The sequence below is a fragment of the Thalassophryne amazonica genome, chromosome 11 (genome assembly GCF_902500255.1).
Source record: "Thalassophryne amazonica chromosome 11, fThaAma1.1, whole genome shotgun sequence".
Taxonomy (NCBI): Eukaryota; Metazoa; Chordata; class Actinopteri; order Batrachoidiformes; family Batrachoididae; genus Thalassophryne; species Thalassophryne amazonica.
In genome coordinates, this window is record NC_047113.1 from 44,804,746 (window position 1) to 44,876,834 (window position 72,089).

Below are 72,089 nucleotides of genomic sequence, written 5' to 3' on the forward strand. Positions count from 1 at the left end.
GTGCCTCTGTTCTGTGGAATGATCTCCCTGCATCAATAAAACAGTCAGATTCTGTGGAGATTTTCAAGTCCAGACTTAAGACGCACTTATTTTCCATTTCATATGGCTAGCATACTGGTACAGTTTTGTTTTACGCTTTTTACTCTTTTAATTCATTTATTAGTAATTGGAGCGGGCCACAGCCTCAACTTTACCTAAATTCTGGGTCTTTTAGTGAAGTTTAGGGCTAGTGGCCGGCGATCACCTTAGTATTTCTTCTGTTTTTCTTGTTGTTTAATGCTGGCAAATTATACAGTATTTTTTTTGTCTTTCTGATGCCTGATTCTGTTTTTTCTCTCTGTTTAAGGTGCAGCTCCATCCAGAGATGGGAGTTGTATTTCTGTTGGTGACCCTCCTGTCCTGTGCACCAATAGCATTTCTTGTATATTCGTCTGTTAATAGTTCTGTGAATTGTTCTGTAATTTATGTTTGTAGCATGGCCCAAGCAAAGGGTCACCCCTTTGAGTCTGGTCTGCTTGAGATTTCTTCCTCAGAAGGAGTTTTTCCTTACCACTGTTGCTTTGGGGGTTGGTAAGGTTACACCTTACCTGTGTGAAGTGCTTTGAGGCAACTCTGTTGTGATTTGGTGCTATATAAATGAAAATAAATTGAAATTGAAAATTAAAATTAACATCGCAAGCCTTAACAGAACTCACTGAAGAAATCACAAATTCCATAGACAAAAAGAAATATGCAGTTGGGGTATTTATTGATTGAAAAAAAAAAAGGCTTTTAACACAATAAATCATATCTTATGACTTCATAAACTGAAACTGTATGGGATAAGGGGGATAGCTCTCAATGGGTTGGAAGCTACCTCAGGAACAGGAGACAATTTGTGAAGATGGGGGCATATCAATCAAGATGTTTGGGCATTGTCAGGGGTCAGTTAAGGCCTGAAACTTTTTATCTTCTACATCAATATAAAGCGTTGCAAATAATGAAATTAATTTTATTTACGGGCGACACAAATATTTTGAGTTCTGGTGAGAACTTACAGCAGCTTTTACACACAGTCACTTCAGAATTTTTCAAAATTAAATTATGGTTTGACATGAATAAGTTATCACTAATTCAGAACAAAACTAAATTCATGGTGTTTGGCTGCCTGCAGTAGACTGAAATGAGGCAGCTATAAAGATACAGGACATAAACACAGAAAGAGTATATGAAAGAAAATTCCTTGGAGTGATGGAAGATGACAAAATTAGCTGTAAAACGCACATTAAGTACATCTAAGCTAAAATACCTAAAAGAATTGCAATTATGACAAAAGCAAACATTTCTTGGATAACAAATCACTTCATGTTCTGCAATGTTCACTGATTTTACCTTGTCTAATCTACTGTTCAGATGTCTGAGGCAGTGGCAGCTGCTGGTCTTTCAAAGAGGAGAAGCTCATTGTCGGCTTACATCATAAAATTTGTAAATTTATTTATACGTAAATTCTGCCCTCGCTTCCTTTTCAAGAAACTGGTCTGTGACCGTATTATCGCACAAAGTTGGTATCTTTTCCAAGGACTTGACCAGTGTCATCTCAATGGCACATGGACTTGCATGTCCATTGCTCTTTTCATGCATGAAAAGGGCAATGGACATGCAATGCAATGATTGCAAAAACGCAGTGAACAAGCAATGATCTCTCTTTCTTTGACTGGGTCAAAGACAGAACCACAAAACCCAATTTTGACCACACAAGTCATCCCTGAGATGGTTTCATCAAGAGTCGTGGCCAACAGTATATTTTTGTTTTGTCACAGCACTTCCACTCAGCTAGCTAACTTTGTCATACCAAGAGAGCTGAAAAAACCTATTACTTTCCCTACCTTTTGTACGCAGTCAGTCTTAGGTGTTAATCTGCCCTGCTGTTTAATTCTAAGATTCTCTGCTTAAGGAAAACTATCAAATGGCTTTGACAAAATCAGTTCAACAATATTAGCATTGTCTGCTATTGTGTGCACCTTGTTAGCTGCCTAGTTCACTCAAACCTAACCAACATTATGAATGATCGATTGAACAAACTGACGAAACAACATTAAACTCAAATAATGAAATGTTGAAATCATTGTATCAAATGAGTGGGTTTCAGATTGTGGAACTGATTTTGTAACACACACTGAAAAAAAAGAATAGTTGAACCAATTTAAAAGAATTGTTTCAGTTGGTAACATCTAATTGCATTAAGTTGTTTGAACTTAAGTTGGTAAGTTAGAGTTGATCTAACTTAAGTTCAAACAACTTAATCCATTCAGGTGTTACCAATTAAAACAACTTTTTAAGTTGATTCTTTTTTCAGTGCAGTGTTTCCCTCAGTAACAAGTTGAACAACAGACAGGAATTCAGACGGAGATGAACTCAATTTAATGGCTGCTCTCGTGCCTCCAAACACCGCACGACACAGAGACCACGCCCTTTATTATTAAACACTAACATTGTAAGCGTGCTGATGGATGCTCATTAACTGTGCTAACACTCACACTCGCGGTATGGCAAAACAAATACTTCAGGTTACAACAGCAACTCAGAAGATTGCATAAAAGACATAAACAACAGTAACAGCAATGAATTTAATCCATATAACGTGAGAAATGGCATTAACTGGTAGTTTTATCAGCAAACAGAAAATCCCAACTTCTGCTATCACAACACACTACATTATGTTAAAACTACAACAAGGAAATACTATAAATGTGTTTTATTTACAGTGTAAGAAATGACCAATGGAAATGGTCAAGTAATTTCACCAAGCAAATACCAAGAAATGTGTAACAGTTTGTCTTTCAACTTCACTTTCAAATCCGTGATGGGACTGAGCTCCCAGTGATTAAGTGAGGGTGTACTGTATATCTCAAAATAGCTGTCAATCGAAACGGGATTCAGCCTTTCGACTGATCCTCCAGTTATCATGCTGAAGCTCAGCATCCAGGCCAGCCCACGGCTCCATTCACCCACAGAGATGCTGAGCATCCAGGGGCAGGAAAAAATTGTGGCATTCATCCAATGACCGTCGAGTTTCAAGGCAATGAATAAAACCTGTTTGATCCAGTACCATTGAAATGAACAGACACTCAGCTTCTACGGGCAAATTCAGTGACCACAGACCGTATAAGAAAACGATTTCTTGAAATCAATGACACTGATGCTACGGGAAGGTATGAGAAGTTAACAAAATCGAGTCAGTTGATTTGTGATATGTACCTGATTTTGAACAAACTCGTGTTCGAGATGAAGTGTTCTAATGCATTTGTAGTCAAAGGAATGTTACACAACTGTAGATATTGGACCATTTAATTTTTGACTTGTTCACAATGCTGGGTTTCAGGATCATACGAATGCATTATTTTTAACATCTAAAATACTAAAACTATGCAGTCCAGACCTGTCGTCCATTGAAAATGTGTGGCACAATACGAAGCGCAAAATATGACAACGGAGACCCCAGACTGTTGAACAACTGAAGTCGTACATCAAGCAAGAATGGGAAAGAATTCCACCTACAAAGATTCAACAATTAGTGTCCTCAGTTCCCAAATGCTTATTGAGTGTTGTTAGAAGGAAAGGTGATGTAACACAGTGGTAAACATACCACTGTCCCAGCTTTTTTGAAACGTGTTGCAGGCATCCATTTCAAAATTAGCAAATATTTGCACAAAAACAACAAAGTCTATCAGTTTGAACATTAAATGTGTTGTCTTTGTGGTGTATTCAATTGTATATATATATATGTGGGCTGTCCGTAAAGTATCGGTCCTTTTTATTTAATTTTTTTAAACTATATGGATTTCATTCATATGTTTTTACGTCAGGCAAGTTTGAACCCTCGTGCGCATGCATGAGTTTTTCCACGTCTGTCGCTGATGTCATTCGCCTGTGAGCACACCTTGGAAAGGAGTGGTCCCGCCCCCTCGTCGGAATTTCATTGTCTGGAAATAGCGGAATGAAAAGGACTTTTTTTCCATCAGATTTTTTCAGAAGCTGTTAGAAACTGGCACCTGGAAACCATTCAAAAAATTTATCTGGCTTTCGGTGAAAATTTTACGGCTTCACAGAGAATAAGGACTGTTAACTGTCGCTTTAAGGACCCCTTTAAGGACGCTTGGCGCATCGCGCTCCGAGCTGCGACAGCGCGGCACAAAACACCGTATCATTTCTAAACGGATAGCTCTGTGGATACGAGACGCCGTGTGCTCTTTCTCCGGTAATCACAAGACAGAGGACAAGTTAGGACATGCCTATCTCGGCTTTCAATGCTTACCAGTCCAGTAAGTATCAGAGAAATTGTGGAGAGCTAGACATGTCCAAACTTGTCCTCTGTCTTGTGATTACCGGAGAAAGAGCACACGACGGAGGTGTTTCTTTGTCTCGCTCATCAAGCGAATCGGTCGTGACGCGCGAAGCCTCCGCGCGGCATTCCATGACAAAATCTCTGGTTAAAAGTGAAATCTGCCGGAAAATGGCTGATGTCCAGCTCTTATGATTACCGGAGAAAGAGCACACAACGTCTCGTATCCACAGAGCTATCCGTTTAGAAATGATACGGTGTTTTGTGCCGTGCTGTCGCAGCTTGGAGCGCGGTGCGCCAAGCGTCCTTAAAGGGGTCCTTAAAGGGGTCCTTAAAGCGACAGTTAACAGTCCTTATTCTCTGTGAAGCCCGCAAAAATTTTCACCGAAAGCCAGATAAATTTTTCGAATGGTTTCCAGGTGCCAGTTTCTAACAGCTTCTGAAAAAAATCTGATGGAAAAAAAGTCCTTTTCATTCCGCCATTTTCAGACAATGAAATTACGATGAGGGGGAGGGACCACTCCTTCCCAAGGTGTGCTCACAGGCGAATGACGTCACCGACAGGCGTGGAAAAACTCACGCATGCGCACGAGGGTTCAAACTTGCCTGACGTAAAAACATAGGAATGAAATCCATATAGTTTTTAAAAAAATAAAAAGGACCGATACTTTACGGACAGCCCACGTATATAATATACAGGGTGGGCCAATAAAATGTTGCCACTTTTTGATTGTACGAGGTCTGTTAGAAAAGTATTCGACCTTATTATTTTTTTAAAAAAACATATGGATTTGAATCACGTGTGATTGCGTCAGCCAAGCTTGAACCCTCATGTGCATGCGTGAGTTTTTTCATGCCTGTCGGTTGCTTCAATCGCCTGTGAGCAGGCTTTGAGTGAGGTGTGGTCCACCCCCTCATCTATTTTTTATTGCGAATAAATGTCTGAACGATTTGGAGCTTTGCTGCATCAGTTTTTTTCCAGCAACTGTGAGAGACCTCCAGGTGGACACCGTTCGAAAAATTAATATGGCTTTCAGGGACGATTTTATGGGGATTAAACAGATTACGGGGTGTTACTGCCGCTTTAAGGACGGCCCACAACTGCTAAGAGCGCGGCACGCTCCCAGCCCCCATCGATAGGCTGACACCCCGCTGGAACAACCAGATCATTTCCAACGTGAAAGCTTTGTTGATCCGGGACCCCGTCTGACTTTCACAAAAAGGCAGAAGATGTGGACATCAGCACTTTTTCCGGCACATTCCACCGTTACAGGAGTTTTTTTTCATGGAAAGAAAAGCGGAGGGACGCGCCACGGAGCCGGTCATTACGCGGGACAAAACCACCTCGGTGTTGGTCTCTCAGGACAGCTTTCAGGTGGATTTCAGACGGATTCCGGTTGCTTTCCAGTCGTGTGAATATCCAATTGTGATTGTGCATGAGCTGGACATGCCAGAACATGTCCCGTGAGGCTTCATCATGGCGTTGCTAGGCGCAAACGTGCCATTGTTTAAATTCAAATAAAAATTAAAATGTATTTATTTATATAGCGCCAATTCACGACGGGGTCACCTCAAGGCGTTTTACACAACACAACTTAAAAAGCAAAACAAAATGAATTAAACAGGGAAAAAAGATGTCTTCAATTTAGATTTAAAAATCTCCACAGAGTCTGACTGTCGTATGTGCACGGGCAGATCGTTGCACAGAGCCGGGGCACGATTGTTTCAGCTGTGAGTGGCCACTTCAGTGAGATACCAACTGAGAAATCGTGGTTGGTCACTGATTCGCATCTTCAACTGCTCTCCAACAGTCATGCCCAGTGAGCTAGGACCCTTACTCAAGTCGGGAATTGTAGTCTCACTGAAGACAATCATTAGAGTCTTGGACAGTAATGGACTATGAGGTTGCAGACAAAGAAAAACTCCACTTCTGCTGAAGAGACACCTTCAAGCCAGACAAGTATGGTAGGGACAACCTGGAGAAAAATGATTCAGGCTGGAATCACGTCCTTTGGTCAAATGAAATGAAACTGGAGCTCTTTAGCCATAGAGATGTTGCTTATGTTTGGAGATAGAAGGGAGTGGTGTATAGCTCAAAGAACACCATCCCACAGACTTAATTTTCTTTTCTCGTGAGTGTTTGTGTTGCTAACAGATTATAAAGGATAGTTTGCTGGCTGTTTGTCCAGAGGAACAGAGGAAGGGTTTTATTTTCTTTTTAAAGTGAACTGATTTGTTTTCTTGAAAAACCCTGCAGTGGTTTTCATCTGGTTTGGTTCATTTGGGCACCAAAGAACAACCACTGAGTAATTGTACTTTTATAGAAAAAACAAAGACTGCTGAACCTCACTGAAATACTGCAGCCCTTCATATTTAAGCTGCATTCTAAATATAGTGCATATACCTCTTACAGGATTTTGTACAGTAATTATTACCTCTCCTGTTTTGTATTGTGTTTTCCTGAATATACAAAGAACAGTCCCACACTATACACTACACAGCAAAAACGGAAGTGTTGAGATCTCAGAATGAAATGGAATAGGGTTTTAAAACGTAACAGTTTCTACCATCTGTTGTGCTTAGTTGCCGCACTACAGGGTAACATGTATGTCATATATGTTATAGAATCTAATAGACTTCATCCTTGTTTGACCTCGACTTTAGAGGCCAAGCATTCAGCATGATCAAAACTATTCCGTTTTTTAACCCTGTTAGCTCAACAAATAATTTACATAATGTTTGAGCTAAACTGAGGTAACTTTAACTTTTGACCACACAAACAAAGTGATCTTTGTCACCAATTTTTGCTGTTTTTGCCCCATTACATTCAGGCATCGATAGTTCAAACTGTAGCTTTTTGGAAGCTTTATGATCAAATAAATAATGTGATTTAGTTTTCAATATGATTGCAGTATTTTTAAATGTTGACCCCTGTGTAATCATTCACTGACTGACTGATCATCTGCAGAGGAATGGTCTATTTGAAGAGTTTCAGTCAGGTTTTAGAATTCATCATAGTACAGAAACAGCATTAGTGAAGGTTACAAATGATCTTCTTATGGCCTCGGACAGTGGACTCATCTCTGTGCTTGTTCTGTTAGACCTCAGTGCTGCTTTTGATACTGTTGACCATAAAATTTTATTACAGAGATTAGAGCATGCCATAGGTATTAAAGGCACTGCGCTGCGGTGGTTTGAATCATATTTGTCTAATAGATTACAATTTGTTCATGTAAATGGGGAATCTTCTTCACAGACTAAAGTTAATTATGGAGTTCCACAAGGTTCTGTGCTAGGACCAATTTTATTCACTTTATATATGCTTCCCTTAGGCAGTATTATTAGACGGTATTGCTTAAATTTTCATTGTTACGCAGATGATACCCAGCTTTATCTATCCATGAAGCCAGAGGACACACACCAATTAGCTAAACTGCAGGATTGTCTTACAGACATAAAGACATGGATGACCTCTAATTTCCTGCTTTTAAACTCAGATAAAACTGAAGTTATTGTACTTGGACCCACAAATCTTAGAAACATGGTGTCTAACCAGATCCTTACTCTGGATGGCATTACCCTGACCTCTAGTAATACTGTGAGAAATCTTGGAGTCATTTTTGATCAGGATATGTCATTCAAAGCGCATATTAAACAAATATGTAGGACTGCTTTTTTGCATTTACGCAATATCTCTAAAATCAGAAAGGTCTTGTCTCAGAGTGATGCTGAAAAATTAATTCATGCATTTATTTCCTCTAGGCTGGACTATTGTAATTCATTATTATCAGGTTGTCCTAAAAGTTCCCTAAAAAGCCTTCAGTTAATTCAAAATGCTGCAGCTAGAGTACTGACGGGGACTAGAAGGAGAGAGCATATCTCACCCATATTGGCCTCTCTTCATTGGCTTCCTGTTAATTCTAGAATAGAATTTAAAATTCTTCTTCTTACTTATAAGGTTTTGAATAATCAGGTCCCATCTTATCTTAGGGACCTCGTAGTACCATATCACCCCAATAGAGCGCTTCGCTCTCAGACTGCAGGCTTACTTGTAGTTCCTAGGGTTTGTAAGAGTAGAATGGGAGGCAGAGCCTTCAGCTTTCAGGCTCCTCTCCTGTGGAACCAGCTCCCAATTCAGATCAGGGAGACAGACACCCTCTCTACTTTTAAGATTAGGCTTAAAACTTTCCTTTTTGCTAAAGCTTATAGTTAGGGCTGGATCAGGTGACCCTGAACCATCCCTTAGTTATGCTGCTATAGACGTAGACTGCTGGGGGGTTCCCATGATGCACTGTTTCTTTCTCTTTTTGCTCTGTATGCACCACTCTGCATTTAATCATTAGTGATCGATCTCTGCTCCCCTCCACAGCATGTCTTTTTCCTGGTTCTCTCCCTCAGCCCCAACCAGTCCCAGCAGAAGACTGCCCCTCCCTGAGCCTGGTTCTGCTGGAGGTTTCTTCCTGTTAAAAGGGAGTTTTTCCTTCCCACTGTAGCCAAGTGCTTGCTCACAGGGGGTCGTTTTGACCGTTGGGGTTTTACATAATTATTGTATGGCCTTGCCTTACAATATAAAGCGCCTTGGGGCAACTGTTTGTTGTGATTTGGTGCTATATAAAAAAATTGATTGATTGATTGACTGACCCCAACCTGTCTATAGCTGCCACTGTGGGATGGATGTTATACATTTTTGTGCAAGTCAGGTTACACTGAGGCTGAAATGTAAGTGTGGTTTAGTTCCCTTAAGTGGTACAATTGTAGTCCACATTGGCTTGGGGCTCATGGATTACTATCTTGATGATGTCATGTGTACAGTGCAAATGCAGTTGGGGCATGTCTAACCCTACACTGCTATTTCTGCAGTGCCTAATTAGTCATGAATGTATTTTGGGCATAACATAAAATAAACCAATTAGATTGCCAACTGTCATTGAATTTCAGACAGAAATACACCACCACCAGGTGCACCGCTATTTAGAAAGTGGACTCAAGTGAGATGGATTCTGGCAAGTTAATGGGTCTGCTGCAACGCACCATAACACACCAGCAGAGAGCAGCAATCAAACCAAACAATGTGAGTGACACTCCTCATCTGAGTCTCCACAAGTAATTGTTCATTTAACACAAAGTTATTGCAGTGTTCTGCAAGGATCCTCCAAACAGACCAGGTACCAAGGACGTGCAGTCATTACCTTTGGTCACTGGTTAGCGTCCAAGTCTCACAACTATACAATAAGACAGAAAGCCACCAGACCATCATTCTCCTGCAAAGGTACTGGCATCATTGGACACCTCTGTACAGCAACCGCATAAGCTCTTTCGAGGTATCTCTTGATCTCAATGGCCAAGGACCCAGTGACATGACACTTTCAGAGCCTATAGCTGTGGCCGAGGACAGGAAGTCAGTAAAACGCTTGGATCTTAGCTGTAATCCAGGACAATCAACCAATCTTCAATTTGTGCTTTTCTAATGACCAGAATGTTGTGTATTTAAACCCAATTTGAAACTTTTCTCAGCAATGTTCCTGTGAACAATGCCCAAACAATTACACTTTTAAACAGTGTTAAATGACTCCCTATAGTATAAAAAAATAGTTTCATGGGTGAGAAGCTTAATGCTACTAAATAGTTAATATATAATATATATAATATAATATAAAGTGTAACTAACTCAGCAATGTAGATCTCCATAGCAGATCTACATTGTGGTTCAAAATGCAAGGTAACTTATCATCATACTCTCTTCATACACAAAGCTCTATTTTCTATTCAGTGTAATAAATATGGAATACAATCCCCTTTCCCACATGGTACTGGCTGCACCTGTGGGAAAACAATCCACTCAGCAGTGGCAGAGATTTCCATCTGAGTCTACTTTTTGAAGCGTGTTAGTTTGTTCCCGCGTGTTTCGAATATGGTGTGTGATACCATCTGAGAGGTGTAAAGCAGCATGAGTCTGAGAATGTGAGTGCTTCAAACAACTGAACAGGACATGCATGAATCTGAATCAAACCCAGTAATAATTTCATGAGATCCAAAATGCAATTTATCCTCTTATTCTCATGATGCATTTCATATGATATACCATAAAAATTAAATACAGTATTTCCTGTTTGTTCTTATGAATGTTCACATGTATATGCACTGCAGAGCTTACATTTAATGTTCAGAAATCCACATTTGCATTTTGGTTAAAGTAAAGGTCATAATGGTCAGTACAAAGTGTGACCCCAGTGCAGAGAACAGACCAGATGATCTGAGTCTGGAATTATTCATTTATAGACTCAGGAACATACATAGGTGTCCATGAGGTGACAGCTAAAGGGTAAGACATGACTCAGACAAAAATTGTGAGCATTTGAGGTCAGCCCAAAGCAAGTGACAGTCTTTCACAAGGAGGCAGCAGAGGATTATCCAAAACAGGCAAAATGTCAGTAACAGAAAGTTCTCACACCAAATGTTCAATCCAAATGGCAGACAAAACCAGAAATGCAAGATGCCTGAAAAGGTCTGCAACAGGAGATCAATCACTGGGAACATGACAAGAAACACTACAACGATGTGAAGGGGGAACATTTTACAATCCAGCACCTGGGATGAGATGGGGAGAAACGAATATACTCTGAGACAAGATGACAACTGGGAGCAGCTGTGGCAATGATACATTGGGGGGGAGTAATTATATGCCAGACACAGAATAATGCAGACATCAGACCCAAAGATCAAAATGTGACTCTTGGCAAGGGTTATGTTCAGGGTTATCAATAAATATAACACAGTTAACTTCATTTTTCCCCCTGCTCATATGATCTACAATCGTTTTGTCAATGACATGGTCAGCATCTCAAAGTGGAGGAATATATGGGGTATGTATGAATTTGTCTGAAAAATACATATGAACATGTGTGATTGTTTTTCCCCCATTGCTTTTTGTACATTTTTCTACAAATCTTTTCTGAGAATTGGCTGGGATACATACATTCTAATGCATATAGATCACTGATCTCTATATATTACTGTATCACTCACTGCCCAATATTTTTGAAGCAAACCAGCCTCCATGTTACCACTCCGATGTTCCGCTCCTGAATGCTCTTTTCTTTTTATCTTTAACGAGGCACACGCAACTTTATTCTTTCTGATTTTGTTAAAAAATACCTTCCTGTGCAGGTCATTTGTTTCAGGTCATTTGAGAGTTGTTTAGAGGCTCCCATGTTGCCACTCATTAGATGAGATGCAAAGAGGAGAAACGTTTATAAATGGCCACCTTAAATACCCTTTCTCATGACTGGATTCACCTGTGTAAGGAGGTCAAGAGTCAATGAGCTTACCAAACCAATTTTGTGTTCCAATAATTAGTGCTAAATGTACAACCCCAATTCCAAAGAAGTTGGGACGTTGTGTAAAATGTAAATAAAAACAGAATACAATGATTTGCAAATCCTCTTCAACCTATATTCAACTGAATAAACCACAAAGACAAGATATTTAATGTTCAAACTGATAAACTTTATTGTTTTTGAGCAAATATTTGCTCATTTTGAAATGGATACCTACAACATGTTTCAAAAAAGCTGGGACAGTGGTATGTTTACCACTGTGTTACATCACCTTTCCTTCTAACAACACTCAATATGCATTTGGGAACTGAGGACACTAATTGTTGAAGCTTTGTAGGTGGAATTCTTTCCCATTCTTGATTGATGTACGACTTCAGTTGTTCAACAGTCCGGGGTCTCCGTTGTCGTATTTTGTGCTTCATAATGCGCCACACATTTTCAATAGTCGACAGGTCTGGACTGCAGGCAGGCCAGTCTAGTACCCGCACACTTTTACTATGAAGCCACACTGTTGTAACACGTGCAGAATGTGTCTTGGCATTGTCTTGCTGAAATAAGCAGGGACGTCCTTGAAAAAGACGTTACTTGGATGGCAGCATGTGTTGCTCCAAAACCTGGATGTACCTTTCAGCATTGATGGTGCCATCACAGATGTGTAAATTGCCCATGCCATGAGCACTAACACACCCTCATACCATCACAGATGCTGGCTTTTGAACCTTGCGCTGGTAACAATCTGGATGGTGAGTGAATGCAACAGTAAGTTTAGTTTCGTGCGCACGTGAGACTTGGGTGCAGTCAGAGTGCGCACGGTACTGTAATGATGTTGGGACTGAATGCATGACGCTGTCAGATACATCTTCACTGTGTGCCAGTAGCATGTTAAATAAATAAACAAACAAACAAGACCACACAGTGGAATGTATTCTTATTTCACATGTATAGTCTGTTCAGATGCTTGGATTTAATGTTCATTGACTGTTAAATGGTAATTTTCCATATTTTCATTGATTGCTCATCTGCCAATTTCCATAATTGTAATTTTGGGCAATTATTGTCATGATGATTAATTAATTAATTAATTAATTAATTAATTATTACTATAGTATCGGGTTTTGTTTGCAATTAGAACTGAGGTTTTTCAGTTAAATAAAATAAATATTCAGTGCAGTGCAAAGGTTGGAGACACATTTAATATACTTAAAGCATTCAAAAAGTGATACTGCTAAATGTCTAATATCTACAACTAAATATTATGAAGTCAGATTCTGAACACTTTCTATCGTTAAAAATAAATAATTTCTTGTAGGTGGTCTCCTGGAATTTATGAGCACATAAGGTCATATTTACTCTGATTTTTACAGTGATTTTTATTGAGTGACCTTCAGTATCTGTAATGCATCTAACAAAGAAATGAAACTTTTTATGAGGTTTGTAACTTGATAATTGACGGGTTAATTAAAAAAAGGACCAAAACTGAGATTTTATTCAAAGCTATAGGTGAATCTGTTGTGCAGTACTGCAAATGAAATATAATAAGAAAATGTAATAGAATTGTTTGTTCTTTGTTTTCAAGTTTAAAATTAAGTTTTTATATGTAATTTCTCTGTGTTGTTTGAAACTGATTGTTTGCTGTTGTTAGAAAAACAACTCCAACCCCTGTTGAGTTTTTTTAATTAAAACTTAAAACATTTTCTCTTGGTTAAATACAGTTGAAACTATTGTTGTGCAACCCTTGACTGTGTAATTTCTGAAATTACGGCTCATGGAAAACTCTTTTTTTTCTCTGAAGTGTTGTTTTTGTTATTATGTATTCAAATCAATAAAATGACAAGGGTGCCCAAATTTATCCACCTGCCTAATTTTGTTTAAAGTATTATTGCACACTTTCTGTAAATACTAGAAACTTCATTTCACTTCTCAAATATCAGTGTTTTTGTCTGCTACATGATATATTTAACTGAAATTTCTGATCCAGACAACCAATGATTTATAAAGGAAAATCATGGAAATTATCAGGGGTGCCCAAACTTTTGCATACAACTGTAGATAGGTAGATAGCTAAATAAGCAGATGTTATTGTAAATTGGGACGCATGTTTGCGATGACATTTGTTGTTCTGTATTTGTTGTTCTGTGGGCCATAAGCTGTGCAGCCTTGGTGTTTGCCAACAGTGCTGTGAGATGAGATGCGGTACACGACATTTCGCTACCTCAGTTTCCATGGATACTGCACCTGATTAGACATGCAGTCATGCATGTGCCCTCTGGATTGTGACAGCTAGACGAGCTGGATGACAAGTCTCCAAGAAATTGTATGACTCAAAAAACAACAGCGACAACACACCACCACTGCTTATCAGGCCGCAAACATGTAATTGGCTTTTCTCTTTAATTCTCTCAAGATGTTATCACTTTCTTTCTTGTTGATCTCATTTGCTCGATGTTAGAATGTTTGACAATCTCAAACCCCTCCTTTGTCTTTAATTTAAACCCTTTATTCACTTTTCAGATCCACTGGCTCTGTTCACTATTCCCTCTGCTCAGCATGCATGAAGCAGACAGTGCGAGCACAGAGATCTATAATCCCCTACAGGAGAGAGTGGATGGCTTTAATGATTTAAATCTTGTCAATGAGCACCTTCTCTGATTTGAAATGAGAAATTTGAAGGTCTGTTGGAATTAGCCCAAAACAGGGCCGCACTCACCACATCAGCATTCCCCCCAATCAATGGTCATTGACTGCCCCAAGTAGGTGTTTAATCATTTTTAATTAGAGATAATCAGACATATTACCTGTTGTAGTTACAAGAAGGCAAAATTGAGGCCTGCTACCCTCAGAGTTCTCAATTTGACATTTTGACTTCTTTTATGCTATTATATTATTTGACTAAATTGTTAATCCCATTTTTTTAACCTCACATAATTTAGCATCCAGTGAAAGGACACAGATTAGCAGCAAAGCATCTTATAATGATTTAAAAATGATTTTAATTTAATTTATTTTATTTATATAGCGCCAAATCACAACAAAGCTGCCTCAAGGTGCTTCACATAAGATAGGTCTAACTTACCAACCCCTCAAGCAAGCACATAGGCGACAGTGGTAAGGAAAAACTCCCTCTGATGGTTTGAGGAAGAAACCTCAAGCAGACCAGACTCAAAGGGGTGACCTTTGGGATGATTTTAAAATGTGTAGACTCTGTCTCTTCACCACATTTCATGAAAACTGGCTCTTTCTTTTTTTGAACGATCCCTCTAACAATTTAATAAATGAATCAGCAGACAGCAACCAAGCAGCCATCATACTCTGTGTGCACCTGATCCAGTCAGATCTCATATTTGGCTGAGACACCACTTGGGAACATTAGGAGCTGCTTGTGCTTCTCCATGTCAAACTGGAGTTGGATCAGCAAGGGCATCCAGCAAAAAATTGTGCCAAATCCCAGTGCAGATCTGTACCAGATCCACTTTGATGACCTTGAACAACTGAGGAAAAGTCAAAGAAAAAAAAAAAAACCTTCAAAAAAAAAAAGTAATGTGCACTTCCACTTCACTGCCTGCCGTTTGCTGATTGACGCCGGTGACAAAACCAGACCAGCCCAGAGTAAATCCAAATGAGGCTGAGCTGGGTGTGGCAGTGCAGTCCTTCTCTCACTGGTGGTATTTCTTGGTAATGAGGCCCTGTGAAGCTGTGGCTCTCACCCCTCACTGGGCCCTCATACATCATTAATGTTCCCACATCATAGTCCTGATAATTACCAGGGACATGAATGTCACCTCAGTCGCAACATCCTCAACAGAGGATGACAGCACAAGGTCTGTGGTCTGCCAGACATGGCGTGATTGTTCCACACGCATTCCTTGCACACCCACACTCAGTCTACAATACCATTTTCCCCCCAAAGTGAACCATATGTGTCCTCTTATTATACTGACAACACACGAGACACTTGATTTCTTTTGTTGCAGCAGGCAGCTCAACATCCCTTCAGAGACACTGAAAAGTATCTACTTTAGCAAAAGAAGGCTCATTATTCAATTCAGTCCTCAGCATTGTCAAATAAGTGCTTGCTACTATAAAGTAATTTTATCTTAGATGTCTACCACAGCATATTGGAGTCAAAAACAGACAATGAATATAAAAGTGAATACTTTGAGCTGCAGCGATATTTATATCAGTAAACACACATAACTTGTTCATGCTGGAAAATACCTTTGTTTAGGCAATTATTTAATGTACATTTACTGCATGATCATGGGACTACAAACCCAGGAAGACAGAGGACATGTTGGAGGGATTATATTTCCCAGCTGTCTTGAGAATGCCTCGGGATCCAAGGATAGGGAAGTGTGGGATGAGCTGCTTAGTCTGCTGACACCATGACCCATATCTGGATAAGCGGCAGAAAATTAATGAATGAAATACTGCATAATCACTACCATACACTGATTGTTTTTACAGAACATACCAGCAGTTATGTTTAGCAGATTAACTACGTAACAAATAAATAAATATATAAATAAATTTTAAAAAGTGCAAAGCTTTCCAGATCAGCCTGTAAATTTTACAGCATGAAACTATGGTAATTTACAAAACAAAACAAAACAAAAGATACAATTGAAACCATTTTCTGCTGAATTAACATAACTGCACTGTTTTCAAATAAATTATTTCTGTAAAGTTTCAAAGCAATTCTCTTTATCGCATAAATTCACCTACAAACCACTATGGGGGTGTACTGTTATTACTGCTTTATTTTGATGACATTTACAATCAGCCGTACTTCCGTTTGGTTGTGTTGTAACATGCACAGTGTTCATAAAGCGAGCATTGCAAATACTTCACATCAGTGTAAACCAGATTGGATAACCTAAGTAATAAATAAATAAATAATACAAACAAACAAACAAATAAATACATGCAAATACATAAATAAATATAAACCCTACAAAACAATTACATCCCACTGATTTTCCTTCTGAAGTGGCACATAGCCACACAGAATATCATCCTGCTGTCTGATGCTGCTTCAGGCTTCGATATTTCCATGTTCCACAAGTTCGACATGATGGTCATCAAAAGTCCGACAGCCATCATCATGTTTGTGTTTCTAGATTATTTCATTTTTTTCCAGCTACAGTCAAAAAGCAGATAAACATAGACAATGCTAACAATGCAGTGCTCACTGTCAAAGTACCATGTCCAAAATAAATACAAACTTGTGTACCCAAATCTTGTTTTTTTTTTAAGTCATGAATGATGTATGCTGTACAATCATTCCACCCTGGCAAACAATTTGAACACATCATTAAAAGCCCAAAATTAACATGACATTCATGCCCATGATGACTGTATATAAACCTCCAACTACAAATGTACAAGAGACATACTTTGCAGTTTACAGGTTATTCTGCAGAGGTATATACATTTTTACGGCGGCTTTACTGAATTATTCTGGCAACTATAGCTTCCAGTTTTTTCCCCTGAAAACAACAGAATTTTTTATGACATTATATGTAATGACATCAGATTCACAGCTTATGGTGAATGGAGCTGGGTTGAGTTTCCCAGATGGAGTTTGGTTGTCAAGTGTTATTTCAATGAACAAGTGGGAAATTGTCATGGCTGTCTTGGTGGCTTCCTGCACTTGTCTCTTTCTGACACAGCCACTCAGTTTTTGAGAAATGTAGCGTAGCACAAGTTCTACCAAAAAGACTAAACTTTCAAGCTTTCATTCAGATTTGCCAAATCAGTAGCAGCTGTATCGCTAATAGGAAGCAGCTGGTACACATTTGATTTATCAATTCTTGACCAATAGGAAACATACACATTATTTAAAATGTCAATTCTGACTCACTCCTTTGCTGCTTGCAGTTGCCTACCCAGACTCTGCCTCCTCCACCCCACCACCTCTGGTTTTTCAGTGTCTAACACATGGGGTGAGCTCAGCCCCTGCCTTCTTCCAGATTTGCCATACAGTACCATGCTGTTTGTATTTCTTAATCACTGATGTAAATGAAGTCAAATACAGTAATGTTCAGAATAATAGTAGTGCTATGTGAGTAAAAAGATTAATCCAGGTTTTGAGCACTACTTCTTATTGTTACATGGGAAACAAGGTACCAGTAGACTCAGTAGATTCTCACAAATCCAACAAGACCAAGCATTCATGATATGCGCACTCTTAAGGCTATGAAATTGGGCTTTTAGTAAAAAAAAAGTAGAAAAGGGGGTATTCACAATAATAGTAGCATCTGCTGTTGACGCTACAAACTCAAAACTATTATGTTCAAACTGCTTTTTTAGTAGTGTGGCATTCAGTCAGTGAGTTTGTCAATTTTGTGGAACAAACAGGTGTGAATCAGGTGTCCCCTATTTAAGGATGAAGCCAGCACCTGTTGAACATGCTTTTCTCTTTGAAAGTCTGAGGAAAATGGGACATTCAAGACATTGTTCAGAAGAACAGTGTAGTTTGATTAAAAAGTTGATTGGAGAGGTTAAAACTTATATGCAGGTGCAAAAAATTATAGGCTGTTCATCTGCAATGATCTCCAATGCTTTAAAATGGACAAAAAACCAGAGACGCATGGAAGAAAATGGAAAACAACCATCAAAATGGATAGAAGAATAACCAGAATGACAAAGGCTCACCCACTGATCAGCTCCAGGATGATCAAAGACAGTCTGGAGTTACCTGTAAGTGCTGTGACAGTTAGAAGATGCCTGTGTGAAGCTAATTTATTTGCAAGAATCCCCCGCAAAGTCCCTCTGTTAAATAAAGACGTGCAGAAGAGGTTACAATTTGCCAAAGGTTACAATTTGCCAAAGAACACATCAACTGGCCTAAAGAGAAATGGAGGAATATTTTGTGGACTGATGAGAGTAAAATTGTTCTTTTTGGGTCCAAGGGCCGCAGACAGTTTGTGAGACGAAACCCAAACTCTGAATTCAAGCCACAGTTCACAGTGAAGACAGTGAAGCATGGTGGTGCAAGCATCATGATATGGGCATGTTTCTCCTACTATGGTGTTGCGCCTATATATCGCATACCAGGTATCATGGATCAGTTTGGACATGTCAAAATACTTGAAGAGGTCATGTTGCCTTATGCTGAAGAGGACATGCTCTTGAAATGGGTGTTTCAACAAGACAATGACCCCAAGCACACTAGTAAACAAACAAAATCTTGGTTCCAAACCAACAAAATTAATGCCTCGCAGATGTGAAGAAATCATGAAAAACTGTTTAGTGATTCACAGGATTGCTAAAAAAGCAGTTTGAACATAATAGTTTTGAGTTTGTAGCGTCAACAGCAGATGCTACTATTATTGTGAACACCCCCTTTTCTACTTTTTACTAATAGCCCAATTTCATAGCCTTAAGAGTGTGCATATCATGAATGCTTGGTCTTGTTGGATTTGTGAGAATCTACTGAATCTACTGGTACCTTGTTTCCCATGTAACAATAAGAAATATACTCAAAACCTGGATTAATCGTTTTAGTCACATAGCACTACTATTATTCTGAACACTACTGTACATACTCAGTAACTTGGTAATGTTCATTTATCCATCTTCTGACTTGTCTAATGAAAACTGGCTTTAAAATTCCAATTTTTTTAGTAACAATAACCTTTGTATTTAGTTTGTCCAGTATGGGATCAGAAAATAGAGGACATATGCATGCATACAAATGGCTGTAATTCCAAAGTGGTTAATGCATTTTTTTTTGTGTCACATCCTTTATTTCATTTTAACTCAGTTGCAAAAAATAAATAAAATGTGTCACTGTCCAAATACCTATGGACCTTATCATAAATTAATATTATTTCTCATGTGAATAAATGCTCAAAATATCCTTCAAGTGTTGCACCTTTTTAAGGGGCCCAAAAGTAATTGGACAAACCAGTGGTGGGCACAGATAACCAAAAATTAACTTCGATAACAGATAATCAGATAACTGAAAAATTATCTTTGATAAAGGTAAAATGATAAACCACCCAAAAATGTATCGGAAGTTACAGATAACCGATAAATTCCAGTATTGTCTCCGGTATAATTGCAACTACTAATAAGCTGATTTTGAGTTTTAACACCACGATCGCTTTTGGAAGTATCACAAGCAACAACAGACCCAAACAATGAGTCAGCACTTTTGTCTTTCAGCATCCTACCCTCTGCTGGAAGCTCCAGTTTACTACACGGCTTTCAGCCCAGACACCACTGAGATGAGCCGCACAGCTCAACTCTGCCCAGTCACCGCGTTGCTATCAGGCCGAGGTCTTGGAAAATAAAGCCCTGCTGACTTATGGTTTGGTGTATAAATAAAATGAATACTGATAGAATAACTCCATTAATGTCAATTCTGTCATTTGTGCAAAGTTAAGATATAACATATATCTTTTAATGTTGAATAATGCACTAATTCTGAAGTTTTGTAACCAACACAGACAGATGGCATGCTGGGTAAAATGTGCCTCCGCTACACCAATTGGTTGATTAATTCTATGTAAACCAACACGTTAATGTGAGGTGTGTCGTGTGTGTTTACAGATAAATGTGCTTTTGAAAATATGCCATTTTTTATTTGTAAAAAAAAAAACAGCCATTTCCAGAAAAAAAAAAAAAAAGCCAAGTTGTAATTAGATAACCGTCTGATATAACCAGTGTCAAATAGAACCAGTCCCGGCACCAGAAAAAAAATATTAAGGGGGCGATGAGTTTATCACAGGGGGCGGGGTCGCTCCCTCCCCCCAAAAAGAAAGTGCGCACCGGAGGAGACGTGCCTCTGAGCGTGCGTAATGAATTGGGTGCGCTCCTGGAAAGCTCGTGTATTTAGGCTACACCGTTGTAAGAGACTGACTGAGTAAGAGTAGAGTGATGACAGTATTTTTTTAGTTATTATTTGAACGTATAGACCCTCGGTCAAGTGATCTCCTGCATACCACACAGAGCCGGTGTTCTGTCGAGATGAGATGCGCCAACTTTCGACACTCTGAACTGTGACGTACCTTCGTGTTGTCCATAGTAGAGAAGCTTGAATCTTCGACTGGACTGGGTTGCTTGATGCGAGGACGTTTCGTTTCAAATCGCAGAAGCTTCCTCAGCTAAAATTCTTGCTCTGGAAGTCTGACTTCTGCCTGACTCTTGTAGAGAAGAATAAAACAGAAGCCAACAAAATCTGGAGTTTTAAACCTATCCAGACCTCTCCTACTGAGAGGCAGACTGCTATAGGCTAGTGACTAAACAATAGCCCTAATTAGCAACTATTGTGCTCTAGTTAGCACACCTAATGACAGGACAGCTGTCCCTCTAATGATGAGATGGATGCCTTTCTGATGGCTCCCTTGATGATGTGAATGACTCATTACCGTGAACAAAAGACTGAAACTCCTTTCACCTGAGTACCCCATTGTAAACAGGGGATAAAGTGTGTCTCAGACCCCCTCCCTGGTTAAGGCTGGGTTTCAAACGTTTCACAAAGAATGCCTTCTTGACCCCTCTCTCAAACCATTTCTTCTCTCTGGCTAATATTTTAACTTCCTTGTCCTCAAACATGTGGTTAGTGTCTTTAAGGTGGAGATGAACCGCAGACTGAGGTCCACTGGCGCCCTCTCTGCAGTGCTGGTATAGCCTTTTGTGTAAAGGTTGCTTTGTTTCACCTATGTATTGTTCGTTACAGTTTTCCTGACATCTGATAGAATACACTATATGGCTCTGTTTGTAACTAGGGATCATGTCCTTAGGGTGAACTAATTTCTGTCTCAAGGTGTTAACGGTTTAAAGTAAACTGGGATTTGTGCTGTCTGAAGATCCTCTGTAGTTTTTTCCCTACTCCTGCTAAATAAGGGAGACACACTCCTCTTCTTCTTGTGTCCATCTCCTGTCTATCTGGTCTCTTTGTTCTCTGGGACTTCTGCACTTTGTCCAGGGTCCATCGTGGGTACCCACATACTGTGAGGGCTTTCCGGACACGTTGTTGTTCTTTAGCCCTTCCCTCTGCAGTTGTGGGCACCTGTAGAGCTCTGTGTTGAAGCGTCCTGATCACCCCGAGCTTGTGTTCAAGGGGGTCGTTTGAGCCAAAGAGCAAATATTGGTCAGTGTGAGTTGGTTTTCTGTAAACCCCTGTCTGGAGCTGCCTGTTCTCTCCAATCGTAACATCACAGTCCAAGAAGGCTAAATGGTTGTTTCTGGCATCCTCACGTGTGAACTTGATATTGGCATCCACCGAGTTGATGTGTTCTGTAAAGTCCTCAACTTGCTGTTGCTTGATTTTAACCCATGTGTCATCAACATATCTGAACCAGTGACTGGGAGAGATGCCCGTGAAAGACGTCAAGGCTGTCTTCTCCACTTGCTCCATGTACAGATTGGCCACAATGGGGGATACCGGAGACCCCATCGCACAACTATGAATCTGTCTGTAGTAATTCCCCCTAAACAGGAAATACATGGTGTTGAGACAGATCTCCAAGAGTTGGCAGATGTGGTCTGGTGCGAGTTTCCAATAGGAACGACGCGTCGGGCCAAAACACGGAAGACTCGTGGCAGAAACCACTGATCTGCACAAAATGGATTGGACAATCCGATTGGTGCAGAAACCACTGATCTGTACAAAACATTGATGTGTGACAGGACTGCTCATTTAGAGAGCAGTTTTCTGAAGAAAAATGTTGAAAAATGTTTTTTTGTTGTTTGTTACCTCAAAATTTCTGATTACTGTTAAAAAAAAGTTTAGAATTGTAATTAAAATAGATAAATAAATCAATAAATGGTTCTTTAGAAACCTTTCATCTGTAAATTAAAACCACCTGTTACTTCATATTAGATCATTTCTTGTGTAACATAAGGAACCTCAGACATTTATTTTTAGACAAATAAAATAACATGGAAACTTGTATATTTTTTAAGTCTGGTAGATTATTTATATCTCATTTCAACCAGTAAAACAAACACTAAATAAATACAAATGTTTATTATAAATGCAAAAGGAAATAATTTAACAATGACTGCAGTGTGATTGTAAAGTAGGATTTCTGTGACATAAACCTCATGATGAATTTTTTTATAGTCATTTAAACTTGTAATTTCGTCAAAATATGTAATTGCCTTTAATGTTATCAGTACAGAGTCATTTCTAAAATATGGATTTGAGCACAATAAGTGGAGAGCTTCTACTTGTGAAAATGTCTTTTGACTTTGATTCGTGGACATTTTTAATGATCCTTTCATTTATTGTTAAAATATAAAATGAAACAGCTTTTTAAATAATAATAAAATAGTTGCTGTTCAAAGAGCCTTTTATTTAGAAGCAGGTGATGTTCTGCTGGATTCTCGGGACCAGATGAAGGTCTCTTCTGCAGCTTTGAACTCTGGTGGTGTTGCTGAAAAGCAGAGATGTTTTCTTTCGACTGGACTTCGCGGTGTTCAGCTCATCAATGGAAGTTTGGTTGTCAAAAGAGCAAATGTTCCTGACTGGGACAAATAAAAATATTTCTTTAAATATAAAGAAACCCTAAACAGTTTATACATAAAAAAAAGGGGGAAAACGGCAAAAAACAATGGAAAAAAACACCCGAAAAAATAAGTTATTTAAAGTTGAGCTTTTGTGGTGTCTGAAAAAAGCTGTAGCTTTATTTGGTAAAAATAAAAAAGACTGAACCATTTACAAATTAAAGTGTTCACTCAGATTAACTGTGCTAAAAGGCTAAGATAACGTTAGCCGATCATAAACCTTCACAGTTTAGTAAACGTCACGTTTTATTTTTACATTATTCTCACCTCAGTAAAGCTGCAGAACTAAACTCCGTTGGGCAAACTGGGACTTCGCATATATCCAAAAAGTGGGAGATTTCGGACTGAGTGGGTTTGCTCCATCACCCCAACGGCCTGGATCGCTCTGCCCAGTGATGATGCCTGAAGGCCGGTTTCTCCGTGCGGGTCGGCCCGCTGTCGCGGTTCTATCGATATCCCACCAAGTCGTCAGTCCTCCCTCGGTCGGTGTCACTCCAAAAAGTAGCTGAAAAAAGCTTCTCCCAGCAGGATGATGGGAGAATCGTTCTACTGCTGTTTTTTTAATGGTTTTTTTGTGGTTCAGGCGACCGAAGTTCAAGACGGCGATCACTGAACTTTTTTCAGATTGTGGAAAAAGGGCCAGAGTGTGACGTAGCAATCTCTGCCCCCTTGCCGCTTCCGAAGCGACGCGTCTGACGTCACGACGCGTTGGAAACGCACCGCCCTCTGCCGCACTGACAAGCGCAACCAGGGCTGGCCCAAGTCTTTATGGGGCCTTAAGCAGAATTTCATTTGGGGGCCCCCCTACCATCACCTCAGTACCAGATGCCTCATTATTCCATAGGCTACACTGTTATGTGTGTAACGTACCCACAATCATTAGCATTATTTGTTATTATCTTACATCATACAGGTGTCATTCTTGTTTTTAACCTTAAAGGGGTAGCAAACTCATAAATATGTTTTAATTAACTTCTACATACAGAGTGATGTATAAGTATGGCTCATTAATTTAACTATTTGAAAGTAACATCAGCAGGCAGGAGACTGCATTTATAGTAAACACGTTAAATAGTTTAATTTCTTTCAGATGTGCAATGGTGTGCAAAATGTTCAATATCCAAGTACAAAATAGAATCAAATGACATTCACATTATCTTACAGAAAAATAAAGTTGTAATCAAAATTCAATACTTAAATAATAAATACAATACTTAAATAATCTCCAAAATGAACATAGAAATCCACAACATAACAGCAATGTGTGTGCAAAGCAATGCACAAACATCGCACCGGGGGCTATTGCTTTAACTTTGGCCTGCAAACCATTGAGAGCTGAGCTACTTTTCCCCACCTTTTGCACCAAATTAATCTGAGGAGTTGATCTGCCCTCCTGTTTAAGTTTTTCTTCGTAAGGAAGACTATCAAATGGCTTCGCCAAAATCCGGTCCACAACATTCAAATTGTCTGCCATTATGTGCAGCTTGCTACCTAGCTAGTTAATTAATTTGGTTTATTTGTTAAATACGTGATATTATTGAATAACTAATATTTTGCTATATTTTCCAGTATTTCTTTTTCTTTCTTTTTTATTTTTTTGATAACTCTAACATCCGAGGGGGCGAGGTTGATGACATGAGGGGGCATCGCCCCCAAACGCCCCCTCGTGGCGCCAGCTATGAATAGAACACTGCCAACTACTGGTGCCAGTGCGAGTTTTGGCCCTTTTTCAGCTGATTTTTCATTCGTGTTTCGAATTTTTTGGATTGCACCGACTTTCAGGTTAATCGCACGTCCTGCATCATTTAGTGTCATGGAGCAACGAGCTGCATTTAACATCTCACGACCACCTCCTGATCGCCGATCGTATGGTCAGATGAAAATCAAACCTGTTGGGAAAGTGTAGGAACACGGACCCACAACAGGGGGTGCAAATGAACGGACAATGGAGGAAGTCAAATAACAACACTTTACTGTTGTGAATAAGCACAACAAACACAACAGATTACAACAATAGACAAAGAAGTCAATTCACAAAATGTGTCACGTGGGCAGGCTCGAAGATAAGAGACGTCTGTCCAAAGCAGAACCGGAACCACACGATTTCCTCCGCCACCGAACCCCGGGAATACTGGAGCCGCCAAGTCCCGAACTCCCAGGTGGCCACTGCCTCCGCGTGTCGGATCTGGTACTGCTGGCGAGGAACAAAAACAGTTAAATGTGGGTGCGTTTGCACCCAGCAACCCGTATGGCGGGAAAACCACCTCCACCTCTCGTCGGAAGAATGTCTGCTATTTAACGCACAAAAGTAACAAAGTGTTAATGTCAAAAAGACAACACAGTCGGCTGAGTACTGTACCTCCTAGGTAGAGCGATATCTCGGCAAAGAGGTGGAGATGTCGTCTTGCTGATATACCACTGCTGATCAGATGATTGGTGACAGCTGTCGTAGGTGATAAGTGACAGCTGTCACCCCAGCTGCTCCTGTGAGGCGGCAGCGCCCTCTGGTGCCTGGAGCCCGCACTCCAGACAGGGCGCCCTCTGGTGGTGGTGGGCCAGCAGTACCTCCTCTTCAGCGGCCCACACAACACAAACCTGTTTGATATTCTTATGCCTGTGCAAACACCGCAGACCTGTCTTGTAATGTTTTTTTTAAACTTTGATGTCTCCGATCGAGAGTTTTTGTAAATTAAGTTTGAAAAAAAGGATCTGTTTACGTTTTGCTTCTGGAAACACAAGTCCGACATGTGGTCTTTAAACGTACAATGTGTGTGAGAACATAAATCGTGTGCTCTGAACTTTTACACCATGCGGTTCTCTGGTACAGTGTCTGCTCAGCCTGAGCTGGCCAGTAGATGGCAGTAGAGACCTTGAAAACTTGCCAAAACAAAATTCCAGATAATCTGTGTTGCTACTTGCTATGTTTAAGATGCGTGGAATTTAATAAAAGCAAACACAAAAACAATGTCTATAAACCCAGAGAATATATTCACGAGAGCTTTAGGCACTAGAGTTTAATGCTGTTGTCCTGATCAGAGTGTCTCAAATACAGTGTCTGCCCAGCTTCAGGATGAATACTGCCATGAACTGCCATGAACACTACTGGCCAGTAGATGGCAGTACAGACCGTGAAAACGTGCTAAAACAAAATTCCAGATAATCCGTGTCTGCTACATTTAAGATGTGTGGAATTTAACAAATGCAAATACAGTAATAACGCCTATAAACCCATAGAATATATTCACAAGAGTTTTAGGCACTAGAGTTTAATGCTGTTGTCCGTGAAGCCTGAACAGAGTGTCTGAAATGCATTTGTCCTGTCGTGAACGTACTGAGATTACCCTATCCTACCCATAATGCACTACTGGGCACAGCATGTGCTCACTAAAACCTTAAAAATTAGCGCATTACTTTAAAACTAAAACATATATCTGATATTGTCACTTTATAAAACTTCAGATGTGACAGTAATTAACTTGTCCAAAATTAATTTGCTTAAAATTTGAACCATTCGTTAAAAATGTATGCCTCTGGATGACTTGGGTGATATTGCCCGCGTATCAGTATGGTGTTAAAGGAAATTAAGGGTTTTTTGTGACTAGTTCTCCTTTGTTTGTAGAGGATAGAGCAATTCTCCTAGAAACAGCTTTCTTCTGTTTGCAGCGGGTAGAACTATACATCTGCTATGAAACTTTTAGCAGGTAGGTGCTCAACTGATTTCAAATTTTAAAAATGTTGCTGTTCAGCTTTGTTTACTATGTTATCGGTCTAAAAATTATCGGACAAAAAATTTATCGGGAGATAGTTAGCCTGATAATGTTTTTTAAAGTTATCTAAAAAGATAATCCAATAATGAAAACATTATCTTTGATAATTATCTGTTATCAGATTATCGGAACTGTGCCCACCACTGGGGCAAACTAAGATTGATTGATTTATTGACTGACTGAAACTAAGACATTCCAGGAATCAAATCATTTTTAATGCCGTTATTTTTGAGTCTGGAACTCGACTTCACCAGATACTGGGTTTGATGTTTCCCTGCCATATTTCTTCTGCAAAAGACTCCTCCCAAAAAATGATTGCTTTGAAACAGAAATCTCAGGTAGAACAACTAGGAATCATCCCTCTTCCAGAACAGACAAGATAAAGATAAATAAATTTAAAAAAAAACCCACATTTCTTTAGGACTAGAAAAATGGCATTGCAGCTCCTATTTATGTAAACCAGATTGTGCAGTTGTGATAAAAACAGCAAATCAGTGCAGAGCTGTGTTGACGGAGCTCCTTATGGGGAGACCTCATCTTCTGGGAAAAATGATTCTAACACTTAAAGGCAAAACTTTAAAATCTGTTCATTAAATGTCCACTTCATATTGAAATCCTTAAGCCCTCCCAACAGTGAAAATCACTTTCAAATTACCCATGTGACAGAACAGATGTTTGCACCTAATTCCTCATCGCGTTTCTGTCTTTGCTGCTTTTTCACTATCTCTTTTTCCCTCATGCACAACCACACATAGTTTCGCCTCAGACCCATTTGGCCAATTACACTGACCTTCCAAATTGCACAGACCATCCAAAAGCATCTTGCAGTGGAATCGAACATTCACCTCCTCTCTGCTCTCCACAGAGATATTCGGTGAGCTGCTCCAACCCCCCGATAGGACACTTTAGCTTAAATGAGCCTGTTTTGCCTCAACACATTTCATCCCGCGTACTTCCAGGGCTGTGGGTTTTATTGATCGCTGTCCTCCCAGGGGTGTTGGCGCCTGGATTGGGGCACTCAGCAGCAGCTGGCTGGGCTGCTGATGGTTGTTAGCCCCAAAAGCTGCTCTGTTCTGGGCTTTGAGTGGTGCCAGGCTCAGCGGTTACCCTGCTCCCCTACAGCCCCATCTGCAGTTGCTTGTTAGGGAGCTGCTGAAAGTAGAGGTAAAATATCTCCAGTTTCTCTGCACAACTTCCCTCCCCACATGCCTGAATGATTTAGCTGGCGCAGGGTTACCTGGTACCTGCAGCGAAGGGGTTACGTAGCTGTTTGTGCATGTGGCTGAGGACGAAAATCGAAGCTCGTCTAGGTCACGACTTGGATGTTTTGATTGCCTACATGGTTTGATTTGAAGCAGCCTACCGGGATTTCCATCAGGAAAGGTGACTGCAGGGGATATGAAGCCGAACTTGGAGAACACGCTCACACTCCCTTCAAAGCGCTGCACTTATGTATTCACTACACATTTAGCTGGATAACAGCCATTGTAGTTTTAATTAATCCTGCATTCTCTGCTCGCTATTTCAGGCAGGCAGTTTTTATCCGTACCTTTCTTGATGAAAAATCATGCTGGAATTGTTCCAATTTATTATCAGAAATGTATTTTGAAAGTAAACTACAAAAGAAACCATAGAGTACATACTGTACCTCCACCAAATCAGTCCTCACATTTTTCACTGGGACTGTTTTACGTGACATCATATGCACTTGAATGTATAGTCAGCTCAACAAAATAAACACAAAATCCACTGGAATTTTTATTATTGGTACCACTGTAGGGAACTGGTAAATAGAATTTTGGCAGATTTGCTTTTGGAATTTAAAGTTGTAAAGTTAGTAATTTATGTAGACAAAGTACTGACTTTTTTGTGGTTGATTGGTTAGGGTATGGATATTAAAAAGAGCCATACTGAAGATGCAGAAGAAGTAGAAGGGAAAAAACAAGCTCCAACTGATACAGATAAATTAAACAACCAATTTCAATTTAATTTAAATTTATTTTGTTTATATAGCCTCAAATCACAACAAAGCTGCCTCAAGGCACTTCACACAAGTAAGGTCAAATCTTACCAATGCCTAGAGCAAGCACACAGGTGACAGACGTAGGGAAAAACTCCCTCTTATGATACTGAGGAAGAAACCTCAAGCAGACCAAACTCAGAGGGGTGCCTAGCCCATTCTAACAGTTACGAAGTTTTTGCAAAGTGTTACAAAACAGAACAGAACATAACAAAAGATGCAGCATTTGATGAGAAATCCATGCAGGCATTCATTCCACAGGCAGGGGTCATCCAGCATTCTTCAATCAATCAATTTTTTTATATAGCGCCAAATCACAACAAACAGTTGCCCCAAGGCGCTTTATATTGTAAGGCAAGGCCATACAATAATTATGTAAAACCCCAACGGTCAAAACGACCCCCTGTGAGCAAGCACTTGGCTACAGTGGGAAGGAAAAACTCCCTTTTAACAGGAAGAAACCTCCAGCAGAACCAGGCCCAGGGAGGGGCAGTCCTCTGCTGGGACTGGTTGGGGCTGAGGGAGAGAACCAAGAAAAAGACATGCTGTGGAGGGGAGCAGAGATCGATCACTAATGATTAAATGCAGAGTGGTGCATACAGAGCAAAAAGAGAAAGAAACAGTGCATCATGGGAACCCCCCAGCAGTCTACGTCTATAGCAGCATAACTAAGGGATGGTTCAGGGTCACCTGATCCAGCCCTAACTATAAGCTTTAGCACTGATGGCATTCTTCATGCCATCAGTGGGCCTGTTCCCACGGCAGAGTCCATTCCAAATGCACACTGCAGTGTGCTGCACCAGCTTCAGGCCTGGCACCTCACGGACAGTCCAGCACCCTACATTCTGCAGTCTTCAATCCCGCAATCCCACACGACATCAACAGTACCTCGGACAGAGAGAAAAAGAGCAGAATCAGTTGGCTAGACAAAAACTACACCTAAGATATAATTCATTAGCATTAACTCAATAGGAAATCAGAGAAAATACTAAAGTGACCCCCGGCCGATAGCCCTAAGCTTCACTAACAGGCCCAGAATTTAAATAAAGTTGACTTGTTCCATTACTACTAAAATGAATTTAAAAGGATAAGAAGGCTTAGTTCCATACTATGCCAATATGCTAGCAATAAAAGTGGGAGAATAAATACACCTTTCCAATGCTCTATGAATTAGGCAGCTGGCAGAGGGTTTTGGTGAAATTCCATCATCCTCAAATTTGGACTGATCCAAGATACACTCATTTGGGATGCCCAGTTCAAATTTGATGAATATAAAATCATTTTTTTCAAGTTATCATTGGCATTGGTAGGACTGATGCACGAACAATGTGCAATTTTATATTTGCCATATGTCCCTTGTGTGTGTGTGTGTGGGGGGGGGGGGGAGCATTATAAAACAAACAAAACAACAAAACAAACAAAAAACTCATGTCCTAAAATGCCAGACCATGCTGCGTAAATTAATGTTAAAAGAAAGGGCTTATCTAGAATATCTTGCTGGATTTGCTCACCACTAGAATATAATGTCCCCTTGCTTTTCATAACAATAGTAATTACCCCAAGTTTGGTTGAGAGTGGCTGAACATCTTGAGTGATTCTGCTGACAAACAGGCACAGACGGCAGTGATCACACACTATTACTACCTTGGCTGAAGTAAATATTCAGATGTTTCCATCATGTCCTCATTAGGTCATCAAAATTAATTTACTTTGACAAACTAATTGAATTAGTCAGTCTAATTGTTGCATCATGGGAGCTTTCAAACTCTTTGGCTCATAGCTTTACAGCTATGGCCAGTACAGTACCGCTTTCTCAATACGGTAATTAAACTGGAGTACCACAGGATGACATACCAGCTACAGGCAGCTTTCCACAAATACTGAGGAACAGTTTGGAGGAAATGTTCTTGGCAGAGTCCAGGTGGTACGCATCAGTACACACAGACAGCAGCCAATCGATGATCATATAAGCACCTGGAAACACACACTGTTGTCGGCCGAGGCTAAAGCTAGTCAGCTGCACACGCTGGAAACTCTTTTCTGAACAGATCAGACTTTACTCTGTGATCCTTGAATATGTTTTTTGAAAGGCTCCAGAAGCACAAAGGTCGGCAGTAAACCGGAAGAAGAAGAAAAAGCGAAGTTATCGCGAAAAGGTGGAACAGCTGAGAAGGTTGTTGAAACAGCGGCTAACTGCTAATGCCGAGATATTTAAGTTGGTAGAAACAAACAGATCGCAGAGCAGCAAGAAGAAACGAGTGGATATAAGAAAGGAAGAAACTAGTTAACATGCTGGATGCTGTTTTTCAAGCCTGAAGTTCGCTGATCCAGAGCAGACATGCAGCCGTTGTTGGTGATTAAAGAAGAAATTCTCCCTGAACACCAGAAATGGAATCTGAGTGTTGACCAGGAGGACATTAAAGAAGAAGAGAGGCTGTGGATAAGTCAGCAGGGAGAGCAGCTTCAGCAGCTGGAGGAGGCAGATCTCACCAGGTTTAGTTTGACTACCGTCCCTGTGAAGAGTGAAAATGATGATGAAAAACCAGAGTCAGTACAGCTTCATCAAAGCCGAAATGATGAGAGCACAGAGGCTGAGCCTGTAGCCAGCAGCTCATCTGTACACAGAACACTGACAGCAGAAGCTGATGGAGAGGACGATGGAGGACCACAACCAGCCAGCAACTCAGGTCCAAACAGTCATTTACAACCAGATACCAGTGGCAGGAGTTCAGACAGTTCTGGAACTGAACAGAAGAACACTCAGCTGGATAATCCATCAGATCAGCATAGTTCTGATCCTGGACTCCAGCAACAACAGCATCAATGGGCCAAAAGAAACAAGCGAAATTACACCACAGTTAATTGGACCATTGAAGAGAAAAAAAAAGATCTTTCACTGCTTCACTTACTTACGGCATGAGAAGTGGGGCAGAAAGAAAAAAGCAGTATTTGAGGAATGCATAAAAGAAGCAGATTTACCTACACAAAAGAAAGAAGCCACCACAACCGCAAAACTGGAATCGATTGCCTCACAGATCGCAAAATATCTGACGACTGAGGAAATAAAAAAAATAAAGGAAGAAGCCCAAAAGGAAGCGATAAAAGACTATCAATTGCTGGATAAAGGGAAGCAACTACAATTTAAAAGGAGTCAGTGGAAGAGGGAGGAAGAATGGATACTGTTGTGGGCAAAAGAATATGCCAAAATAAAATACCCCAAAAATCAGACAAAGACATCCAAAGAATGGCAAAAAATATTCCACCACCACTGCCCAAGTAAGAAAGACATCACTTGTAAGAATCTCACAACCCAAAAATCAAACTTTATCAAACAAAAACATTTCTCAGATAATGAAATAAAAACAATGCAACAGGAGGTTGAGAAAATGATAAGAGAAGGCATCTGCCCTCTGACGCAACCCATTACACCACCAAAAAATGATTGCCCTCAAAAAAAGTTTATCTCCGAAAAAACAAACCATCCACTGCCTCCCGAAAAACCGAACCATTCACTGCCTCCCGAACAACCGAACCATTCACTGCCTACCGAAAAACTGAACCATTTATTGCCTCCCGAAAAAATGAACAAGTCATTGCCCCCCAAAAAAACGAGCAACTCACTACCCCCCGAAAAAACGAACCATTCACTGCCTCCCGAAAAACCGAACCATTTACTGCCTCCCAAAAAAACGAACTCACTGCCTCCCGAAAAAACGAACAATTCACTGCCTCCCGAAAAACTGAACCACTCACTGCCTCACGAAAAACCGAACCATTTACTGCCTCCCGAAAAAATAAACAACTCACTGCCCCCTGAAAAAACGAGCAACTCATTGCCCACCGAAAAAACGAACAACTCACCAGCTCATCTACAAAATAATTCACAGGTGCACACAGACCCAGAACAGCAGGAACTAGAAGAGGAATTGGCAAATAAGATTGAAGAAACAAGAAAAATGGACATGAAAGAGCGCCCAAAGCTGACTAAACTAAAAGAGAATAAAAAATTCAAAAATATCCTTCAAAAAGTTAACATAGGACTGACCAAACTGGTCCCAAGAGGAGCCACATTGACAGAGTTAAACTCTGTAAATTATGGAGCGGCATGGTACATACAAAGTAAATTAGCCCCACAAGATTTGGAGAGAAACAGTACCACAAATAAGAAAAAGAATACCATGCCATGATGGAAAAAGAAATTACAACAAAAAATCAGCTGCCTAAGAGCAGAGATCTCCCAAATGGCCACATTTTTGGGAAACAAGAACCACAAAAAGAATCTTCTAAAAAAAATAAATCGCATTAAAAGAAAATACAATGTTGAAGACAAACTGCTAGGTGGAAGGCTGGCTGAACATCAAGCCTTAGTAAAAGCTTTCGCAGCACAAATTAGGAATAAAGACAAGAAAATACAAGGAAAACAGATAAACTATTTGCAACAAACCCCAGACTAGTGTACAGGAAGCTGGCAAGTGACACAATAGAAGTACAACAACCACCTGAGAGAAAGGAAATTGAAAAATTTTGGAGACCACTCTGTGAAGACCCAAAACAACACCAAGAGGCTGAGTGGATTGAAAAAATACAACAGAAAAACAAAGACAAACAACAAATGCCAGCAATTGTAATCAATGAAGAAGAGATCAGAAAGAAAATGAGTGAATACAGTAACTTCAAGGCACCTGGCATCGACAAAATCCCAAATTTTTGGCTGAAAAGACTGACAGCATTACACCAACATTATGCTGTGGCTTTCACAAAAATATTGAACGGAGAAGAGGACACACCAGACTGGCTAACGACAGGGAACACAAGCCTAATTCCAAAGACCAAGGAAACACAGCTTCCCAACAAGTACATACCCATCTGCTGCCTAACAACAACATACAAATGGCTGACAGGAATCATAGCTGATACCATTTATGAACATCTTGACAATGGTGGCTACCTGGAAAATGAACAGAAAGGATGTTCCAAAAGAAGATTAGGAGCTAAAGACCAGTTACTGACAGACAAAGCTATCCTGGAGGACTGCAAAACAAGGCAGAGGAACCTCAGCATGGCTTGGATTGATTACAAAAAGGCATTTGACAGTGTACCACACTCCTGGATCTTGAGGTGCTTAGAACTCTACAACATCAATGAGAAAATAAGAACCTTCCTGAGAGCGCAAATAAATGAACAAGTGGAACACCACCATCACCCTCAATCACACAGAGGGACAAATAACAATCCCAGACGTACGAGTTCAGAGAGGGATACTTCAAGGAGACAGCCTTTCACCTCTCTTATTCTGCTTAATCATGGACCCGCTCAGCAAGATCCTGAAGGAGCAAGACATTGGATATGACTTAAGTAAAGACAAAGGAAAGGAAAACCAAAAACTTGTGAACCATCTGTTGTTCATGGATGATTTGAAAATCTATGCCAACACAAAAAACGGACTCACTCAACTCGTGGAAACTGCCCATAAGTTCTCAAAAGACATTGGCATGGAATTTGGACTGGATAAATGCTCAAAATGCACAATGACAAAAGGAAAAAAGACAAAAACCGAAAACATACAATTGGATGAAGGGAGCTACATTGAAGACCTGGCTGCAGACTCCACATACAAATACTTGGGAATTGAACAAAGTAATTCAATTGAACACAAGAAAATGAGAACAAAAACAACAAAAGAATACCTAAACCGCTTAAAAAAGATCTGCAAAACACAGCTGACACCAAAAAATAAAATCACAGCCATAAACCAGTTTGCAATACCAGTGGTGACCTATGGGTTTGGCATAGTGAACTGGCCACAATGCGAACTTAACAAATTGGACACAAAAACCAGAAAAATGCTCACCCTCCACAAAATCACATACAGAAATCAGTGCATGGACAGAATATACCTACCTCGCAGAGAAGGCGGTATGGGTCTTACTGAAATCAACCAGGCCTACAGAGCATTGATAATAAGTATTGGACAGTACTTAAAGAGCTCTGAAGAAGAAATCATAAAAACGGTCACACAACACCACGAGGCCATAAGTGAACGGACCTCAATCACTAAACTGGCAAAAAACTTTGGCGGAGAACTTCTACAAGAGAGAAAAAGCAACAGTCTCATACCTGCAACAAAACTTGCAAGACAGACCAGAGAACAATACTGCAAAAAAGAAGGAAAACATCGAGTGGAAAGATGAAAACAACACAAAAGAGCCGGACGTTTCCAAGAAGAACTCGAAAAGGAATACATTGACAAAGTTGGATCAATGCAGTGGCTAAAAAATGGAAAACTTGGTTTTGATGGAGAAAGAATTCTGATTGGAGCACAAGATCAGGGACTTCTAACTAATGGCTTCAAAAAAATGGCAGGGATCTCACAAAATGATAAATGCCGATTCTGTCATACAGCTGTTGAGAGTGTAAACCATCTAACATCAGCATGCCAGATCCTCATGGCAGATGGGCATTATACATCCAGACATAACAAGATCTGTCAATATCTCCACTGGAAGATCTGCAAGGAACTGGAGATGGAAGTCAAAGAACATGTCTGGGAGCACGAGCCAACACCAGTCTCATCCAACGGAAAAATAACGATCTTCTACGACAAAGAGATCCCAGCAGGAAGACACATAGAAGGAGGTGCAATCAAACCTGATATTGTCATCTGGAACAAGCAAGAGAAAACAGCCAAAATCATTGATGTGACAGTCCCCAATGATTACGGCCTGAATCGAGCTGAAAGGGGAAAGATCTCAAAATACCAAGACCTGAAAAATGACCTAAGAACAACATGGTCGTTGAAAGACATCGATATCATTCCAGTTGTGGTGGGAGCAACAGGCCTGATGAAGAAGAACCTGAAGAAATACCTTGAGGCAATCCCCGGTCACCCAAGTGCACATGAGGTGCAGTTGTCTGCGATTAAGGGAACGATCACCATCTTGAAGAGAGCCCTCGGATACAATGCCAGATCTGGTTAAGATAACTATAGAACCTAGTATGCAACTTTAGACCCCAGGTTTGGGGCCCATTGCATTCTACTAAAAAGACATCAAAGATAAATGAAAAAACAAAAGTGGTCAATGTGTTTTTGATTAAGATCACTCAGTGACATGTCAAATGGTTCACAGTGCTACATCATTCACCCTGGTTTATTGCCCTCCCAAGAGAATCATTTTCAACAAATCATGCCTGACTCCTATTGAGTAGTTACAATATAAAAAGCAACTTATTATCCACTTTGTTAGGAAACTTTACTTTCTTTAGACGCTTATCCACTAAGCGACTCGATTTGACTCTAATCAACTTTATTCCTCTGCTGATTGTAGAACCCCCCCCCCAACCTATCGTAGCAATGTTGTCTGAAACCACTAGACACCACTACTTGTTTTGCCTCCCAATTTTCCACAATGATGACGCAATAGACCTGTTCAAAATATCAAATGGTACAAAATCTTTTGGGCACATCTTGTTCTTGTTCCACTAATAAAATAAAAGATCTGAGCCAAATTTTATTGTAATCGAACATTGTATAGGGATCCCCCACAAAGCAACAATTTTCCCCAAACAAGCAATGTAGTAATCCAGTAATTCCAGTAATGTTCTCCTCTGGGTGACCAATCAACCCCCACTTTTTGCCATTAGAAGCCATCACATGTACCTGTAAAAGAAAAATAATGGCATCAGAGTCTTCTCCTGTTAGGGTGATGTTGGCTTGCTAGCGGAAGGATAGGAAAATATGTCATTCTGGGGGACCTCTACATCTTATCTGATTGAGTTCAGATTTGGTCTGCACCTATAAAACTCCAAGTGGAACAAAAACAACATGTGGTCCGAAGTTTCTCACAACTTTTATTTTTTCATTATATAACATGAACAGCCCCAATGAGGCAATGATAGATTCTCTCTGACCAATCCATACATGTCAACAAATACAGGATGCCCTTAAGTTATGAAGATTTTCCCCAGATTTAAACTGCTTTTGGACATATACATAAAATCACACATATTTTAAAAAATTGAAGAAATCTATAAAAATTTGCTGTGAACGAAAACACCAAAGCAACACACAGAACTGAAGAACAGTAGGCCAGATGTTTGTTTTCTGAAATCTCACACCAAATCCCCCAGTAATGAGAATTGTTCACTTCCATGCATGTGTTTGTTTGAAAATAATTCAGTCTGACTGGAATGAGTTTCTACCTAAGTGATTTTCTATTGTGACTTGCGGGGAGCTCCGTAAAGACAACGCAATACAGTGTGGCAAGTTTCACCCTGAAGAGAAAGACATTCAACAGCTTCATGGTAGCAGGAAAAACAAGGACCATGCACACTGCATCGTAACTGTGCAAGACATCAAAGGAGCAGCATCCGGTTTGTATGAGGGAATGAACATTTGAAATCAAAACTGCACCAGAGAAATGTTCTTCAAAGACCATCACATCACCAACGGATTCTCCATGGATGTTGTCAGAGGGGGTACAGCTGGGCGACAAAAGGGGTTGGCAATCAATATGGAAATCTGTAATCTACAGAGTATTTATGTCATCTTTCCATTGGCCACACTTGGTATCATTACCTGCTACCTGTTCCTGTTTTTGGAATCACCTTTTTTGCAGTCCCAAGTGAGGTGAGGAGATACCAAAAAAGGAACAGGTACCAGGTATGAGGTACCAATTGTGGCCAATGGAAGCTGAAAAATGTGGGTAGTATCAAGCTGAGCAGAGCAGGTACTATGTCATGGAAAAGTGCTGTTTGTAGGCATCACCAACATAATAGTGGCTACAAATGCATTAAGGGAAATTCCAAATCAATGTTGTTGTTCATTCAGCTGCTCCCGGTTTTTTGTTCGGGGTCGCAACAGCGGATACAGCCAGATCCGCATTGGTAATTGGCACAAGTTTCACGCCGGATGCCCTTACTGACACAACTCCAGTTTTACCTGGAGAAACACACACAGCCGCTGGTGTTCTAAAGAGGGCTCCCATCCAAGTACTAACCAGATCCTGCTCTGCTTAGCTTCTGAGATCTGACTGGATCAAGCTGACACAGAACAGACCAGGGGCCTGTACTACGAAGCGGGGTTAACTTACTCAGATGTAACCCAGGGTCAACCTCTTAAACTGGGGTTGACAAAACCTGGTTCCCTCAAGTGGCGTTAATCAGTATTACGACACTGAATAAGATGTTGTTTTGTTGAACCTGTGTTAACCTAATCAATCAATCAATCAATTCAATCAATTTTATTTATATAGCGCCAAATCACAACAAACAGTTGCCCCAAGGCGCTTTATATTGTAAGGCAAAGCCATACAATAATTACGGAAAAACCCCAACGGTCAAAACGACCCCCTGTGAGCAAGCACTTGGCAACAGTGGGAAGGAAAAACTCCCTTTTAACAGGAAGAAACCTCCAGGAGAACCAGGCTCAGGGAGGGGCAGTCTTATGCTGGGACTGGTTGGGGCTGAGGGAGAGAACCAGGAAAAAGACATGCTGTGGAGGGGAGCAGAGATCAATCACTAATGATTAAATGCAGAGTGGTGCATACAGAGCAAAAAGAGAAAGAAACACTCAGTGCATCATGGGAACCTCCCAGCAGTCTAAGTCTATAGCAGCATAACTAAGGGATGGTTCAGGGTCACCTGATCCAGCCCTAACTATAAGCTTTAGCAAAAGAGAAAGTTTTAAGCCTAATCTTAAAAGTAGAGAGGGTGTCTGTCTCCCTGATCTGAATTGGGAGCTGGTTCCAGAGGAGAGGAGCCTGAAAGCTGAAGGCTCTGCCTCCCATTCTACTCTTACAAACCCTAGGAACTACAAGTAAGCCTGCAGTCTGAGAGCGAAGCGCTCTATTGGGGTGATATGGTACTATGAGGTCCCTAAGATAAGATGGGACCTGATTATTCAAAACCTTATAAGTAAGAAGAATAATTTTAAATTCTATTCTAGAATTAACAGGAAGCCAATGAAGAGAGGCCAATATGGGTGAGATATGCTCTCTCCTTCTAGTCCCTGTCAATACTCTAGCTGCAGCATTTTGAATTAACTGAAGGCTTTTCAGGGAACTTTTAGGACAACCTGATAATAATGAATTACAATAGACCAGCCTAGAGGAAATAAATGCATGAATTAGTTTTTCAGCATCACTCTGAGACAAGACCTTTCTAATTTTAGAGATATTGCGCAAATGCAAAAAAGCAGACCTACATATTTGTTTAATATGCGCATTGAATGACATATCCTGATCAAAAATGACTCCAAGATTTCTCACAGTATTACTAGAGGTCAGGGTAATGCAATCCAGAGTAAGGATCTGGTTAGACACCATGTTTCTAATATTTGTGGGGCCAAGTACAATAACTTCTGTTTTATCTGAGTTTAAAAGCAGGAAATTAGAGGTCATCCATGTCTTTATGTCTGTAAGACAATCCTGCAGTTTAGCTAATTGGTGTGTGTCCTCTGGCTTCATGGATAGATAAAGCTGGGTATCATCTGCGTAACAATGAAAATTTAAGCAATGCTGTCTAATAATACTGCCTAAGGGAAGCATGTATAAAGTGAATAAAATTGGTCCTAGCACAGAACCTTGTGGAACTCCATAATTAACCTTAGTCTGTGAAGAAGATTCCCCATTTACATGAACAAATTGTAATCTATTAGATAAATATGATTCAAACCACTGCAGTGCAGTGCCTTTAATACCTATGGCATGCTCTAATCTCTGTAATAAAATTTTATGGTCAACAGTATCAAAAGCAGCACTGAGGTCTAACAGAACAAGCACACAGATGAGTCCACTGTCTGAGGCCATAAGAAGATCATTTGTAACCTTCACTAATGCTGTTTCTGTACTATGATGAATTCTAAAACCTGACTGAAACTCTTCAAATAGACCATTCCTCTGCAGATGATCAGTTAGCTGTTTTACAACTACCCTTTCAAGAATTTTTGAGAGAAAAGGAAGGTTGGAGATTGGCCTATAATTAGCTAAGATGGCTGGGTCAAGTGATGGCTTTTTAAGTAATGGTTTAATTACTGCCACCTTAAAAGCCTGTGGTACATAGCCAACTAATAAAGATAGATTGATCATATTTAAGATCGAAGCATTAATTAATGGTAGGGCTTCCTTGAGCAGCCTGGTGGGAGCTTCCTTGAGCAGCCTTGTGGGACTGGGGTCTAATAGACATGTTGATGGTTTGGAGGAAGTAACTAATGAAAATAACTCAGAACAATCGGAGAGAAAGAGTCTAACCAAATACCGGCATCACTGAAAGCAGCCAAAGAGAACGATATGTCTTTGGGATGGTTATGAGTAATTTTTTCTCTAATAGTTAAAATTTTATTAGCAAAGAAAGTCATGAAGTCATTACTAGTTAAAGTTAAAGGAATACTCGGCTCAATAGAGCTCTGACTCTTTGTCGGCCTGGCTACAATGCTGAAAAGAAACCTGGGGTTGTTCTTATTTTCTTCAATTAGTGATGAGTAGTAAGATGTCCTAGCTTTACGGAGGGCTTTTTTATAGAGCAACAGACTCTTTGTTATGTGGGCCGCTGAAGAAGAGGTACTGCTGGCCCACCACCACCAGATGGCGCCCTACTTGAAGTGCGGGCTTCAAGCAGGAGATGGCGTCATAGCAACCGGGAGTGACAGCTGTCACTCGTCATCAGCACCAGCTGTCACTCATCCACTTCACCATCACCATAAAGGCCGGACTGCCACTCCACCTCCCTGCCGAGAAATCAGCTACCTTAGAGGTAATATTCTCTGCTGTGTCTGAACACTAACTTATAGTCTGAACTTCTTTGCAGCCATTTTTCCTGTAAGTGTTTCCTTATCCGTGGGATTGGCATTTGGTGTGATCAGTGACGGCTTCGCTTCACACCCCATCCAGATAAGTGGTTAGACAGGAGCTGCACGTGTGTGTGATTGGAGGTGGAGGTGCTCCCTCCCAAAGGAACACAGACAGTGGGATTACTGAGTGTGCGTACACACACTCATCTGTGCTGTTTTTGTTCTCTGCCAGCAGTGCCAGGTCTGACAGCTGGAGACGGTGGCCACCTGGGGACCCAGGACTTGGCGGCTCCGGTGTTCTTCAGATCCATTGGCGGTGAGGGCCGTGTGGGATCCGGCTCGGTTCTGGACGGACGTCTCCTATCCTCAAGCCTGCCCACACGTCACTCAACGTGTAATTGACTGTAGTTCCAAACTTGTTATTGTCTGTATTCCGTTGTGCACAATTTACAACATTAAATTGTTACTGTTTGGCTTATCCATTGCCCGTTCTTTTACGCCCCCTGTTGTGGGTCCGTGTTCCTACACTTTCACAACACACTTTTTCCAGGCTAAATGAAGATCTTCTAAAGAGACGCCATTTCCTCTCCAACTTACTTGTTATCTGCTTTAAGCTGCGAGTTTGTGAGTTATACCACGGAGTCAGGCATTTCTGATTCAAGGCTCTCTTTTTCAGAGGAGCTACAGCATCCAAAGTTGTCCTCAATGAGGATATAAAACTAATGACGAGATAATCTATCTCACTCACAGAGTTTAGGTAGCTACTCTGCCCTGTGTTGGTATATGGCATTGGAGAACATAAAGAAGGAATCATATCCTTAAACCTAGTTACAGCGCTTTCTGAAAGACTTCTACTGTAATGAAACTAATTCCCCACTGCTGGGTAGTCCATCAGAGTAAATATAAATGTTATTAAGAAATGATCAGACAGAAGGCGGTTTTCAGGGAATACTGTTAATTCTTCAATTTCCATACCATAAGTCAGAACAAGATCTAAGATATGATTAAAGTGGTGGGTGGACTCATTTACATTTTGGGCAAAGCCAATCGAGTCTAACAATAGATTAAATGCAGTGTTGAGGCTGTCATTCTCAGCATCTGTGTGGATGTTAAAATCGCCCACTATAATGATCTTATCTGAGCTAAGCACTAAGTCAGACAAAAGGTCCGAAAATTCACAGAGAAATTCACAGTAACGACCAGGTGGACGATAGATAACAACAAATAAAACTGGTTTTTGGGACTTCCAATTTGGATGGACAAGACTAAGAGTCAAGCTTTCAAATGAATTAAAGCTCTGTCTGGGTTTTTGATTAATTAATAAGCTGGAATGGAAGATTGCTGCTAATCCTCCGCCTCGGCCCGTGCTACAAGCGTTCTGGCAGTTAGTGTGACTCGGGGGTGTTGACTCATTTAAACTAACATATTCATCCTGCTGTAACCAGGTTTCTGTAAGGCAGAATAAATCAATATGTTGATCAATTATTATATTATTTACTAACAGGGACTTAGAAGAGAGAGAGCTAATGTTTAATAGACCACATTTAACTGTTTTAGTCTGTGGTGCAGTTGAAGGTGCTATATTATTTTTTCTTTTTGAATTTTTATGCTTAAATAGATTTTTGCTGGTTATTGGTGGTCTGGGAGCAGGCACCGTCTCTACGGGGATGGGGTAATGAGGGGATGGCAGGGGGAGAGAAGCTGCAGAGAGGTGTGTAAGACTACAACTCTGCTTCCTGGTCCCAACCCTGGGTAGTCATGGTTTGGAGGATTTAAGAAAATTGGCCAGATTTCTAGAAATGAGAGCTGCTCCATCTAAAGTGGGATGGATGCCGTCTCTCCTAACAAGACCAGGTTTTCCCCAGAAGCTTTGCCAATTATCTATGAAGCCCACCTCATTTTTTGGACACCACTCAGACAGACAGCAATTCAGGGAGAACATGCGGCTAAACATGTCACTCCCGGTCCAATTGGGGAGGGGCCCAGAGAAAACTACAGAGTCCGACATTGTTTTTGCAAAGTTACACACCGATTCAATATTAATTTTAGTGACCTCCGATTGGCGTAACCGGGTGTCATTACTGCCGACGTGAATTACAATCTTACTAAATTTATGCTTAGTCTTAGCCAGCAGTTTCAAATTTCCTTCAATGTCGCCTGCTCTGCCCCCCGGAAGACAATTGACTATGGTTGCTGGTGTTGCTAACTTCACATTTCTCAAAACAGAGTTGCCAATAACCAGAGTTTGTTCCTCGGTGGGTGTGTCACCGAGTGGGGAAAAACGGTTAGAGATGTGAACGGGTTGGCGGTGTACACGGGGCTTCTGTTTAGGACTACGCTTCCTCCTCACAGTCACCCAGTCGGCCTGCTATCCCGGCTGCTTGGGATCTGCTGGAGGGTAACTAAGGGCGGCTAAGCTACCTTGGTCCGCACAGACTACCGGGGCCTGGGTAGCTGTAAGATTTTCCAAGGTGCGGAGCCGAGTCTCCAATTCACCCAGCCTGGCCTCCAAAGCTACGAATAAGCTACACTTATTACAAGTACCATTACTGCTAAAGGAGGCCGAGGAATAACTAAACATTTCATACCTTAAATATCTATCCATGAAGCCAGAGAATACACACCAATTAGCTAAACTGCAGGATTGTCTTACAGACATAAAGACATGGATGACCTCTAATTTCCTGCTTTTAAACTCAGATAAAACTGAAGTTATTGTACTTGGCCCCACAAATCTTAGAAGCATGGTGTCTAACCAGATCCTTACTCTGGATGGCATTTCCCTGATCTCTAGTAATACTGTGAGAAATCTTGGAGTCATTTTTGATCAGGATATGTCATTCAAAGCGCATATTAAACAAATATGTAGGACTGCCTTTTTGCATTTACGCAATATCTCTAAAATCAGAAAGGTCTTGTCTCAGAGTGATGCTGAAAAATTAATTCATGCATTTATTTCCTCTAGGCTGGACTATTGTAATTCATTATTATCAGGTTGTCCTAAAAGTTCCCTAAAAAGCCTTCAGTTGGTTCAGAATGCTGCAGCTAGAGTACTGACGGGGACTAGCAGGAGAGAGCATATCTCACCCGTGTTGGCCTCTCTTCATTGGCTTCCTGTTAATTCTAGAATAGAATTTAAAATTCTTCTTCTTACTTATAAGGTTTTGAATAATCAGGTCCCATCTTATCTTAGGGACCTCGTAGTACCATATTACCCCATTAGAGCGCTTCGCTCTCAGACTGCAGGCTTACTTGTAGTTCCTAGGGTTTGTAAGAGTAGAATGGGAGGCAGAGCCTTCAGCTTTCAGGCTCCTCTCCTGTGGAACCAGCTCCCAATTCAGATCAGGGAGACAGATACCCTCTCTACTTTTAAGATTAGGCTTAAAACTTTCCTTTTCGCTAAGGCTTATAGTTAGGGCTGGATTAGGTGACCCTGGACCATCCCTTGGTTATGCTGCTTTAGACGTAGACTGTGGGGGGGTTCCCATGATGCACTGTTTCTTTCTCTTTTTGCTCCGTATGCATCACTGCATTTAATCATTAGTGATCGATCTCTGCCCCCCTTCACAGCATGTCTTTTTCCTGGTTCTTTCCCTCAGCCCCAACCAGTCTCAGCAGAAGACTGCCCCTCCCTGAGCCTGGTTCTGCTGGAGGTTTCTTCCTGTTAAAAGGGAGTTTTTCCTTCCCACTGTAGCCAAGTGCTTGCTCATAGGGGGTCGTTTTGACCGTTGGGGTTTTTCATAATTATTGTATGGCCTTGCCTTACAATATAGAGCGCCTTGGGGCAACTGTTTGTTGTGATTTGGCGCTATATAAGAAAAAAGTTGATTGAAGTTGATTGATACCCAGAGCAGAAAAGTGCGGGAGAGACAGGAGAAGCCGCCATGCTAAACCGGCTAAGAGCTAGTAGCTGTGCTAAGCTAGCGGAGTCCTAAAAACACACAAAGTGAATAATGTGCATTGCGGATAAATGGCCAGGGAAAATGACAAATGCATCCAACAGTTTAGATAGAGCAAGTACTACCTTGCGAATCATACAACATACATAATTCTTGCTCAGATGTTTAGCTTCACCCATGGAATACATAAATTGTCCACTGGCAGAATATCTAAGCGCAAGGCACATTATCTGCTCGATCGGCGGGGCATTGCTACACTGTAAAAAATGACTTGTTTTTAGAGGAAAACACTGGCAGCTGTGATTACCAGGGAATTCCTGTAAAACATACAGCAGCACAGTAGATAACATTACAGACATAATATGTATATGGATTTACAGTGAATGAACCACGGCTGACTCACATTAAAGGAACTGTTAAATCTACAAACAAGAGCTCTTTTTTTTGTACATTTAACCGCTGTATTTTTTTTACAGTGGTAACCACAGCTGCCAGCGTTTTCCTGTAAAAACAACAGTCTTTTATTACAGTGTACGATGGGTGATGTTACAGACGTCTGGCCCGATCAGCTGACAAAGATAACGAATTCCCTCGGCTGAGGATCTATATCATTCATAGAGAATATCGTCCGGGTATGTCAGCGGATTCCGGTGGTCTTTAAAAACCCTCTCCCTGCAAAGAGAGCCCCTCATAATTTGTGCTCCAATATCAAATGGATCATCCAGGTAGGCCAGCATTGTCTTCGGAGTGATGCAGGTGGATGGACGGTACTTATAAAGGGAGTGGTTAAGCGAGAACCTCACGCTAATCCTAGAACATAACCTGCTCGGAGCAGGTTTGGCGCAAAGCGTAAGTTGCCGTGGCAGCATGCCTCGATCAAAACCTATCCACCTTTCGTAGTAGGGGTTAACCGGGAAGTTACTCCACACGTCATCAACTTACTCCCGAAGTTACCCTGATAAGCCAGTAACCCAGATTTTGCAACCCCGAAATTGATAATTTATTTGTTTTTTTAACTGACTTCATGAAAAAAATAACATGAAACAACAAAATCTGTTGTTAAATCTTTAATGCTTGAACATCAGTTAGTTCCCCATTTCTTCTTGATTTAAAGTAAGTTGACTGCATTTCTTAACACATTCTCACACCCAGCATTTTCACGCTTGGTCAGTGCCCCATTTTTTTTTTTTTCGTCATTTAGTGAAGGGTGGGGAGATGAGCTTTTTTGACAGCTGTGTCATTTCTCTCTAACAGGGCACTGAACCATCTGCTTCACTTCTGCAGCACCAGGGACCATTTATCTTTTCTTTTCCCTATGGATGAAGTTATGATTTGGGGTAGGGGTAGTGTTTCAGGGGGTAGCTGACTCACCACTGGTTGCAGCTTTGGCAAAATGAGCTGTTTGCACCAAAATGTGACTTTGGTGTAAGACTGGGATGCATTTGTCTAGTGTTTTTCCATCTGCAGCTGACACTGAATCATGCCTCACATTCATGCAAGGTGCTCAACTGCACACTGGGACCAATGTGGGAATGAAGAACAAGGTCCCCTTAATGATTTTCCCGTCTGATGGAGAATCAACCCGAAGACCCTCCAGTCACAAGTCCCCCTGTTGAACCTCTAAACCAAATTTAGAGTCTGTGTTGGTTGGTCTAAACATTTCCATGGAAACTCGGCTAGCTGTAATGACAAAGTAAAAACTGAAACACATATTAAAGTGCATGAATAGTATTTGAAGGCAAATATCATCATGTTTTCTTATTCTAGGTAGAATATGAGGTTTGTTGTATGAAAGTCAAATTTAATTCCAAGTCATTTTCTGTTGAGTTTTCACTAAATCTACCATGTGAACATTTTAAACTAAAGATATTTTTACAGTCAAAAAGCTTCTGAATCACACTTTAAAAATAACATGAATAAAGAAGCTTGAGAAATAGTCATGACATTAATTAGTGTTTGTATGGTCTGACCATCTATAATCATGACATTGTTTCCACTTAAAAGGTGTCACAAGCATCTATTTTTTAAACTTACAGTAACAAGAATCTATAATTAAAATAAAGGTGTCTGCCTTATGCATGCAAGCATGGTGACTGCAAAAATATTTGGAAGAGATGAGATGATGATGAGAAGAGATGATGCTTCATTGTTGGAGATATTTTCTACAGATTTTGAATTGCCTTGAAAAGATTGCTGTTACAGGATTCTGCTGTGATCATGCTGATGACGAGTGTGAGTCACGGAGAATATTGAAGTCACCTCGTTTGGAACGTTCCTACCAAAATATCTTTTTCTGCAGTGACTGGGAATGTTTTTACCCCTGTCCAGTCAGTTTTGCCAACTCCTCAGCAAGAAAAGTAGCTATTGGCTGTCCTAAAAGTCGCCAGAAGTCGCTAAATGATGTCATTGGCTAATTTGCATATTATTTGCATATTATGACATCATAACAGATGTAGGAAAAAAGTTTGAGAGATCACTGAATACATTATCAGCCTTTTAATAGTGTTTGGTAAATTCCATATTCATAAATGCAAAGTACTGAAAAGGAATTTACACAAACTTCTGACTGAATTTAAACGATATATTTTCAATTTCAATTTATTTTCATTTATATAGCGCCAAATCACAACAGAGTTGCCTCAAGGCGCTTCACACAATAAGGTCTACTTCCTAACCTTACTAACCCCCAGAGCAGCAGTGGTAAGGAAAAACTCCTCTGAGGAAGAAACCTCAAGCAGACCAGACTCAAAGGGGTGACCCTCTGCTTGGGCCATGCTACAGACACAAATTACAGAACAATTCACAAAACGAATACACAGGAAATGCTGTTGGTGCACAGGATAGGAGGGTCTCCAGCACAAATACCACACCCATCTCTGGATGGAGCTGCACATTAAACAGAGAGAAAAAACAGAATCAGGCATCAGAAAGACAAGAAATACAGTATAATTTGCCAGCATTAAACAATAAGAAAAACAGGAAATACTAAGGTGATTGCCGGCCATGAGCACAAGCTTCACTAAAAGACCCAGAAAGAGTAAAAAGCATAGAACTATACTACGCCAGTATACTAGCCATATGAAAGGGAAAATAAGTGCGTCTTAAGTCTGGACTTGAAAGTCTCCACAGAATATTACTGTTTTATTAACGCAGGGAGATCATTCCACAGAACAGGGGCATGATAAGAGAAAGCTCTATGACCTGCAGACTTCTTTTACCCTAGGGACACAAAGTAGTCCTGTACCCTGAGAATGCAAAGCCCGGGCCGGTACGTAAGGTTTAATTAGGTCAGCGAGGTAGGGAGTCCAGTCCATGAACAATTTTATAGACTAGTAGCAGAACCTTAAAATGTGATCGCACTGGGACAGGAGGCCAGTGACGGGATGCCAAAATGGGCGTAATGTAGTTGAACTTTCCGCTTTGTGCTTTAATGCTGGATTGCGGTAAACCAGAAAATAGAACATTGTAATAGTCCAGTCTTGAGGACATAAACGCATGGCTCAGGGTCTCAACATCAGCCATAGACAGGATGAGATGAATCTTTGCTATATTCCACAGGTGGAAGAAAGCAGTCCTCGTAATATTTCTAATGTGGAGGACAATGGACAATATAGACAATGGACAAAAATTACCCCAAGGTCTCATTTAAAGGGAGGACAGCTGTAGGTTTAAGCCAGGTTTCACATAACCCAATCATATCTAAGTGATGATCAATAATTAGATCATTAATCAACAATGATTTTGAGGATAACAGATAACTTCAATAACAGATAATCAGATAGCTGAAAAGTTATCTTTGATAGATAAAATGATAAACACCCCAAAAATGTATCGGAAGTTACAGATAACCGATAAATTCCAGTATTATCTCCGTACACTTACAACTACTAACAAGCTGATTTTGAGTTTTAACATCACAATCACTTTTGGAAGCATCAAAAGCAACAACACACCCAAACAACGAGTCAGCACTTCTGTCTTTGAGCATCCTGCCACCTGCTGGTAGTTTCTGTTTACTACATGGCTTCCAGCACAGAAGCAACTGAAAAGAGCCGCACAGCTCAACACTCTACCCAATCACAGTGCTGCTGTCAGGCGGAGGTCTTGGAAAATAAGGCCCTGCTGTGTTATGGTTTGGTGTATAAATAAAATTAATACTGATAGAATAATTCCATTAATGTCAATTCTGTCATTTGTGCAAAGTTAAGATATAACATCTATATTTTAATGTTGAATAATGCACTAATTCTGAAGTTTTGTAACAAACACAGACAGATGGCATTCTGGGTAAAATGTGCCTCTGCTCACACTGATTGGATGATTCATTCTATGTAAACCAACACGTTAATGTGAGGTGCTGGTGTTTACAGATAAATCTGCTTTTGTAAAATATGCCATTTTTTATTTGTAAAAAAAAGTATTTAAAAAAAATAAAAAAGCCAAGTTGTAATTAGAAACCATCTGATATAACCAGTGTCAAATAGAACACTGCCATTCACCCTATTGACGTATCCCATAATCCCTTGCGCGCCAGAGAGTCGCTGCAGTCAAACAACATATAGAGAATCCACATAATGACAAGTGTAAATTAATATTATACTACAAAAATGTATTTTTATGCTTCTTTATCACGTTAATAAGAGACTGCATTGCATGATACCCTGAAAACTTGCTAAAACAATTATAACAAATAATCCGTGTCTGCTACGTTTAATCTGCGTGGAATTTAATAAACGCAAACCAAATTTCAGACATCTAGTATATATTAGTCTGGAACAAAGAGGACAAACAGTGTTGTAAAGAACAATAATCAAGACTTTAAAGAGCAAACATCACTTTCCCCCAGAACGACATGATCAGGAAGCGATTGTAGCTCACAGCAGCTCCCATTGAAAATAACGAAGAGACAGCCTGTGATTCTCCCATGTTTAAGGCAAGGCAAGTTTATTTATAGAGCACAATTCGTACACAAGGCAATTCAAAGTGCTTCACAGCTTCATAAAAATTACAAGATACAGATAAAATCACAAAACACACAAAATCATAAAAACATAAATATAATTTCAAAACTACATTTAAAAAGAAGAGGGCAAATAGATGACTCTCAGTTCTCGTACGCCAAGCTGAAAAGAACAGTTTTCAGCCTGGATTTGAACATTGTCACAGATGAAGCCAGTCTCACCATTTCAGGGAGTTTATTCCAGATTTTAGCTGCATGAAACTGAATCATTGCTTCTCCGTGTTTAGTCCTGACTCTGGGGACCAGTAGAAGACCAGTCCTAGATGATCTCAGGACCCGCGATGGTTCATATGGCTCTAACATATCAGAGATATACTTTGGTGCTAAACCATGAAAAGACTTATACACAAGCAAAGCTGTTTTAAAGTCTATTCTCTGAGTCACTGGAAGCCAGTGCAGAGATCTGAGCACTGGACTAATGTGGTCATATTTCCTGGTTCTTGTCAGGACTCGAGCTGCAGCATTTTGGATGTTCTGTAGCTGTTTGACAGCTCGTTTAGAGAGGCCAGTGAGTACACCATTACAATAATCCAATCTGCTGGAGATAAAAGCATGGATCAGCTTCTCTAAGTCTGATTTGGGTACTATATTTTTAATCTTAGCAATATTTTTTAGATGGTAAAAAGCTGCTGATGTTATTGATTTGATGTGACAGTTTAAAGTCAGGTCTGAGTCCATGATTACTCCAAGGTTTCGAACCTGATCTTTAGGCTTTAGAGAGAGAGACTCGAGGTGACAGATGACTCTTTCTCGTTGTTTCTGTGGGCCAAAGACAATGGTTTCAGTTTTATCTGAGTTTAATTGGAGGAAGTTGTTTTGCATCCACAAACTAATCTGTTCGATGCAGTGACAAAGTAAATCTACAGGCCCCACTTCACCTGCTGTCAATGACACATAGATCTGAGTGTCATCTGCATAGTTATGGTAGGATACTTTATTGCTGCGTATCAGCTGACCCAGTGGAAGCATGTACAAATTGAATAAGAGTGGTCCCAGGATAAACCCCTGGGGAACCCCACAGGTCAGTGCCACTTTGTTCGAGACACAATTTCCAATTTCAACAAAGTATGTCCTGTCTTCAAGATAGGACTTAAACCAGTTTAATGCAGTACCAGTGATTCCCACCCAATTTTCTAACCTTTGTAGTAGAATCCCATGGTCCACTGTGTCAAAGGCAGCGCTCAAGTCCAGCAAAACCAGGACTGAGACTTTGCCTGCATCTGTGTTTACACGGATATCATTTGTCACTTTAATCAAAGCTGTCTGTGCTGTGGTGTGGCCTAAAACCCGACTGGAAAGTGTCAAAAACCTTATTAGAAAGGAGAAAGTCAGTGAGCTGTTTGTGAACCACTTTCTCCAGGACTTTCCCTAAGAAAGGCAAATTTGATATAGGTCTGTAGTTGTTCAAGACTGCTGCATCAAGACTGCTCTTTTTTAGAAGAGGCTTAATGACAGCAGTTTTCAGGGCCTCTGGAAATGTTCCAGTCTGCAGTGAGGTATTCACTAGATGAGTGATCTGTGGTAGCAAAGTGCTAAGCACAGACTTCAGGAATCTAGTGGGTAACTCATCTAGGCAAGAAGTACATGAACTCAGACCAGAGATAACATCATCAATAATTTTGCCAGTTACAGGTGTAAAATGTGTCAACTCTTGATGTTTCAGAGGCTGCAGTGATACCATCTGAGTTGTTGAAATGATAGCATTTTTAATGGTCTGAATTTTGTCATTAAAGAATCTTGCAAACTCATTGCACTTGGAAGTAGAAAGCAGTTCCAAAGGCAGAGAAACTGAAGGATTTGTTAATCTATTAACTGTGGCAAAAAGGACACGGGAATTGTTACTGCAGTTTGAAATGATTTTCGACAAATACCTTTCCCTTGTTTGACGTAAAGTCAAGTTGAACACACAAAGCATACCTTTGTAAGCTTCATAATGAACCTGAAGATTTGACTTTCGCCATTTTCGCTCGGCTTTCCGACACTCCCTTTTCTGTGCCCTGACCAAATCTTCATTTCTCCATGGCGCTTTTTCTTTATTTTTAATCAATTTAACTTTAACTGGAGCAATGGTTTCCAATACATTTAAAACACTTGATGTATAAGCGTTCAATATTTCATCAACATTAGAATATGGGACATTTTCAAATTTGATCATTTCAACAAACTGAACCATTGTTGTATCATTTATGCATCTTCTTCGAGTAACTGCCGGCCCAACTATAGGTCTAGATGTAACATTTATGTCAAAGAAGACACAGAAATTATCAGAGAGAGCAATGTCAACAACATTCACATGTGAGATAGTGACACCTTTTGTGATGATAAGGTCTAAAGTGTGGCCTCTGTTATGAGTGGGCTCGCTTACATGCTGCATTAGACCAAACATTTCGAGGACTTACATAAAACAAATGCAATAACAACGTCTATAAACCCAGAGAATATATTCATGAGAGTTTTTTGAACAATATAAAAATAGTTTTATGTTGCGATGTTAATGGTGTTGTCCATGTGCAGCGGTTAAAGTGCAGTTTTTGTAAATTAAGTTTGAAAAAAAGCTTTTGTTTACGTTTTCCTTCTGGAAACACGAGTCTGACGTGTGATTTGAAAATATCAGCCCAGCTTCAGTTTGAATACTGCCATGAACACTACTGGCCAGTAGATGGTAGTAGAGACCTTGAAAACCTGCAAACACTAAATTCCAGATAAACTGTGTTGCTACTTGCTACGTTTAAGATGCGTGGAATTTAATAAAAGCAAACAAACACAATAACATCGTCTATAAACCCAGAGAATATATTCACATGAGTTTTAGGCACTAGAGTTTAATGCTGTTCTCCTGATCAGAGTGTCTGAAATGCATTTCTCCTGTCGTGAACGTACTGAGATTACCGTACTGAGATTACCCTATCCCATAAAGCACCAGGACACAGCATGCCCCACACTAAAACCTTAAAAATTAGCGCATTACTTTAAAACTAAAACATATATCTGATATTTTCACTTTATAAAACTTCAGAAGTGACATTAATTTAAATAACTTGTCTGAAACAAGTTTGGTTAAAATTTGAACCATGAGTTAAAAATGTATGCCTCGGGATGACTTGGTTGATATTGGCCGCGTATCAGTATGAGGTTAAAAAAAAATTTGTTTGTTTTTTTTGGTGACCAGTTCTCCTTTGCCTGCAGAGGATAGAGCAGTTTCTCCTAGAAACAGCTCTTCTCTGTTTGCAGAGGATAGAACTACACATTGACATCATTGGTGCCAATGTGAATAATTATGTGACTATATCTCAGACCTCTTTAGAACACCAGTGGCTGTGTGTGTTTCTCCAGGTAACACTGGCGTTGCATCAGGAAGGGCATCCGGTGTAAGACTTGTGCCAAATACCAGTGCGGATCTGCTGTATCCGCTGTGGCGACCCCGAACAAAAAATGGGAGCAGCCAAAAGGACAACATCTCATGTCATGTTCCTTAGTCTGTCTTCCCTTCTGCAGCATCAGCACCCTAAGATGGGATGCAGTGTTGGGAGCTCTGGCCCCTGGAATACATTTAACGTCAGCAGGTGTCTGTAACCTGACTTTGTGGGTGATAGAATCCTGTATCACTAAAGTCCGGTGTTTCGGCCTGGAGACAGGAGTGGAAGTCACTCGTGGGCTCAGAGGATTCACTTCAGGCAAATCCAAAGGGAGAACCGATTCACAGTCTGCAGTGGCAAGCGTGATCGGGGTACCACAACCAGGCACCAAGCCCTATGGGGCTTCCTCCGCCTACCCACAGTCCAAAAGCCGTCCTCCACAGCCGGCATTTCTAGGCTGATGTTATGGGCATGTTAGCCGGACCAACACTAACCTCATCTGGAGTGCTCGTAACATTTAGCGCCACTGAGCTAAGAAGCTGTTCTAACTTACGAACACGGCTCTCTCAGAGAACCACCCTATCTTCCAACATCACGCAGGATTTACGGAGGGTGTAAAGTAATGTACTTTATGCACTAGGAAATTCAAGAGTATAGCCAAGCAAGCAAGAGCTAACCAATAATGAATAAGCTCACCACTCCTAATGCTCACATAGGATTCACACAGATGTAAAGAAATTAATTAAAATTCACAGCAGTTACACTGAAAAGGTAGCAGAAGTATTTGACTTGAGGAACAGTAAAAAAAAACCCTCCTACAAGTAAACCACTCCTAAGATTAACACAAGAGTGAAGTACTAAGCTAAAATTCACAACATTTACACAAAAAAACCTAACAGAAGTATTAAAAAAAGGGGGGGGGGGTCAAACTAGCTAATGCAAGATAACCACTAGCAAAAATACCAGCCACTCCTAAGATTTACAGAGGAGTAAATTAATAACCTAAAATTCACAGCAGTTACACTGAAACACTAAAAGAAGCATTAAACAGGTAAAAAAAGAAACAGCTATAAAAGTAACGGTGGGGGGGGTCGACCTAGCTTGCAAAAGCTAACTGCTAGCAAATGCTAACCGCTAGCGATTCACAACAGGACTGTAATTAAATAAGATTCAGAGCAGATACACTTAACAACCACAAGAGTGCTAAACAGAAATAAAAAAACGTATACGAGGGCTGTCAATAAAGTTACAGTCCTTTTAATTTTTTTCAAAAACTATATGGATTTCATTCATATGTTTTTACGTCAGACATGCTTGAACCCTCGTGCGCATGCGTGAGTTTTTCCACGCCTGTCGGTGACGTCATTCGCCTGTGAGCACTCCTTGTGGGAGGAGTCGTCCAGCCCCTCGTCGGAATTCCTTTGTCTGAGAAGTTGCTGAGAGACTGGCGCGTTGTTTGATCAGAATTTTTTCTAAACCTGTGAGACACATCGAAGTGGACACGGTTCGAAAAATTAAGCTGGTTTTCAGTGAAAATTTTAACAGCTGATGAGAGATTTTGAGGTGATTCTGTCGCTTTAAGGACTTTTCACGGTGCGAGATGTCGTGCAGTGCTCTCAGGCGGCGTCATCAGCCTGTTCAAGCTGAAAACCTCCACATTTCAGGCTCTATTGATCCAGGACGTCGTGAGAGAACAGAGAAGTTTCAGAAGAAGTCGGTTTCAGCATTTTATCCGGATATTCCACTGTTAAAGGAGATTTTTTTAATGAAAGACGTGCGGGCGGGTCCGCGCGTCGGGACGCAGCCGACGCGGTGCGGCGGCACAGGAAAAACACCTCCGTGTTGATAACCATTTGTAAAATCCAGGCGGCTTTTGATGGCTTTCAGTGGAGTGAGTATATGAGAAATTGTTTAACAGGCAGGACATGTTCCAACTTGTCCTTAAGGCTTTCAACAGAGGTGTTTTTCCTGTGGCGGAGCGTCGCGGCGGCTGCGTCCCGACGCGCGGACCCGTCCGCACGTCTTTCATTAAAAAAATCTCCTTTAACAGTGGAATATCCGGATAAAATGCTGAAACCGACTTCTTCTGAAACTTCTCTGTTCTCTCACGACGTCCTGGATCAATAGAGCCTGAAATGTGGATGTTTTCAGCTTGAACAGGATGACGACGCCGCCTGAGAGCGCAGCGCGACGTCTCGCACCGTGAAAAGTCCTTAAAGCGACAGAATCACCTCAAAATCTCTCATCAGCCGTTAAAATTTTCACTGAAAACCAGCTTAATTTTTCGAACCGTGTCCACTTCGATGTGTCTCACAGGTTTAGAAAAAATTTTGATCAAACAACGCGCCAGTCTCTCAGCAACTTCTCAGACAAAGGAATTCCGACGAGGGGCTGGACGACTCCTCCCACAAGGAGTGCTCACAGGCGAATGACGTCACCGACAGGCGTGGAAAAACTCACGCACGCGCACGAGGGTTCAAGCATGTCTGACGTAAAAACATATGAATGAAATCCATATAGTTTTTGAAAAAAATAAAAAGGACCGTAACTTTATTGACAGCCCTCGTACAACCGTGTAAAGTTTGGAAGAGCATCACAGTATATAAGCAGTATTAAGCTTATAGAGTCTCCCAAATGTCATAAAACTGTCACGCTCTATACAGGGTTTTCAGTCACATGACCGATTAGTTACTGTCTCCATCGTAGATTACTACGCAGCTGGCACATGAAAGAACATAGAAAGAATGAAAGTTTATTACGAGGCTTTAAACCCTCAAGATAAAGCTGTTAATTGTTCATCGGTGTGTAGCAGTTGATTCAGTAGTAGTTCATATGTTGTACCGGATAGTGAATTTAATGACGATTTAATGAAGTGTCGGGCAGTTTCACAGCATGGGCTTAATATGGCCAGAACCAAGTAGACCTCGCGTAAATCCACCGGAAGAAAAGCTCAGAGAAAGCAGCTCGCTACCAAAGCCGCCTGGAAGAGTGCTCCGGCTACCGGTGGTGGGAAGAAGCCTCACCGTTACAGGTGTGGCACCGTGGCGCTAAGAGAGATCCACCGCTACCAGAAATTCACCGAGCTGCTGATCCGCAAGCTGCCGACCAGGTCAGCCTCGCTGGCCTCCTGCAGAGCATCACAGCGGAACTCGGAAAGCGGAGGTTGGTCTTAAAGTCGTGAGCAATTTCTCTCACTAGGCGCTGGAAGGGCAGCTTGCGGATCAGCAGCTCGGTGGATTTCTGGTAGCGGCGGAGCTTCTGCAATTGTTCACTAAATGCACGTAGCGTATTACAGCGGCCACCACGTCGTAATCCAGAATGGCCGCGGGACACAAAATGATGTGACCAATATGTCACATGAAAACCCTTTCTAAGGAATTTTTTTCCAAAGAGAATTAATGTTAAAGAAACCCTTTACTTTTGTTATTTTACAATTTATTTTATTTTATTTTTCTATCTCTTTCTATTGTGACCTTGTCCTTTGTTCGTTTGCTGTTAATGTGTTTGTTTAAATACAGTTTGGGGGAAAAAAAAACGTGTGAGAGACAAAAAAAGCGATTTTTGGTTTCTTTCTTTATTTTGCCATTAAAATTGACCATCACTCCTCGAAATAACGTAACTTCTCAAGGCCAGGGAACATCACAGTCTGGAGATTATTACAGCGCAGAAAACGAGGTAAGCAGGCTGAACAAGTCAGAGTCAGGCTTGACATTCAATGCAGGAACAGCCGCGGAGGCATCACGCGGAGGACTGTAGATATCCCTCAGCTCAGTCTATGCAGCAGCAGCGGCGGTGGGGAGACCTGCTGCCGCTCGGTGAAAACAGAGACTAGATCTAAGTCGCCAAACACCAGGAAAGTCTCCAGTGATGCCAGGAAAAGTCGCTAGTCGCTTTTGAGAAAATAAGTCGTCAAGAGGGTCGCCAGATTTAGCGAGAAAGTAGCCAAGTTGGCACACTGTGCCCAGCCCCAGGGGAGAACAATGTATTGGGTTTATCTGTTTGTTTAATGGAAATTTTTTTTTTTTTCTTTTTAGATTGAATGTATTAGCATTTGGACAAATTAATGTATATGATTCTTTTTGTTAATGACTGACTGATAGTTACTTAAAGCCCTATCTTAAACCTGGTTCAAAGCACATGCTGATACTTTCCAACCAGCTTCCGGTTGTCACTTTGACTCCCAGCGCTCACACTGTGCTCATACTTGTGCTCAAATGGGCGTGCTGGTCTTAAAATTAGGGGCGGTCAGGCACGGTGTTGGGGTACTGTTATCATGAATAAAATCATACAGTAGCCTTTTGTTATTTCATTAAAGTTGATTTTTTCAATCAATCAATCAATCAATTTTTTTATATAGCGCCAAATCACAACAAACAGTTGCCCCAAGGCGCTTTATATTGTAAGGCAAGGCCATACAATAATTATGTAAAACCCCAACGGTCAAAACGACCCCCTGTGAGCAAGCACTTGGCTACAGTGGGAAGGAAAAACTCCCTTTTAACAGAAAGAAACCTCCAGCAGAACCAGGCTCAGGGAGGGGCAGTCTTCTGCTGGGACTGGTTGGGGCTGAGGGAGAGAACCAGGAAAAAGACATGCTGTGGAGGGGAGCAGAGATCGATCACTAATGATTAAATGCAGAGTGGTGCATACAGAGCAAAAAGAGAAAGAAACAGTGCATCATGGGAACCCCCCAGCAGTCTACGTCTATAGACTGCTTTGTCTTAAAAACAAACTTTATGTAAAAGAGTATATAAATATATTACACTGATAAAATCCAGGTTTACTTCAAATTAATCCTGATCAGGTTGCATCATATTACCTGTTGAAAACCAAATCTGACAATCCACAGTGGTCTTTTCCCTAACTGTCTCCATTTTGAACTGTACACAGTCAAATTTCCAGTGTTAAATCAACAAAGTAACATTCAAAATATTGTTAATTGAACTCTGCTACTGTAATAAAGTGGGAAATTAACTCTATTAGTGTTGGCGTAGAACACGAATAGAGCCGATTTAATAAAACAAGCATGTTGATGTAACTCTGTTTCGAATGGGACCATATGCACTCCCAGCAGTATTAGTTTAAGATGCCAAACATTCTATTGATTATCATTTTTGAGTGATTTGCATGTTGGCTTCCTTGCTTATCTCAGTGATTTGTTTTTTCTTCTGATGTAAAAGATTGTAACAAACCTAACATACAACTGAATGGTTGTAAACATTCCATGCATTTTACTTTTCAGTGCGTAAACCCTGCAGAAATACAGAAATGGTCAGCTCAGGTTCAAACAGATTTGTCACCCAAACTATGATTAAGACATCAAGAAGACGAAGACTGATGGTGGACAGAGGCATATAGTCTGCAACATACAAACTGCAGTTCTTAAGAAGAACCACAAAGGTGTGAAAGATGACACTGCAAATGAATAAAAATGGACAACCTGTCCTAATGAGATTGGTTTGACATTAACCACAGTGTGGAGGCAGATCTTCAGAGATTTGTGTTCATACAGATATGACAACCACGTAAAGACTGCAGGTTCAACAGAGACATTAATTGTTACGTCACCACCAGTACCTAACCAGACAGCTGTGAATCCCATTTCCTCCTTTAACTGTTCATGAAACAGTGATCAAATAGTTCCTGCCCACAGAATCGCACCGCTGCCCAGGGCCAGAGCTAAAATGTGTTTGAATGTAAAATATTCAGCGGCACCTCAGCAACCAATTTGATATAGAGGACATCATTCAATGTATGGCACGTCTTCCTCAGTAGAACACTTTCAGACAGAAAGCCAATACATCAGTTGCAGTTCTGCATAAAGATGAAGGTAAATTTAGTTTTGCTAACTGATGGAGTTTGTAGCCTCACACGTGGACCTGCTCTATTCATGAAAAAAAAACTATTTCTGCTTACATCATAATATATCCAAAGCCTCTGAACCCACATCCTACGTGTTACGTCACACTTTAATTTTACAGTGAGGAGTCCTTTCAGTAATAACATACAAATAAACTAATTTTCTGTAAATTATATAACACAAACATATATTGATGTCCTCTGCAGATATCATGACAGAAAATTACAATTATTTTTCTAAAACAATGATTCTACACATATCAGAACTTTTGGAGGATCACCAATTCATACATGCGTCCATCCATTTTCTATACCCGCTTACTGCAGTTACGTAAGGGTCACAGAGGGGATGGATCCTATCCCAGCAGTCATAGGACATGAGGTGGGGTACACCCTGGACAGGACAGCGATCTATCGCAGGGCCACATATAGACAGACAAACAAATTCACACCTGCAGTCAAATTTAAATTTTCCAATTTGCCTAACTTGTGTGCAGGGGTGGTGGCCAAGTGGTTAGTGCACTTGGTTTCAATGAGGAAGGTTCACAGGTCAAACCCGACCCCTGCCACATTTGTCCATGCAATGTGGACTTCTGTCTGGAAGGGCGTCTGGCATAAAACTTGTGCTGATTGAACACAAAAATCCACCATGCATTTGTTGTGGCAAACAAGGGAGCAGCCAAAGGGACTTACAATTCACCTAACCTGCATGTTTTTGGATTTGGGAGAAAGCCAGATAACCCACACAAACATGGTGAGAACATGCCAACGCCACATAGAAAGGCCCCAGGTAGGAATCAAACCCACAACCTTCTTGCTGTGAGGCAAGAAATTTGCTAACCACTAAGCCACCACACTGCAGCAATTCATACAGTACCAGTCTAATATATTTTGCAAAAGGTGAAAAGAACTACACAGCATTACTTTTCAGAAAAATTTTGATAAAAGTGCATCAATATAGTGGTGGGCACAGTTCAGATAAGAGATCATGAGTGAAACTAACGTATTCGTTCGCAGATTAGCCTTTAAGATAGATTTGAAAACCATCAGGGGCCAATTATCTTCTACTACATTTAGCTCTCTTAACTTTAAACCAGATAATTTTTTTTAAAAATAAAGCTTAGTCAAAACATTTTTAAACCCTAAAATCTTACATGATTATTCCTGTTGGAGCTTAGCTTGATACAACATATGCATTTCGAGTACTAGACCCGGACCTATATGTATTGTTTGGGGGGGTATGATACAGATATTAAGATGTAAAAAAATTACGATACCAATATATCTGATGATATATACATAAAAATGGCTATGATTCCAACATTTCATTATCAAACCCTGATGGCAAAGAAATGTAAATGAGGTTTAATGTTTTACAGTTTAAACATGAACTTTACTACAAATATAGCTATAAATATAACCAACAACCAACCAATGTATGTCATGCTGTTGTCACGCTGCATTCAGTTGGAGTTGTTGTATCACATTGGGCAGTATATGCAAAAATTAGACCTCATCTGTTTTGGGCCTGCCTTGGTGGTGGAATAACCACCACTTGTTTCTTGTCCATGCTAATTGAAAATGAATAGCACCTGGTCCTTTTGCCTTTGTTTCTTGTAGCTAATTTGACCAAGGGGTGATGGGGTCCCAGCTATGCTCAACAGCTATGCAAATAATGCCATCAGGTCTCTGCTTGCCAAACTATTTAAGTGTGTCCTATCAGACCCCATACGGTAGGATCAGTTTTAAACATGAATTATTTGAAAAGTATATTTTATTTCATCAGGCAGAATTTTAAAATTCTCAACCAACCATGAATTTTAAGTAAGTAAAAATATAATTTTGCAATAATGTTTCTGGGCAGACTGTTGGGAAGGTGTCGTAGCACGGACCCACAACAGGGGGCGCAAATGAACGGACAATGAATAAGCCAAAAAGGTAACAATTTAATGTTGTGATAATACACAACGAAACGTACAGTAATTTGCACAGTCAGTTTAACACCAGGTGACGTGTGGGCAGGCTCGAAGATAGAAGACCCCCGACGAGAGAGAAGCCGCATCCCACACGGCTTCCACCACCAACGGTCTGAAGAACACCGGAGCCGCCAAGTCCCGAGTTCCCAGGTGGCCTCTGTCTTCGGCTGTCGACCCTGGTACTGCTGGCAGAAAGCAGAAATATGATGAGTGAGTGTGAGTCTGCACACTCAGTAATTCTCAGTCCAAACACAGTTAGGAGGGAGCACCTCCACCTCCAAACTAGGTTATCACTCGTGCAGCTCCTGTTGTCTTCTTTCTGGATGGAGTGAGAGATGAAGACCGTCGTCCTCTCACTATCCGCCAATCCAGTCTTCCACAGACTTCACAGGTATGCGGCTGCACACAGATCACAGTTTAGATACACTGAATAACTACAGCAGAGAAGAATTACCTTGGTAATGGTAGTCGATTTCTCGGCGGGGAGGTGGAGTTGCAGTCTGGCTTTTATGGTGGTGATGATGAACGAGTGACAGCTGGTGCAGAGGATGAGTGACAGCTGTCACTTCTTCTGGGTCTGGCGCCCTCTCGTGCTTGGAGCCCGCACTCCAAGCAGGGCGCCCTCTGGTGGTGGTGGGCCAGCAGTACCTCCTCTTCAGCGGCCCACACAACAGGACCCCCCCCCTCAACGGGCGCCTCCTGGCATCCGACCAGGCTTGTCCGGATGTCTTGTGTAGAACTCGGCCAGGAGGGCCGGGTCCAGGATGAAGCTCCTCTTCACCCAGGAGCATTCTTCAGGTCCATACCCCTCCCAGTCCACCAGATATTGGAAACCCCGGCCATTACGACGGACGTCCAGGAGCCTGCGGACTGTCCAGGCAGGCTCCCCGTCAATGAGCTGGGCAGGAGGCGGCGTAGGTCCCGGAGTACAGAGGGGCGAGGTGTGGTGTGGTTTGAGACGGGAAACATGAAAGACAGGGTGAATCCGCAGTGAAGCCGGGAGTTGAAGCTTCACTGCGGCCGGGTTGATGATCCTGAGGATTTTGAAAGGTCCAATGAATCTGTCTTTCAGCTTTGGGGAATCAACACACAAAGGGATGTCCTTGGTCGAGAGCCACACCTCCTGCCCGGGCTGGTATGTGGGGGCCGGGGAACGCCGGCGGTCCGCATGGGCCTTGGCCCTCGTCCGGGCCTTTAACAGGGCAGAGCGGGCGGCCCGCCACACCCGGCGGCACCTCCTGAGGTGGGCCTGGACCGAGGGCACACCGACCTCTCCCTCCACCAGCGGGAACAATGGGGGCTGGTACCCCAAACATACCTCAAAAGGGGAGAGGCCGGTAGCAGATGAAACTTGGCTGTTGTGGGCATACTCGATCCAGGCCAGATGGTGACTCCAGGCCGCCGGATGCGCGGAGGTGACACATCGAAGGGCCTGCTCCAGCTCCTGGTTAGCCCGCTCTGCCTGGCCGTTTGTCTGGGGGTGGTACCCGGACGAGAGACTCACAGTGGCCCCCAGCTCCTTGCAGAAACTCTTCCACACCTGTGAAGAGAACTGGGGACCATGATCTGAAACGATGTCCGATGGTATCCCATGCAGCCGCATGACGTGGTGGACCAGGAGGTCTGCCGTCTCCTGGGCCGTCAGGAGCTTCGGGAGGGCCACGAAGTGGGCCGCCTTGGAGAACCGGTCCACTATCGTGAGAATCACGGTGTTGCCCTGGGACGGCGGGAGGCCCGTGATGAAATCCAGGCCGATGTGAGACCAGGGGCGATGAGGCACTGGCAGGGGTTGGAGGAGTCCCGTCGTCCTCCGATGATCTGCCTTGCCCATGGCGCAGATGGTACAGGCCTGGACATAGTCCCGGACTCGGTTTTCCAGGGGACGCCCACCAGAAGCGCTGCTGGACTACTGCCACGGTCCTACGCACTCCGGGATGACAAGAGAGCTTGGACCCGTGACAGAAGTCCAATACGGCAGCTCTTGCCTCTGGTGGGACGTACAGTCTGTTCCTGGGGCCAGTCCCCGGGTCCGGGCTCCTTGTCAGGGCCTCCCGGACGGTCTTCTCCACGTCCCAGGTGAGGGTGGCCACGACAGTGGACTCGGGGATGATGGTCTCAGTGGGGTTCGACAGCCCCGCTTTGGCTTCTTCTTCATGCACCCGGGACAATGCATCTGATTTTTGGTTCTTAGTCCCGGGGCGGTACGTGATCTGGAAGTCAAAGCGTCCAAAGAACAGAGACCAGCGGGCTTGCCTGGGGTTGAGCCGCTTGGCGGTCTGGATGTACTCCAGGTTCCGATGGTCTGTGAAAACCGTGAAGGGCAACGATGCCCCCTCCAGCAGGTGTCTCCACTCTTCAAGAGCCTCCTTCACCGCGAGGAGCTCCCGATTGCCGACGTCATAGTTCCGTTCAGCTGGGGTCAACCTGCGGGAATAAAAGGCACAAGGATGGAGAACTTTATCAGCCTCCACGCTCTGGGACAGCACGGCTCCTATCCCTGAGTCAGAGGCGTCCACTTCTACTATGTACTGGCGATCAGGATCAGGCTGCACCAGGACTGGTGCAGTCGAGAACCGGCGTTTCAACTCCTGGAACGCGGCTTCGCACCGATCCGACCAGGCGAAGGGGACCTTGGTGGAGGTCAGGGCAGTCAGGGGGCTAACTACCTGACTGTAACCTTTAATGAACCTCCTGTAGAAATTTGCAAAGCCTAGGAACTGCTGTAGTTTCCTGCGGCTTGTTGGTTGGGGCCAATCTCTCACCGCCACAACCTTAGCCGGATCAGGGGCGACGGAGTTGGAGGAGATGATGAACCCCAGGAAGGACAAAGAAGTGCGGTGGAACTCGCACTTCCTGCCCTTCACAAACAGCCGGTTCTCCAACAACCGCTGTAGGACCTGACGTACATGCTGGACATGGGTCTCAGGGTCCGGAGAAAAGATGAGTATATCGTCCAGATATACGAAGACGAACCGATGCAGGAAGTCCCGCAAGACGTCATTTACCAAAGCTTGGAACGTTGTGGGGGCGTTAATGAGGCCGAACGGCATGACCAGGTACTCAAAATGACCTAACGGGGTGTTGAATGCCGTCTTCCATTCGTCTCCCTTCCGGATCCGAACCAGGTGGTACGCGTTTCTAAGATCCAATTTAGTGAAAATTTGGGCTCCATGCAGGGGCGTGAACACTGAATCCAACAGAGGTAACGGGTATCGGTTGCGAACCGTGATCTCGTTCAGCCCTCTGTAATCAATGCATGGACGGAGTCCGCCGTCTTTTTTACCCACAAAAAAGAAACCAGCACCCATCGGGGAGGTGGAGTTCCGGATCAGCCCGGAAGCTAAGGAGTCCCGGATGTAGGTCTCCATTGATTCGCGTTCCGGATGTGAGAGGTTGTACAACCTACTGGACGGGTACTCAGCGCCCGGGACCAAATCGATGGCACAATCATACGGTCAGTGCGGGGGAAGAGTGAGCGCCAGATCTTTGCTGAAAACGTCAGCAAGATCATGGTACTCCTTTGGCACCGCCGATAGATTGGGGGGAACTTTGACCTCCTCATTAGCCGTAGTGCCGGGAGGAACCGAGGATCCTAAACACTCCCGGTGGCAGGTTTCGCTCCACTGCGTCACAACCCCGGATGGACAATCTATCCGGGGATTGTGCTTCACCATCCATGGAAAGCCCAAAATCACTCGGGAGGTAGATGGTGTTACATGGAACACTATCTCCTCCCTGTGATTCCCAGACACAACCAAAGTCACTGGTTGTGTCTGATGTGTGATTAATGGAAGCAGGGTGCCATCTAGTGCTCGCACCTGCAATGGTGCCGGCAGAGCCACCAGAGGGAGCCCTACTTCCTTTACCCATCTGCTGTCCAGCAGATTCCCTTTAGACCCCGTGTCTACCAGTGCTGGGGCGTGAAGGGTTAAATCCCCACAAAGGATTGTTACTGGGATTCATGCAGATTTGCGGGGTTTTCCCGCGTGTGTGTTATGGCCCACCCTTAGCCCAGTTTCTAAGGACGGGCGTTGTAGTTTGACCGTTTAGGGCAGTCCTTCTGCATGTGCTCGCAAGAGCCGCAGACAAAACACTCCCCGCGGGCCAGCCTCCTTTGTCTGACATTTGTTTTTACTTTGGCCCTGCTCGTGTCCATAGCCTCCTCAGCAGGGGGAGCTGTAGCCACACGGAGCTCTCTGGCAGTGAAGCGTGGGGACGACGTCACCTTGTCGGAACCAGAAGGGGGAGGGACGGCTCGTGCCCGGTCACACCCCCCGGCCTGCTCCCGACGATGCTCGTTTAAACGGTTGTCTAAGCGTATAACTAAATCGACAAGCCCGTCAAAATCCCGCGGTTCCTCCTTAGCCAGTAGGTGCTCCTTAAGGACCGGGGACAGTCCATTTACAATGGCGGCGCGGAGCGCAACGTTATTCCAGCCGGACCTCGCTGCCGCGATGCGGAAGTCGACTGCATACTCGGCTGCGCTACGGCGCCCCTGTCTCATCGACAGCAGCACGTTCGAAGCGGTCTCCCCTCTATTGGGATGATCAAACACTTGTTTGAACTCCCGTACAAACCCAGTATAAGACGTTAGGAGCCGTGAATTCTGCTCCCAAAGCGCCGTAGCCCAGGCGCGTGCCTCTCCTCGAAGCAGATTAATAACATAAGCCACCCGGCTAGCATCTGATGCGTACATGACAGGGCGCTGTGAAAAGACGAGCGAACACTGCATGAGGAAGTCTGCGCACGTCTCGACACAGCCCCCGTATGGTTCCAGAGGGCTTATGTATGCTTCAGGGGACGGTGGGGGGGTTCGTTGAACGACCAGTGGAACGTCTGATACAGGCCCAGGACCAGCCAGAGGAGTGGCTGCAGCAGCGCCCTGATCGCGCGCTTCCACCCTGGCGGTGAGAGCCTCCACCCTCCGATTAAGGAGGACATTCTGCTCGGTCACTAAATCTAACCGAGCCGTGAAGGCGGTTAAGATCTAGTGCAGCTCACTCAACACGCCTCCCGCTGACGCCTGCGCTCCTGGCTCTTCCATTGGCCGTTCAAGCTTGGGTTGACGCCCCTCGGGATCCATGACGATGGCCGAGAAATCCTGTTGGGAAGGTGTCGTAGCACGGACCCACAACAGGGGGCGCAAATGAACGGACAATGAATAAGCCAAAAAGGTAACAATTTAATGTTGTGATAATACACAACGAAACGTACAGTAATTTGCACATTCAATTTAACACCAGCTGACGTGTGGGCAGGCTCAAAGATAGAAGACCCCCGACGAGAGAGAAGCCGCGTCCCACACGGCTTCCACCACCAACGGTCTGAAGAACACCGGAGCCGCCGAAGTCCCGAGTCCCCAGGTGGCCTCTGTCTTCGGCTGTCGACCCTGGTACTGCTGGCAGAAAGCAGAAATATGATGAGTGAGTGTGAGTCCGCACACTCAGTAATTCTCAGTCCAAACACAGTTAGGAGGGAGCACCTCCACCTCCAAACTAGGTTATCACTCGTGCAGCTCCTGTTGTCTTCTTTCTGGATGGAGCGAGAGACGAAGACCGTCGTCCTCTCACTATCCGCCAATCCAGTCTTCCACAGACTTCACAGGTACGCGGCTGCACACAGATCACAGTTTAGATACACTGAATAACTACAGCAGAGAAGAATGACCTTGGTAATGGTAGTCGATTTCTCGGCGGGGAGGTGGAGTTGCAGTCCGGCTTTTATGGTGGTGATGATGAACGAGTGACAGCTGGTGCAGAGGATGAGTGACAGCTGTCACTTCTTCTGGGTCTGGCGCCCTCTCGTGCTTGGAGCCCGCACTCCAAGCAGGGCGCCCTCTGGTGGTGGTGGGCCAGCAGTACCTCCTCTTCAGCGGCCTACACAACACAGACCGAATGATAGACAGAAGAACATCTCATGATAATAAAACTTCAAGGCCCCTTTGAGGCTTATAGCTAACAAATGAACTGGAAATGCATGCAGAGAAACACTAAACAAGCGTTTAGGTGATGTTATTAATAGGAGTTTAAAAAATAAATGTAAAAAAGTACTTGTAAGATCTTCCAGCATGAAATGACTTGCACATATTTCAATGAGAATGTATGAAAAATTTATTTAAATGAGCACAGCCTGGGAGCTAAATAAGTGTGAATCATTTTCGAAAGTGTTCGATTTGTATATGAAAGAATGGCAGCCTACGAATAAATGATTGTGTATTTAAATATTTCCATAAGCAAAGGATCTGAAGCATAATAGGATAGAAACGTGTCTCCAACATTTTTTTTTAAATTCTGTATTACATTTCAAGATTCAAGATTAGTTTATTTGCCATTTGCTATTTGCGAGTATCTCAAAACATCATCGGTTCCCTGAACAAGCAGGAAAACTACAATTTTAACAAATTTTAATAGGGTCCTCTTTCTGCATGTTGCAAACAGTCCATCAGTGTCACACTTTTCAGCAGCATGAGGCAGAGATAAGATGGGAACAGGTGCCATATGCATCTCACATCACATCAGTTCACACCAGGATGTTATACTGCGAACATCTGATGTGTGGCAGCTTGTGACATCTGGTGTGTTACTGATATATCTGTTCTATTACACATGATGCATGAGTTTTTGGACAGAACAAGACCTTTATGCAGGTATTTTGCATGCTGCACACACTCTTAAACGTGTCTCCACGGCCCATTACAGTGAATTATTACTTTAGACAGTGGTGGGCACAGCTAACCAAAAGGTTAGCTTCGATAACCATTAATCCGATAACTGAAACGTTATCTTTTATGATGCTAAACCGATAAACTGCTAAAAAAAATAAATCTTTATTACAGATAACGATAACCGATAACTTTTGGTATTGATTCGGATGCGGCCACATCAGATTACACTGTCAGCTTGTGATAAACCAGTTTCACTTTCACTTTTTGCTGCTGGGTAAATTCAAGGATCACACAAATACATAAAAACGCACAAAAAATGAATGAATAAAAGAATAAAACCCCAAACACTGTCATCATCTTTCAAAAGCAGTAAAACACAGTATTAGAAGTCACAGTTTATCTCGGTATTATATACACAAACTAAAAAGCTGCTGCTTTTTTACGTTTTGAAACCTGCGGCTTAAACAACCGAAATACGTCCATTAATGCATTAATTGGCAGAGTAAAAGACACGTTAGAAAATATAAATTCTTTCCTGTTAGTTTCAGTGAGATTCAGCTGAAGAAATAAAGTGTCCTTTTTTTAATCCAAAACAGTGTCTGAATGGTGAAGAAAGTCCCTCAGTACACACAGCTGCGCAGTGAGCTCTCCTCTCCCCCACCGAATCTTGCAATTAAATGATCCCATCAGCCACAAAGAAATAAAAAAATATATATATATTGTTAAAATTAGTTTGATTTGTTTGTGTCAAGCGGACGGTAACAGTGTAACATCCAAAGTGAACGATAACTACACTACCCACAATGCTCCCCGCGTCGACCGGCCAATCACATCTTGCGCATAATGATGACATCATCAGCAAGTGACAGGCAGCCAGTCTGCCACAAATACACAAGAGATGGACCGAAATGTTTGATTTTAGGGTTTACAAACATTTCTGACCGTTAAACTTTGCTCACTTTACCAGCAAAAAAAAAGTTATCAGACTGAAAGTTATCGGAACTAAATTTATCAGAAGATAATTCGTCCGATGATGGTTTTAAAACTTATCTGGAAAGCTAATCCGCTAGCAAAAACATTAGCTTCGATAATTATCTGTTATCGGATTAGATGAACTGTGCCCACCACTGACTTTAGAAATAGTAATATAAGTAAATAAATAACAACTGATTTATTGTTTAATTCACAAGTAGACATTTTAGTTTTCATCAAAATTTAATTTTGTCAAATTTCACAGACACTGCAGTCACTGTGAATTTCCACCTAAGTTGATATTGTCCAATCATAATTACCACACTGTATACACTTGAGGGTGGTATGGTGGCTTAGTGATTAGCACTGTTACCTCATAAAAAGAAAGTCCCAGGTTTGCTTCTGACCCGGTCCTTTCTGTGTGGAGTTTGCATGTTCGCCGAGTTTGCATGGGTTCCTGCCGGGTACTCCAGCTTCCTCTGACTGCCAAAGACATGTAGGTTTGGTGAATTGGTGACACGGGTGTGAGTGAGAGTGTGTGCCCTACTTCTAGCCCAATGATTGCTGTGATGGACTTCAGCCCCCCTTTGACCCTTACTTAGAACAAGCAAGTTCAGAAAATGTATGGATGATTCTTCAAGAACCTCTTCACTTAGCTGATTTAAATTAATCAAACGTTTAAAATAAAAACATAATGATAATAGAAATAAGCTATGAATTGGAAGGTGGAACATCTGGGTGATGTTTATTCTGATTATTTCTTCACTTTAGGTACTTTAAACAGGAATAAACCCTGAAACATTAATCTTTTCACCTTTGTACTTATTCTGACTTAAAATAAACCTCATTTCGGCTTTAAAATAACCGTCTTTATGGGATGAGTTGCTTTCAAAAGAATACCATCACATCTGTCACATTCAGTTTTCTTGAGCAGCAGCTTGAGCAAATTTCGAACCTACAAGGAAACAGCAGCAAGAGGCGAGTGACTCCTCTCTCCATCACCGCTCTGTCTGCTCCCAAAAAGGAGTGAAATTAATTAAATTCTGGATGAGACAAAGGCTTAGGACATAAAAGGCTGCTGTTAGCATTTTTCTAGCTCATTGATTCCTTGTTACTACTGCACATTATGGCCCCCTGAACCCCCATAAATCAATTCATACCCTATTGTCCTTTTCAGAAAGCTCTCTTCACTGTTAGTGCTAACATGGCTGAGGTGACAATAATCTATTGTTTCAGTTTAAAGCTCAGTGCAGCACTCAGACCCGCTGCCACAGAGGCCAGCAGGATGTATGTGCGCCCTGCAGCCACTGAGGGAGATACTGACATATGAGGGTCAAGCTCTGCAATACAGGGAATCCATCTTTGTCTTTGTGAGGCCTAGAAACTAAGACTACACTGCAGCACCTGCACAATCAAACACACACCCAAATCTCACACAGCTAAAAGGATGACATCAAACTGGTGAGATGAAGAGAGTTCTTCAGTAAATACCTGCTTTATGTATTATTTGGATTGCTGCAAGCAAACCAAAGCGGTTTCTGCTTTTTGTGGATGATGTGATGCTATTAGCTCCATCAGGCAATGTCCTACGAGGTTTGAGGCAGAGTGTGAAGAGAATAGGACGAGGATTGGCACCTCTAAATGTGAGACCATGAGCTTCTGTCAGAAAAAGGGTGGATTGCCACTCTGGGTGAGGAGAGCATTATTGCCACAAGTGGAGGAGTTTAACTGTCGTTTGGTCTTGCTCACGACTAGTGGTAAAATGGAGCTGAGGGTCTGCGGATGCTATGCCGGACCATTGTGGTGAAGTAAGAGCTGAGCCAGAAGATGATGCTCTCGAGTTATCAGTTCATTTACACTCCTGTCTTCAACTGTAGTCATGAACCTTGGGCAATGACCAAAAGAACGAGGTTGCAGATATGAGATCACCAGGTGTCTGGGCGTACACTTAGGGGCAGGGGGAGATGTTTGAATATCCAGGAGAGATTCAGATAAGATCCTGCTGCTTCTTTGCATTAGAAGGAGCCAGATTAGGTGTTTCAGGCTTCTGGTGAGGATGCTCCCTGGTCGTTTCCTTAGAGTAGTCTTCTAGACATGTTCACCTGAGAGGAGGTCCTATACAAGACCCAGGACATGGTGGAGGGATTATATTATGCAGCTGGTCTGGAAACACATCCAGAGCCTCCAGGAAGACTTAAAGGGCTTGGCCAAGGATAGAAAAGTGTGGGATGAGCTGCTTCATCTACTGCCACTGCGACTCGGACACAGAGAAGTCTCGGAAACTGAATGAAACAATGAAATAATGAAATGGATTGCTGGAGCATGGACTGAAATTGAAAACTCATTAAAGGAACATGTACGCACTTCTGGCTTGGTGCAGGTTTTTTTTCATAGGGTTAGGCATGTGTTGGGTTGGCCTGATTTTTCCATTTTTTAAAGGGTTTTGTTGAAGGTTCTTCTTCAAGAAAATCATCAATAGAAAGTTGGCAAGAACGTCTTTGGGTTCAAACTTCCACCTGGCTCAAAACAGCACAAAGTGCTGCTCAAGTGTCATTGATCGTTCAACCCAATCTCACGCCATTTTGCAATGCCATAACAAAAAGTAAATTAATCTGTTCCTTTGTGACACCATCACAAAATTCATCACAGTTTCATGACAGTAGCACAAATTCATTTTGTGACAGTATCACGAAATGTGATTGATGCGGGGGAGGTGGTCTGTGGGGGTTAGGGTTAGGGGAAGGGACAGCGTTAGGTTATGGTTAGGGTTGGAGTTCTAAAATTCAGTTAAAAGTTCTAAAATAAAAAAAACATATAAAAATGTGACTCATTTCGTGAGAGGAGCACAAAAAAAGCCTGCGACTGGGCTGTGGTCATTTCTGTCCGATGCAGTTGTTTTCATGCACCGGCTCAGATTAGAGTAAGGGCAGGCTCAGATTAGAGTAAGGGCACGCTCAGATTAGAGTAAGGGCACGCTCAGATTAGAGTAAGGGCACGCTCAGATTAGAGCCTGCTGCTTCTTTGCTTTGGAAGGAGCCAGATAAAGTGTTTCAGGTTTTTGATGAGGATGCTCCCTGGTCGTTTCCTTAGAGTAGTCTTCCAGACATGTTCACCTCAGGAGGAGCATTGCTGTTGTGAGCCAGCAGAAAGCAATTGCACCACACACCAACAAAAACCTGGTGTATCATGGAGACTAGTGCACTTTTGGTGTTGCAATATTTTGATATATCTTATATATGCACCTGACCTGACCTGAAACTTGTACCAAATCTCAGCAACCCTGATCAAAAGAGAGGCAGCCAAAAGACAAATAACAATAACACCAATCCTATCCACCAAACTTGGCACCCATGTGTAGGTGGGTTCTAGACTTGCCCAGTTAAGATTAGATTTACCAAAGGTCAATCACTGGGACCAAGGTCATTCAGGTTAAAGGACAAAATTTAAGGTTTTCACCTCAATTTGCACTAAACTTGGCACAAATATGGGGTTGAGATTTCAAATTTACCAACAAGGTTAAACTTGCCAAGTGTCACTCACTGGGGTCAAGGTCATACCTGTCTAATTTGAAATTTCTACCATCAGTGACTGTTGAC